The 71596-nt window shown below is 38.8% G+C and overlaps 1 protein-coding gene across 1 annotated transcript; it reads left to right on the plus strand.

The window, feature by feature from the left end:
* Window positions 1–23234: 23234 nt before the first annotated feature.
* On the plus strand, window positions 23235–51921 carry ric3a (RIC3 acetylcholine receptor chaperone a; the record flags this gene model as incomplete). The annotated part of the gene is made up of 5 exons (XM_060838641.1): window positions 23235–23357; window positions 41710–41794; window positions 42213–42306; window positions 50565–50737; window positions 51440–51921. Coding segments are annotated over 5 exons (957 nt in total), but the record flags the coding sequence as incomplete, so codon positions are not given.
* Between the last annotated feature and the right edge of the window lie 19675 nt (window positions 51922–71596).

Consider the following 71596-nt stretch of genomic DNA (forward strand, 5'->3'; position numbering starts at 1 on the left):
CAGAAATGTCTGCATTCAATGCCTGAACATTCCAAGCCGAATTAGGAAAGTTGTTTTTGAAAAAGTGTGTCTCTTAAAAAATTAAATAATTTAGCAAGTTTCACCCAAAAGATAGAAAACTCTAAATTTTAAAAGAATTGGTCAACAGTTCCCTGGTGAAAACCGAGGATGAAGAGACAGATAGAGTAGTGATAGATTAGAATTTGAGCAGCAGAAATTATCAAGTGAAGAAGAAGGAACGAGAGAGAGAGAGAAAAAAAAGAATTTCAGAAAAAATTGCAGGATAAAGAACTTCACTATGTCCCATAAAGAAATTACTGGCTCAGACCTGAGTGTACAGACCACTTAGCTTGCTCATTTCATCCAAAGTTTGAGGACGCACAGGTAGAAGCTTTCTTGAGCCCTTTCCCTCGTGTGATCCAGAAGTTAAAATGTCTAGTCCCACACAGATCCTTATTACTGCAGGATAAACTTTTATTTTACTCCCTTTCACCTGAAGAAAGTGTGACTAATTACGCAGCACTATAAAAACCTCTGTTAAGTATATACCCATTAGTGCCAGAGACATATTGTCAAAAATTCCATGCTCTCAGGAAATTACCTGACTAGATGTACTTGGAATTTGAAAGGCTTAAGCAGCTTGCATTAAACCAGGGGGTACAGGCACTAAAAATAGAAAAGCTTTATGAAACAATTCATTTTCCTGTTCACAAATTTCACTGATGTAGTCCTTCCGGCTTGTCAGGATATTGTTGCTCCTCAACTGTTCTTCCCTTTAGGAGGTATAGGTTCACTAAATCATAGAATCCCTACAGTGTGGGAACACACCATTTGGTCCATCAAGTCCACACCTACCCTTGGAAGAGCAGCACATCCAGACTTTCCCCCCCTAGCCTATTACCTTACGCTTCCCATGGCCAATCCACCTAAACTTTGCATCTCTGGGAGGAAACCCACACAGACAAGGGGAGAACATGCAAACTCCACACAGTCACCTGAGGGCGGAATTGAACTTAGGTCCCTGGCACTGTGAGTTAGCAATTCTAATCATTAAGCCACCGTGCCACTCTGGATCACACTTAGAAAGTTCCCAGCTTACTGCTTAAGAGCCACAGTTTACATCAACTGCTGAGGGAAAAATTACACTGGCTTTCTTCAGGATTAAATTAATTTTTACTGCAGTGCAGAAACACAGCTCCTTCTGGAGCTCCAATTGGTTTTACTTCAATGTTCACACTCCCAAGCTATTCAAGCAACTTCGCTATAGACAAATAGCCATCAGTCCACTCAATCAACCACTTGTTGCCGACTAAAGCTCCATTTGTACACAGCTTCCATCCACCCTATAACCAGACTTCTATTATTACTTGAAAATGTGGCTGTGTGTAAACAACACAGTGTCAGCTTTTAAAGAAATACAGCAATGCTTCAACAATCCTTGGTTTTAAAGTGGGCCTTTTCCTATTTCAGTCCAACAACCACAAATACAGAAACATAAAAAACATCTTTATACTATCATGTTATGATTACTGTTTTCTCATGGACATATTACTCTAAGATAATTTATTAATCTTACAGTAACACATTACCAGATCCAAAATAACCTGATACCTGGTCGAATCAATCATATATCATTCTCAGAGACTGTTCCAAATATACTCTATGAATTATTCCTCATGACTACCTCAATCTACATAAAGATTAAAGTGACCCATAATTAATGTACTGTCTTTTTTACATGCCCACATTATCTCTGGATTTATTCATTGTCCTACTATATAGCTACTGTTGGGGGCTTGTAGACTACTTCCCCTTGCAATTTTCTACCCTGCATCATTATCTTTCACCGCCGTTGCATGGCACTTTCTACACAGGCACAGAACACTGAACATTGGAAGGGAGCATGCATATTTTTGAGGTTGGTCTCTTCGTGCTCTCTTACATTGTGCCTACTTCAGCGATCTGTATTGCCTTGTTTGTTTGCACTGTGCTGCCTCAGCCAGAGCCTCCAGTGCTTGCCATCCACCTTGCTCTTGAGTGCAGACTTAAAGCCAGGAGGTTGTCATGGCTGTCAGCAGTGATCAGTCAAAGGGGCTTTGCCTATTGCTCCACTGTCAGGCTCACACCTATGATGTGTGCCAGCAGCATACGTGGCAAACTGACTGCTTGGGCTTCAACCAAGTGGCCCTCTTTCAAAGTTGAAAGGGAGTTCTCTTCGGCCATTTCAAAGGGGTGCCATCAGTCCCTAAGACCAAAAGAATCAGAGCAGCAATAGGCCATTTAGCCCAGCAAATCTTCTCTACTATTCAATGAGATCATGGCTGATCTGATCATTGTCATCTCTACTTTCCTACCTTCTCCTTAATCCTTTATTCCCTTATCAAATCTATAGCTGGGGGCATTGCTGGTTCTCAGTCCAGGTCTTTGGATAGGGGCATTTTCCCTTTGGGGCAGTGGCTGGAAATGGAAAATGGCTGTGACCACATCCAGAGTGAACAGCTTAGGTACATTTTTCTAGTTCTACCTATGAGTGTTATGAGACTCTTCCAGGGACAACCGCATAAATCAAGTGCTTTCACTGTACTGGATGAAGTTATTGTTATCATAGCAACATGTCTGTGAGACATGTAGTGTGCAGATGCTGGTCACAAGCAATCTTGACCATGTCATTGGCTATTGCAGATTGAAGATAGTCATCTCTGTGAAGCTGAACTAATCCCAGGTGACGTTTAAAGGTGGCACCTGAGGACCATAAAGCACAATCACACTGCAAGTTCTCTGTCAAGTAGAAATAATCCCTGCTGACCTTTAAAATAGCTCCTGCAGGCCACAATTTACAAAGCCAATCCAAAATCTCAGAGACCATTCAGGGGCAGACAACTGTTCCCCTCTCATCTTGAACTGGAAGTATTCACCAACATACTTTTAAAGACAATGATGTGTTATATGGATGATGTAGGGTTGGGAGGATATGGACAGCACTTAATTTCCTACTGTGTTTTTGCAGCGTGACTACTGACGCATTCATCAGAATCAGGCCTTATGTCAAAGGATGCAACTGAAAGAGTAGGTGGCCTTTCTTTCCTGGTGGCTGTCAAGGTGACAGCTGTGCTAAACTTTAAGTAACTGGCTCTTTCCTGGAAGCAACTAGGGACATATGTAAGAGTTTTAAATTCCCAACCCACAAATATATTAAATCTGCTACTAACGCAGTTTGCAATATAACACACAGCTTCATCTGGTCCCCATGATGAAGTCAGTGCTGCAATCCAGACAGTAAGCTTTTCCAGCATAGCTGGCTTCCCTGTAAGACTGTAAAATATAGGAGCAGAAGTAGATGATTCGTCCCAATGAGTCTGCGCTGCCGTTCAGTTAGATCGTGGCCACTCTGATATTTCTCAGTTCTACTTTCCTGCCTTATCCACATAACTCTTGATTCTCTTACTGCTTAACATTCTGTTCTATCTCAGGTTTGAATATACTTAACAACCCAACTGCTACAGTCCACCGTGGTAACAAATTCTACAGATTCACTACATCTGAGAGAACAAAAATCCTCCTCATCTATGCCTTAAGTGAGTCACCTCTGTTTCTAGACTCTCCTACATGGACAAATAATCTTTCAGCATCCAGCCTGTCAATTCCCCTAAGAACCTCATTCTTATAATGTCACTTCATTCTTCTAAGCTCCAATGAGTACAGGCCCAACCTATGTAAACTCTTCTCAGAGTAAAATCCCTCCATACTTGGATCAACCTAGTAAACCATCTCCAATGCCAATATAACTTGCCTGAGATAAGGGGACCAAATTTTGCACAATATTCTCAGTCTGATTAACCACTTACATAATTTTAGCAAGACCTTCCTATTTTTATACTCCATTCCCTTTGAAATAAAAGCCAAGAGTCCATTTACTGTATTTATTACCTGTTGAACTTGTATGTTAGCTTTTGACATTTAAGGTCCCTAAATCCCTTTGTGCTGCAGCTTTCTGTAGTCTTTCTCCATTTAAATAATATTCAGTTTTTCTTACCCTGCTAAAATGCTTAATCCGAGGTTTCCCCGCATTCGATTCTATATGTCAAGTCTCTGACCACTCACCTAGCCTGTTTATATCCGTCTGTGGGAATATATCCCTTTTGTGTCATCCTCATCATTTCTCTTCCCACCTATTTTTGTGTCATCCACAATCATAGTGACAATGAGTTCACTTCCCTCATCCAAGTTGCTTATACATATTGTGAATAATTGTGACCCCAGCATTGATCCATATAGCAATCTACTTCTTTCAAGCTGACATTCAGAAAATGCCTTCCTTATCCCAATTCTGTCTTCTATTGTTGAGTCAATCCTTTACTCATGCCAATACACTACCCCCAATGAAATAACTCCTCAGAGTCCGGTAGTCTGTCACCAGGTCACCCTTTATTTACACATGAAGAGCCCTTGACACTGATCAGCTTCCTCAGAGCCAGCTCAGGGTGAACAGAGCCTCTGATATTTATATTTGTTAGCCAAGGCTCTCTGATTGGACTTGATTAACAGCCCCAATCAGGGAAGTCATAGTCTATGAGATACTCCTGGCTGTCTTTGTTACAATCACTATATCCGATACCATGGGATCTTATCTTATTCTGTGTATTACTTTTTGGAAATTTAAATATGCTACATCTATTAGTTCCCCCTTATCCATATTTCTTATTACATCCTCATTGTATGCTAATAAATTTTGTCAGGCATGATTTGGCCTCCTTGAACTCATGCTGGCTCTGATTATGTTATGTATTTCTAAATTCTCTGCTATACCATCCTTTATAATAGACAAACATACTCCCAATTATAGAAGTTAACTGGCATATATTTACCTGTTTTTGTTTCTTTCCCATTTTGAATAAGGGTATAACATTATCAGATTTTCAATCATCCAGGATTTCTCCAGAATCTAAAAATTCTTGAAGATTATAATCGGTGATAGACTGTACGCATGTTGCATGGGAGCACCATATCAAACATAGCTAAGTTTATTGATTAAAAAAAATTCCATTCCATCGATATTCAAATGATCTGTGATCATTGGAACCGTATTTTAGAATGTTAGAACAGGAAGAACGTCACCTTCAACATAACAGAATGTTGCAGGATTAGGAACAACAAACCAGACAGGATTTAATTGACATCCGATTCCAGGGTAAAAGCTGGGTACATTTGACTGAAATGTTGTTATTGCTCAAAAGGCAAGGAGTCTGATTCTGTTCTGAAAGGCAAATGCAGCTTCCATTTGTCAATTGTTTGCTTCTGTTGCTGAATACGAGTGATTGATTCTCAACTGTTTAAAGGCTTCCTTGTATGTGATTATCCCAATTTGAACAATAATAAGATGTTGTCCTACACTAGCTTTTGGGAAAAAAGGAACACTGACTTTGGATTAGAAGATGGTATATGGCTAAGGATGGATAAGCTATGTGGTTTGTATCTGAGACACTGATAGATGTGAGGCTGTGCACTGTATGTGGAATGGAGTGTTACCTGTGTAACCTAAGTGTCCTGAGAAGCATTGTTTTGTGGTTGCTCTCTCACTATGTACGTAATGAAGGGCATCTCCAGACTTTCAGCACTAGACTGGGTGCATGGAACCTCAAAAAACAACTGTCAACATCAATGTTATTGATGCAACACAAGATTTTTTTTCTTACTTTAATTTTTTGGACTCCCACTTATTACTGTGTGTATATTTGTTGTGTTAGTCACAGAGTCATAGAGATGTACAGCATGGAAACAGATCCTTCAGTCCAAACTGTCCATGCTGACCAGATATCCCAACCCAACCTAGACTCACCTGCCAGCAACCAGCCCATATCCCTCCAAACCCCTCCTATTCATACACCCATCCAAATGCCTTTTAAATGTTGCAATTTTACCAGCCTCCACTACTTCCTCTGGCAGCTCATTCCATACATGTACCACTCTCTTTATATCTTTCCCCTCTCACCCTAAACCTATGCCCTCAAGTTTTGGACTCCCTGACCCCAGGGAAAAGACTTTGTCTATTTATCCTATCCATGCCCCTCATGATTTTGCAAACCTCTATAAGGTCACGTCTCAGCCTCCGACACTCCAGGGAAAACAGCCCCAGTCTGTTCAGCCTCTCCCTATAGCTCAAATCCTCCAACCCTGGCAACATCCTTGTCAATCTTTTCTAAACCTTTTCAAGTTTCACAACATCTTTTTGATAGAAACGAGACTAGAAAATCACGCAATATTCCAACAGTGGCCTAACCAATGTCCTGTACAGCCGCACTCCCTAGGACCTTACCATTAAGTGTATAAGTCCTGCTAAGATTTGCTTTGCCAAAATGCAGCACCTCTCATTTATCTGAATTAAACTCCATCTCAGCCCATTGGCCCATCTGATCAAGATCCTGTTGTAATCTGAGGTAACCTTCTTCTCTGTCCACTACACCTCCAATTTTGGTGTCATCTGCAAAATTACCAGTTTTGCATCTTATGCTCGCATCCAAATTGCTTATGTAAATGACAAAGAGTAGAGGACCCAACACCGATCCTTGTGGCACTCCACTGGTCACAGGCCTCCAGTCTGAAAAACAACCCTCCACCACCACCTCTGTCTTCTACCTTTGAGCCAGTTCTGTATCCAAGTGGCTAGTTCTCCCCTGCATTCCTTGAGATCTAACCTTGCTAACCAGTCTCCCATGGGGAACTTTGTCGAACACCTTACTGAAGTCCGTATAGATCACAACTACCACTCTGCCCTCTTCAATTCTCTTTGTAACCTCTTCAAAAAATTCAGTCAAGCTTGTGAGACATGATTTCCCGTGCACAAAGCCGTGTTGACTATTCCTAATCAGTCCTTGCCTTTCCAAATACATGTACATCCTGTCCCTCAGGATTCCCTCCAACAACTTGCCCACCACCGACGCCAGGCTCACTAGTCTATCCATCTTTCCGATAGGAAAGAGACCAGAATTGCACGCAATATTCCAACAGTGGCCTAACCAATGTCCTGTACAGCCGCAACGTGACCTCCCAACTCCTGTACTCAGTACTCTGACCAATAAAAGAAAGCATACCAAATGTCTTCGTCACTATCCTATCTACTTGCGATTCCATTTTCAAGGCGCTATGAACCTGCACTCCAAGGTTTCTTTGTTCATCAACCTCCCTAGGACCTTACCTAAGTGTATAAGTCCTGATAAGATTTGCTTTCCCAAAATGCAGCACCTCGCATTGATCTGAATTAAACTCCATCTGCCACTTCTCAGCCCATTGACCCATCTGATCAAGATCCTTTTGTAATCTAAGGTAACTTTCTTCGCTGTCCACTACACCTCCAATTTTGGTGTCATCTGCAAACTTACTAACAGTACCTCTTATACTCTCATCCAAATCATTTATATAAATGATGAAAAGTAGTGGACCCAGCACCGATCGTTGTGGCTCCACTAGTCACAGGCCTCCAGTCTGAAAAACCACCCTCCACCACCAACCTATGTCTTCTACCTTTGAGCCAGTTCTGCATCCAAATGGCCAATTCTCCCTGTATTCCGTGAGAGCTCACCTTGCTAACCGGTCTCCCATGGGGAACCTTGTCATATGCCTTGCTGAAGTCCATATAGATCACATCTACCATTCTGCCCTCATCAATCCTCTTTGTTACTTCTTCAAAAAACTTGATCAAGTTTGTGAGACATGACTTCCCGTGCACAAAACCATGTTGTCTATCCCTAATCAGTCCTTGTCTTTCCCAATACATATACATCTTGTCTAGTATTTGCACTTACACATAGTAATTAATAAATTGCCACATTTTATCATTTAGAAAAGCTTTTCTAAAGAACAAGTCCATTGGCATCTCGGAAAAGATTTCTAAAAGCGAAGGAATTCTTTCTAAATTAACCTTATTGTAACAAACTGAGCAGATGGATGAATAAAGAAGGAGAGCAAGCTCACCCCTTCTCACCTAGAGCTTAACGGTTTGGGATATCCAATCTGGAACCATAACAAATCTGGAAACCTCTCCTGGAGTCTGGTCATAACATATGACGAGAAAAATAACAAGGAGCTGATGACTCCCCTGTTCAAAATCAGGCTTCACACTTTAGGTTATGCCATAAACTACAGACACATCTTGACGTTTTTCCCCTTGAAGAATATACAAATACAGAAGGACAGCTGTTTACAAACAGTTCAACTCTACTGGAGTGTGCTAGTGGGACTGAGGGGAGCAAATGTTCTCATGTGTATTAGCCTGAATTCAGGCATTAATGTGCTATGAAAGTCATAGTTGAATAACTGTTTTGTAGTTACCCCTGTAGTGCAGGTAAAGCACTCATCTCATTAGCAAGTTAGACAACAACACATACTTTCAATGCTGGGAATCATCTGCATAGATAGGAATCAGAATAACAGAATAACCAACCTGCCAATCTTAACCAAATTAATAAACACGCTATTTGTTAACTCAAAGAAAGTTAAATTGGCTCCTTTAAAACATACATTTACATGGGTCTGGATGAAAGGTATCCTCAAGGGAAGGGATTTAATGTTACAATCAACTGAAGGGATGGGCAAATAAAGAAGGGAATAAGTGTTTCTCTCCTCACTCGAATACTCAATCATTCTGGGCACCCATCTAGAACCAGAACAAGTGGGGGAACCTTGGTTAGATCTAGGCATAACATTAGCAATACCAGCAATTATTCCCCATCTCTAATTTTCCTTGGACTGCCTGGCTTGCTAGGCAGAGCGTTGCTGTTGGTCTGGATCCACCAGTCAGTCAGATCAGGTGAGGATGGCAGATTTCTTTCACTAAAGGATATTACGTGAACCAAATGAATTAATTTCTATTAAACTCAAATTTCACCATCTGTCTTGATGGGATTTGAACCTAGAACATTAGCTTGGAGATCTGGATTGTTAGTCCAGTGACATTATCACTATGCTATATAATGAATGGGGAAATAATTTGTCTTATAAATGATGAAGGATTATACAATTCTGGTACTTAAAGGGATTTTGGAATTCTTTCCTGAATCACAGCTAGTTAACACCAAAGAATAATTAGGAAGGCAAATGATTCACTAAAATTTCTTATGAGAGCGTTGAAGCCAATAGCTTTGATGTGTATTTGGTAGAACAGGCTTAAGGGGCCATAATTCCTAATTGTTATGGTCTTATACTCTTAAACAAACAAACATGCCAAAACAGAGAATGATTGATTTGTAGATGCTGGTGTTGGACTAGGGTGTACAAAGTTAAAAATCACACAATACTAAGTTATAGACCACACTGTAAACTTTTGCTATAAATTCTGTGTCTTATGATCTTATACTCCACAACCATCTGATAAAGAAGCAGCGCACCGAAAGCTAGTGCTTCCAGATAAACCTGTTGGACTATAACCTGGTGTTGTGTGATTTTTAAAGAGAGAATTATTGTCTCTCGGAGGTATTTTCAGGTCAACCATTGACCTAAAGTACCTACAGTGAGACTTCTCCTTGTTGTTAGGTACGGAAGTTTTATAGCTGGAAAAAGTTACTCATTAACAAAAGTACGGATTCTAAGTAGTAGTGGGAATAAAAGACAGATCAGGATAGTTCAGAATTAATAAAGAGCAAGTCAATTAGAAAAGGCAGGCAAGAGCAAGTCAAAGAACAATGTAACTCTGAAGAATTAAACTGCATTTATTTTAATGCAAGAGTCCTACAAGTAAAGCAGATGCATTCAGGGAATGTATGGGAACATGGGACGAGGACATCATAGAGATTACAGAAATGTGAGTAAGGGAGGGACAGGACAGGACAGGACTGGCAGCTCAATATACCAGAATTTAGATGCTATAGGAATGATAGGAAGGAAGGAAAGAGTGGAGATGGAGTTGTGTTTTTGATGAAGAAAAACATTACTGCTATACTTGGAAAGGATACTTCTGTGGGATCGATCAGTGAAGCTGTATGGGTGGAACTCAGATTACCTTGATGGGATTGTAGCAGAAACACCCCAATGGTCAGACGGAAATTGAGGAGCAAATATGCAAAGCGATCTCAGATATATGTAAGAATAAGATTGTAGAGGATTTTACCTCTCCAGGGATAGATAGGGATTGCCATAGTGTTAAGGGCTTGGATGGTGAAGAATTTGTTAAATGTGCTCAAGAAACTTTTTGTCAGTATATAGATTTACGTACTAGAGAAGGAATGAAATGTGAACTTATCTTGGGAAATAAGGCAGGGTAAGTGGCTGAGGTATCAATGGGGGAGTGCTTTGAGACTAGTGATCATAATTCAATTAGTTTTATAAAAGTGATGGAAAGGATAGGCCTCGTATAAAAGTTTAATTTCTTATTGGAGTAAGGCAAATTTTGAGGCAGTAACTTACAAGAGTTGATTGGAGTGAACTATTCATAGGTAAATGGATGATTGGCAAGTGGGAGGCCTTCAAAAGTGATATAACAAAAGTTCAGAGGCATTTTGTTCCTGTTAGAGTGAAGAGTAAGTCTGGGAACATCGATAAAAAACATTTTGAGGCTCTGGTCAAGAATAAGAAGGACTCACATATTAGGTATAGACAACTGGGATCAAGTGAAACTCTGAAAGAGTATAAGGGGTGTAGGGGCACTCTTTAGAGAGAAATCAGGAGGGCAAAAAGAGGATATGAGATAATCATGGCAGATAAGATTAAGGATAATCCAGAGAGCTTCTATAAGTACATGAAGAGCAAAAGAGCAACTAGGGATAGAATAGGGTCCCTTAAAAATCAGCAAGGCCATCTATGTGTGGAGTCACAGGAGATGGGAGAGATCGTAAACAAATATTTTGTGTCAGTTTTGACTGTGGTGAAAAAAAATGGAGGCTAGGGAACTCAGGGTAATAATTATTGGTGTCTTGAAAACAGTCCACATTACAGAAGAGGTAACATTGGCAAGGTCTTCAAAAACACGAAGGTTGATAAATTTCCAGGATCTGATCAAGTTTATCACAGGACATTGTGGGAAGTAAGGGAAGAAATTACAGGGCCCCCGGTAGAGATATTTGTGTAACGTACAGCCATGGGTGAGATGGCAGAGAACTGGAGCGTACCAAAATTTGTGTCTTTACTGAAGAAAGGCTGGAAGGAGAAGCCTGGGAAATATAGACCTGCAAGTCTGACATCAGTAGTGGGTAAGTTGTTGGAAGGGATTCTGAGAGATAGGATTTACATGCTTTTGGAGAGGCAAAAACTGATTAGGGATAGTCAGCATGGCTTTGTACGTGAGAAATCATGTCTCACAAACTTGACCAAGTTTTTTTGAGGACACTACCAAAAAGATAGAAGAGGGCAGTGTGGTAGACATTGTCTACGTGGGCTTTAGTAAAACTTTTGACAAGGTTTCACATGGTAGACTAATCAGTAAAGTTTGTTCACATGTGATTCAGGGAGAGCCTCCCAATTGGATACAAAATTGGCTTTGCAGTAGGAGACAGAGGGTAGTGGTGCAGGGTTGTTTTTCAGACTGGAGGACCATGACCAGCGGTGTTCCGCAGGGATCGCTACTAAGTCCACTTCTGTTTGTCATTTACATAAATGATTTGGATGATAATTTTTAGGAGGCAGGGTTAGTAAATTTTGTGGATGACAGCAAAATTGGTGGTGTAGTGGTCAGTGAAGAAGGTTATCTAAGATTGTAAAGGGATCTTGATCAATTCGGCCAATGTTCTGAGAAGTGGCGGATTGAATTTAATTTGGCTAAATGTGAAGTATACAGTTAATGATAGAGCCTTAGGTAGTTTTGTCGAACAGAGAGATCCAAAGATTCAGGTACATAGTTCTTTGAAAGTTGCATTATAGGTAGACAGGGTGATTAAGAAGGCGTTCAGTACATTTGCTTTCATTGCTCAGACCATTGAGTTTAGGATTTGAGACGTCATATTGAGGTTGTACAGCACATTGGTGAGACCACTTTTGGAGTATTGTGTACAGTTCTGGTCACCCTGTTATATAGATCCTGGTCCAATCTGGATAACACGGGCAAGAAGGATTAACAGTTTGGTGCTTCTAATAGTCACATACATATCTTAGAATAGTACAAGTTGATAAGGCATGGATACATTGATGGGGCAACAATTTGTTTTCTTTGACTCTTTAACAAATGTTCCTGCATAGGACCAGATAAAACACAACATAATAGTGTCAACCTGATAGACTATTTGTTAGTGTTGTGTTTATATGGGAATGCTTTGTTCCAGTTAGAGTTCTGGTTTCAAATCTTAGATTTAGTATAACTACTGGCTTCAATTTGTTGGACTACTTCAATCTGAAACTCCATTTTGAGAGCAGATTAGGAAATTTACAGGACACTTTCCCAACAATAAGGAAAGCTACTTTCTGCTATTGAGTTAGTGACATGTCAACCACTAAAATTGTCAGTAAGAGAAAGCTTAAAAGAAATCTCTTCAAACAGAGTTGTTGCGGAAAAAAATATGTTTTGCTATAGTGAATACATGAGGCATATGATACTGAATTTTTGGAGGGAAGAATTTATCATAAAACTGCAGGAAACTAACTTACAAACTATGGACATGAAGCACGAAGCCCCAGTGCAGATACAGTGGACCTCCTCTGTGCTGTAGAAGTATTTCTATCAAATGGAAATTGAGCTGGAAATCTTGTTTCAGAACACTGGACCAAACAGTCCAGTTTGGTCTTTCATATGAAAGCTGACTTTCATATTCATCAAAATATCTTTCAAAAAAGACACATTGAACTAAAATATCTTATTAGAGAAAACATGGATTAATAGTGCTGTGGATTAATAACACAAGTATGTGACTTCTTCAATTTCATGTCAGATTTTTAAAAAATCTTAATGTCAGTTTGAAGAATATATTCACTTCTATAACAGTTCTACAAAATGTAGTCTTACAGAACACAATGAGGGTAAAGTTATAAGAGAGTAGATATTGTACAGAGACCCAAATAAAAAATAAAATATAAGGTGCAGAAATGTTAGTATTATAAGCCTCAAAGGGTGAAGTAAGTTTCAAGTTGAGATAATTTGCTTAGAAAAGTCTCTTGAAACAATTAACCCAAGTGCGAGAGGTCTCTGGTTCAGTTTAAATTTATGCAATTGACTGCAAATTGTAAATGGAATCAGTCTAACTGGAATGTTGCCTTTTAGAATGCATTAGCTTTTTTAAAACAATTATTATTTCTGTTGACTTTCAATTTTATAAACACTGTCAAGTCCTCACTTGATTTACAGCTAACCAATAATTTCCAATTACGTGTTTACTCATAATGGAATAAATTTAATTGTGGAATTATTGCCTATTTTAACAGCCATAAGAGGGGTAATACCCCAGTGATGGCAAGAGTTGGCAGCCATGTAGTCAATTGTACAGATTGATTAACCTATTCACAGCTGATGAGCAAAAAGGCAGAAAACTTATCAGATACAATTTATGTTATTTAAAATTCCACTCTCCAGGGTGCTTATGCAGATTAATACCATGAATACTGAGTGACATTTGATAATACCTTCACATCTGGCAATAAAAGTGTAGACACAGTAGATTAACATTTGCAATAGTTATTTATACAAATGGTAACCCAGCAACCAAACACAGAATAGCAGGGGTTGAGATAAGTACTTCTTATCTCCCCCTAAGGACCAGAAATTAGGAAATAAAAGTTAAGTTGAGAAGTTTTAATTTTTGACATAATTTGTTTAAATATTTCTATGTAGCACACAAAATAAGGGAAAAGAGCTTTCTTTCAAAGCTGCCCAATATCAAAATGTAATTTGAGGTCCTGTGTTTTAGGGGTTTATTGATAGGTTGATTTTCAGCACTAATTACTCACTGTAGTGTAAGAAAACAGTGACAGTCTGTCAGTGATCCCTATATGGCCACCATCAGCATCACTATAAGATGAATTAACAGGTGGCTAAATGAGTTTCTGTTTATCTTCATTATTTGTTACCACAGATAACAAACCAAAGCTAGAGTACCCACTTGGGATTTCTTTTTCACTATCTCTCACTTGAAGCTATGTTATATTCATTCTATGTATTTGTCTTCTGTGACACCCCTTTTGATGTTTCTCTCTTATTCATATTGTTGAATACTTCAATGTTTTCGTGGATGTGGGAGTGCATGTCAGTCTGCAACACCAGAGGAAATTTTTAAACATCCAAGCAACTATGTAGTCTTTAGTGGTTGGTCTTATTTCTGTTTATGATTCTTTATTAATATCACAATTGCTGACTGGGATGAATGAGTGAGTTGCTGAGCCAGGGAAGTCTAACTTCAATGACCTTCTCCATGCTGAATTACCTGGATTAAATGGATATTCAGTAATTCAGGATGGGAAGGTTTAGTTGTGTTGTCTTCCAGGGCTAAATAGTCCATTGACAGTAAACTAGAGCTGAAAAATGGGTATTAGGATGAAAGAAACCAATGCATGTGAAAGTATTTTAGCATAAAGTCAAAGTCTTGAAGAAAAGGGAGGAGAATCGGTATGGAAATCTCTTTTGGGGTATTTTATGCCTTCCTGAATCACACTTAACTGGGACAATCTACAAAAGAACTATAACTTTTGGATATGTTATAATTAAACTTCCAAGCCAAATGGAATGAAATCAAAGTCAAAGTACAAATAAGTCAAAGAGATAGGTGCTCTAACATCTTTCAACAATATGATGACAAAAATGTGATAGAAGAACAGTACTAAGATAGGCAACAAATGCATGCAGATTGTGATGGAAGCTTCATAATATTATTAGCAAATTCATTGTAGTCTTGCTTATGTTGAGTCAAATGTTATGCTGTTGCAATGAGGCAAGGCATCAATGGAAAAGGTCTAAAGGGTGTGGCAGAGATCATGGTTTTGTTGTTTTAAATGGTTAATTGTGATGTTAAACCTACAGTTTGAAGACACAAAGACAGTAGGAAATGTGAGAGTGTAGAACGGCATAGTGTAGTGTAATGAGTGTAGAATCAGTGTTGTTCCAAGTGTGATAGAACAAATGCGCTGGGTATCATGACCCTCTACACCACATGTTGCACAAACAATAGAACAACAATAGAATAAATGTTTCAGATTTCTAATATTCACAGTATTTGCTTTTAGAATAAATGTTTTGATCCGATCTCCAAAATGGCCAATTGTTTCGCTTTTGTAATGCTATCCAAAATAAAAGAGACTTTTACCAAGTTTCTTTGATGAAGTAAAAATTGTTCCATTTTAAAATACAATAAAACTCATTTTTAAAACAAGTGACAGAACTAATTCAAATCCAAGCTATAATGTGGAATTAGAAATATATTCGATTTTAAACCAACACAGACAGATTCACACACCACATACAATAACCCTACAGGGATGATATTTTTGAAAGGAGAAAAGAAAATTTTTGTTGTTGGGAAATCTTCCAAAAAATGAACCTAGTATTTGATGAATTCTCATAGTGCACTTTATTTCTTATTGATGAAATCGAATTGATAATAGTTACAGAGCAATGGGAATTCTTCCAAACAAAATTTAATTTAGATAGAAATCTGGCTGCTTCAAAGTCTTTGGAAAATGATCATAGTTTAGCTTTTTAGTGTTTACAAGACAATCAAATACTAAAATGGAGAAAATGTATCAGGCCGAAAATGTGTTGCTGGAAAAACGCAGCAGGTCAGGCAGCATCCAAGGAACGGGAAATTCGACGTTTCGGGCATAAGCCCTTCATCAGGAATGAGGAAAGTGTGTCCAGCAGGCTAAGATAAAATCATATCAATCCAAAAGACTTTGCTAGGCTACAAATAGCATAGAGCACCCTAATTCCTTCTAAAGAAACACTGATATATTTCCAGGTCAGGATCATGAGTGGCTTCAAGGGGAACTTGCAGGAGGTGGTGTTCACATTTATCTCCTGCCCTTGTAGGTAGTGGTCATTGGTTCAGAAGGTCTTGTCTAAGGAAACTTGGTGAATCTCTGCGATTTATCTTGCAGCTGCTACTCAAGCTGCTACTGTGCATCAGTGGTAGAGGGAGTGAATGTTTGTGGATATGTTGCCAAACAAACAGGCTTTTCCTTGATGATGTCAAGGTTAGTGAATGTGTTTGTACTACATTCATCCAGGAAAGTGGTGAGTATTCTATCACACTCCTGACTTGTGCCTTCAGGATACATTAAAAAAAAACAGAGACCTGGAGTAAATGTGAACAGGTTATTGAATGGTGATAGGGCAGACTCAAAATGTTAAAAATGCAAACGGTTTATATGCAAAATATAAATATGCAAAACTAAAGAAGTTATGAAGAAACACTGGGTTGACCTCAAAGACATAACTGTGCCCAATTCTCAGCATCACACTTTAGGATGAATGTTAAGGGTTTCGAGAGAGAACAGAAAACCAAAAGTATGTGAATGATTTCAGTGATGAAGAACTTCAGTTATGAGGAGAGATTGGAGAAGTTAGGGATGTTGACCTTGGAAGGCTGAGAGGAGATTGATAAAACTGCTCAAGGTCTTGAAGAGTCATGAGAATCAATGATGTGAGATACAACTTTTTTTTAAATGCAGTGAATGATTTGGACCTGGAACATACTGCATAAGAGTGTGATAGAGGCAGGTTCAATGCTGATTTTCATAAGGAAATTGGGAATGCACATGAAGAGGGAGAATTTACAGGGCTACAGGGAAAAGGCAAGGGAGTAAGACTAGCTGAGTTGCTCTTGCAGTCAGCTGACAGGAACACAACATTCTGAAAGACCCCCTTCTTTGCTGAATGATTTGATCATTCTATTACACTAAGCATGTTCTTAATACTAATTGAAGTATTATCTGAGGGGGTGCAGCCAGAGCCAGACCATGGCACCACAGCTGGCTCAGTTGGACAGATGAGGCACGTGACGATTGGAAGAGTTGCAGTAATAGGGAGCTAGGATCAAGGATACCACTGACATTTGCAAAGTGCCCTGAGGCAGAAAGGTGAACAGCCAAGGATTGTGGCCCACATCATTCCTCTTTCTACATAAGTATTAGTACAATGTCATAAGTTCAAGCTTCAGGGAACAAGGTAGGAAACAAACAAAGACCACCCCTAACCATTTTCTTTGCTGTTGTCATTGCATTTTTAGTTTTGATTTGTAGCTGTTTTACTTAGGGCAATGAACAAAATGTGATGAAGAAGCTGTAAAGCTATAGAAAATAAATACGACAAATAAGTTGAGTGCATTAGCACAATGCACATATTTCCACTAGTAACTTGCATGTGTATGCATCCATATGAAAATGAACTGAATAATGATTACTCTGAGAAGATATAGTAACCAGATAGTATGTTATTGTTATTGACAGAATTTTGGAAGTTGACTGTAAAAAAACCCTATAACTTCCAGGACTTTTGACTTCTTTATTCTGTTTTTCCTGCACCTGATTATTTTAAGATGGCTTTTCTCTTGTGCCAGTTCTTAATTAAAAGCCAAAACCCTTTCTGTCATTTGAAAAAGTCTGCAGAAGCTGCTTATTATGTTATTAGCTGACCAAGTTATGTCAACAAGCAAGGTAAGTCATTTGAAATAAATTTAGAACAATTCTTTTTAGAAAGATATCAAATTAAGAACTGCAAAAGGGGTGAAATAAAATGGGAAGTGAAAGGTCAAGGAAAGATTTCAGAGTTGTTACAATGGAACTAGGAGTAATGATGTTACCTGTCAAATACTCATCTATGCATGGAATTATAGCATTTACATTGGTTAGGTATGGCAACATTTATCTATGCCAACCTCATTGATATTAATTATAATATAAAACATAAATTAATTGCAATAAATAGACTTAGAGAATATTGTCATTTAATTATTTAAGAGATGGGATTGGATAATAAGCATTTTTTATTCATTCATGAGATGTGGGTTTCACTGGTAAAGAGAGCATTTTATTGCCTATACCTAATTGTACGGGAGAGTCTCACAATGCTTGCTTGTTTAGGGCTGTGTTAAATACTACAGTGTATAGCTATAAAACAAATATGGGTCAATTGCTAATCATTGCAATTAATATTGCAGTTTCAACAGTGCTAAATCCACGATTACTTGATTGTCTTTTTGCATCTGTTGTTATTGATTTGATGAAGTGACAGTTTTGTCATAGCACCACTATTGAGTTCTTTAAGGAGTTCTGGCTGAAAAACTGAACTCCTCAATTTTTCTTTTTTAAATAAAACTTAAATTTTATTTTAAAAGCTTCCACAATTGCCATAAATTGTTTTGTCAAAGGTTCATACAAGAGAACAAATGACTTGCGCTTTAAGCAAATGTCAAGATCTGTGATCTCGACATGTCATCAATACCAGAGTTGCTTAATTATCTCTCAGCTAAGAAGCAGATTGCATGTATCTTTCTCAGCTGTTAAATGAGTACAATGGAGTGAGAATGAGGATACTTTGATGACATGGTTCCACGACAAAACCCAGTTGAAATCTGGAAAATTATGAAAAGTGATTGGCAAAATAATTCTAGGAAAGGATCACTGTTAATAATTCACCGTAGCCATTGCTCACAATATCTTACAGCATCAATGTTTTATAAAGGACAAGAATGATTTATTGTATAAAGCGTAATGAATTATTCAGTTGCTAAGAAGGATCTATGTTGACCTACCCTAAGGCTTTAAGACAAATATAGTCTAATTGTTGTAATAAGCACACTGTGAATTCTAACTAATTGTTTTGTTCTTTTTCAATCTATCTTTTTTGACATGCCATTTATTTATTGGTAGTTTCTATATAGGCTTGTTTTCAACCTGCCATTGTTTTATCAGGGACAAGCACAACAAAGGATTAAGTTGTGGTGGTTTGTCACATGACAAAACTCAGCTACAAACAGTAAAGTCAGACAGAAGAGATTTTGTGGACTTTGAAGGCACACATTGCAGCTCACAGTACTGTTATTTATGAATGGTATTTGGTCAATGTCAGAGCTCCAGGGGAGAGAGAGATTATTGACCAGTAGGTGGCTGCACTGAGACAGCGAGGTGAATCCTGTTACTTTGGACAACTAAAAGGTGATCTCATCAGAGATAGAATTGTTTTAGGTATAAATAATCCTGTCATGAGAATGCATCTGCTGAGAGAGGAGGAACCTTCTTTCAAGAAATGTATTGAAATGTGCAGAAGCTTTCAGGTTGTCAATCAGCATCTTGCATGTAGTTTTATCTCGAGCAAGCCTGTAAAGATGACTAAAGATATTCTCCAATGATTACAATGAATTAGTTTACATATGATAAGTTGGCATCTTTAGTTCAAAGATGATAAATATCTTGTGACTGTTGTAGTGATGATTGTAGAAAGAGTGCATCAAGTGACAGGACTGAGGAAGGATCATTGGACCCAAAGCATTAACTCTCTCCACAGATGCTGCCAGACTTGCTGAGCTTTTCCAGCAATTTTTATTTTTGTTCCAATTTTCTAACTACATTCTGGGCATCATTTGGGAGGTACAGAGGATTGCATATATCATTTGGCATTTCCACTGTCCTAGAAAAGTATCCATACAAACAGCATGAAATAGATAGCATCTGTCAAAAATGAAAGACCTTGAGGATGACCTGCGAGTCTATGAAGGTATGAAACAAGAAGGAAGAAGGCATCAGAAACCACAATCAGAAACCAGAGTGACTCCTTTGGAGAGCTCTTCAGATGAACCTGAAGCTAAATGAGAAAAAGTTACAATTAAAGATGCCCAAAGACAAATACAACAGTCAGAAACTGACAGCAAAATAACTTTATCTGGATCCCAGTGAGATAAGCGTTGTTGCCATGGTGCAACAACCAATAGATCTGAAAGTAGGACAACACCTTGTTGGATTTGTGAGTTATTTAGCAACGTTACTAGTAATTTGTCATGAAAGTGCGACCTCTGGGCAAGGTCACTGCTAAGGATGTGCAGTTGCTTTGGGCAGAGAAAAATAAGGATGTGTTGCTAGAATCAAACAACTAGTGAAGACAATGCCATACTGAGGTACAATATCAATGATGATGTCACCTTGTAGTGTAAAGCCATTGAAACAGGAGTTGGGATCTACTATTACACAGCAAAGATAGCCAGTTGTCTTTATAGCCAGCTTGTTAACACAAATTGAAAGAATGCTTGGCTCTTGCTTTGTGTTTGAGCATTTTAACCAATATCTGTTTGGGAGAGACAAAGTGACAGTGGAGTTTGATTATAAAGTCACTTCAAAGAATCTTCCTCAAATGACTTCTACTTGTTCCAACATGTTTGCAACAAAAGTTATTTCATATCAAGAGATACCTCCTTCTCAAGCCAAGCAATGTAAATGAAAAAGTCACCTTCCAATGTAATCCCAAAAGGACAGGACTTGGAGCAACTATTATTCTGCAAGGACAGCTGGTTGTATTTGCATTGGGATTGGTGAATAGAGGTGGACAATTAACTCACTGGAGAAGGAGCCTCCATAAACATCCCCATACTCATTTATGGGGCAGCCCAACACATCAAATGAGAAGCCTGAAGCATTTGCAATAATGTCAGCCAGAAATGCTGAGTAGATGATCCATACGGCCTCTTTCAAATGGCTGAAGCAATACAGTCTTTAGCCAATTTAATTACTTTTATGATATCAAGAAATGGTTACAAGTACTAGATACTAACCCAGTGAAATCTAAGTCAGCCAATACTGCCCTTCAGTTCCCTTTGGATCATCAATAAAGAGATGGGATAATTCCCACTTGCTTGGATGAATGCAGCTCCATCAACAGTCAAGAGGTTTGACACCAAGTCAAAACAGTCTGCTTGATTAGCACAACATCCACTCTCTTCAACAGTAGTACTATTAAGCATCACTTTTTTCACTATAACCTGCATATTGGTTCAGTTTGTGTTCAGCCAGAGTCCCTCAGCTCCTGGTCTCTTTAGTTGGCAATGGAGCTGAATTCCAGAGTTGATGTGGGAGTGACTGCCTTTGACCACAAAGCTGCATTTGATCAAGTGTGGCAGCAAAGAGACACAGGATTGTCGTTGGGTTAAATTCCTGGAACTCTCTCCCTAAAGACATTGTGGATGTACCTATAGCAAATGGACTGCAGCAGTTCAAGAAGGCAGCTCACCAAAACCTTCTCAGGGCCAACTTGTGTTGGGCAATAAAGTCTAGCCCAGGCAACAATGCCCACATCCCATGAATGAATGATTTTTTTTAAAAATCCCCACCAACCCTCTGTAATCTCATGAAAAAACTGACAGACATGTTTTATTTTAATCATTACACATTTTTAAGCAAGATTGTAATATTTCCACTGATCATGAGGTACTACTTTTGTACCTAATGAGGATTGGACGATTATGACAGGTCCCCCACTATTTTCACCTTTGCGTATCTCAACCAGCTGAGACAGATCACATCTAGTCCTGGTAGTTTATCAACTTTATTTACAGTTTTAAAAAAAATAATTTCTCTTTTACTAATATTTCACTCAACCAGTATTTCAACTTTCTCATTATTCACTATAACTTGGCAGAATTTTCTTCCTTGGTATGTCTGCATCCGTACTTTATTTCCATTTTGTCTCTTTAGCTCCATAACCCGCCCCCTTTCTACACATATACGGTGCTACTTAAATATCTATAGAAAACCTAGGATTCCATTTTACGTTAGCTGGTAGTGTCTTCTCATACGTTACCTGTGCACTCTTATGATTTCATTCTGATCTTCCACACATTTAACCTGGTTCTAATGTGTGTTATCGACCTGGTATCGGTCACGGACAACCTTTTTTTCTGTTTCACCTTACTCCTTATTGTTTTTGTTATTCAGGAGGCTCCAGCTTTGGTTAGCCTGCTTTTCCCCTCCAGGAAAACATACCTTGACTGAAACTAAGTGCAGTCTATTTACGTCAAATAATAAAACACTTTTATTTTCTGTTTAGTATTGTAGAAACATTATTTAAGGCAATTATTTTCAGTAAAATACAGTAAAATTTTGAACAATTTTTGCGTAATTATAGCAAGCTAATTAGATCACATGTTTAGTTTTATCTTCAAGAAGTTGAATACATCACATTAGAATATCGGGGCAAAGGTACGGCAGTTCGCTCATTAAGCCTGTTCTGTGGAGCACAAAACCACAGATGGTCTACAATCTAACTCCACATACTCACCATTACCACATATCCATTCATGGCATGGTGGCTCTGTGGTTAGCAATGTTGCTTCACAGTACCAGGGACCTGCGTTCGATTCCCATCTCAGGTGACTGTGTGGAGCTTGCACATTCTCCCCGTGTCTGTGTGGGTTTGCTCTGGTTTCCTCCCACAGTCCAAATGTGTGTAGGTTAGGTGAAGTGGCCATGCTAAATTGCCCATAGTGTTAGCTGCACTAGTCAGGAATAATAGGGTAGGGGAATGGGTCTGGGTGGGTTACTCTTTGGAGGGTCAGTATGGACCTGTTGGGCCAAATGGCCTGTTTCTGTATTGTAGGGAATCTAACCCAAACTTTGAGCTAACAAAACTTTCTTGATCTCAGATTTAAAATGAACCAATGATCTGACATCAATAGTCCTGGAAGTAAGATCCTGTCCTTTGATTATAGAAATGTTTCCCAATTTCATGCCGGAAAAGTCTATGCCACCCAGTCTTTGGCTCTCCAACTTCAAACTTTCTCTCGATCTGTTGTATCTGATCCTCTTAATATTTTGAAAAGACAATCATATTTTAACATTCTAAGTGCCAAAGAGTACACTCCTAATTTACCTAGACCAGGTATCATTCTGATAAACCTATGCTACACTCCCTCCAAGACCTAGACCAATATATCCTTTCAAAGGAATACCCTCTCACCTCTTTAATAATGCTGCACATTGCTAGTGAATCACTTACTCTTGCAACTAATTTCTAACTCTATCCACACCAACCTAGATTCAGATCCCAACATGACTTGATGTTACATCATGTACTCATTATCAAATGAGACTAATAACAATCAGAGATTGAACCAGTAAAAACAGTTTTGAGGATTGGATATTCTTATAACAGGTTTGCAAACATCAGAATGCATTCTTTGAACAAAATGAAATGCACCATTGCTAATTGACAATAGAGATGTCACATTAACTGTTTTTGGTTTTATTTCGCAGCAAACCTTAATCGATTTTCTCCCATGATGCAACGCCCAAAGGTCTCACAACAGAAGCAACAATGGTCAGTGCATCCTCATTTTCCTGGGTCCCACCAGGCAGAAACCGCAATCAAGGCAAAAGGAGGCAACAATGGAGGTGGCAACAAAAGCTTCATTGCCCAGATCATACCTGTGTATGGATTTGGATTGTTCATGTATGTTCTATACATTCTCTTCAAGGTACCGTGGGCATTAATACTAGATAGGCTTATGATGCAAGCTGATCTTAAACTGAAAAATGCTTTAGGCTTCCATTTGTTCTTTTTTGTTACATTGCACTAGTCCTCTGTAAAATTAGTACCAAAATCAAGTGTTTAAAATAGGATACAATGGGACAAGGTTTAAGAAAAGGAGATGCAACATGATTAAAGGAAAATGGTGAGAGGTGGGTTAACTGTTTCAGTTTCCTATTTGGTGTGGATGGGGGTTGTCTGGGCTTCATTATTGTGTAATCTTATTCATGGCTTTTGTCATCGGTATCTGACCTCCAGCTGCAAAAGATCAGATATTCCCTCCAATAAGAAAGATAACCAGATATGTTTAGCAACATGAGGAAATGATGTCTTAGTGCAGACAATTTAGAGTCATGTGAGAAAAAAAATGAAACTTTTGTAAATACTACATCACAAGAACACAAATATAAGGACTCATGTTAACCTCGCCATGCAGTCTCCTGCAGTGAAAATGCATTGTTGGGAGCAGTTTGATGGCCATCCCAATAGGTTCTGGCCCTACCTCATCTTTACTGGCCTGAATTCAGACACCGAAAGTGTTTCTACCCAGGTGAGCCATGGCTTAATTTAAATAGCAGAGCTATATCTCAGTTTGTAGTAATTGCTTGTGCTACCACCTGTAACACAAATGAGGAATGTGAATTCTATTTATTTGAAGATCTCTGGTGGGTCTATTTACACCAAAACTAGTCTAGACACTAATGGTAATTTCTAGAAACATCTTTTGCCAAGTGCTGTGAAGCAGACTGAATGGGGTTCCTGGACATATGATGACATCCAGGTATTTGGCTCATCGTCAACAAGCAATAACTAAAAATCCTTTTGATTTGATAAAAATAGCTCTTGAATGCTACAGTGAAAATACAAACATTGTATAACTAATGTTACTTTTATCCAGAGAGTGGGACTATAACGTTTACAAGCACAGAGGAGTGTAAGAGTCTATATATCATTTCAGCAACTTTTCCAGACCTTATTCTGGTGCAACCTTCTAGAGATGCAGAGTTTTTCTTTGGCTGTTTATTGTTAATATGTTGATAGTTGTCCTGTGTATCACCACCCAGTCATTGTCTGATTGTTTTCTTTCATGCTCTCCCTCAACGTTGCTCCATTGGATGTTCTAAAACTGTAAGACCTGGACAAAATGGGACTTTGAATACCAGTGTGTGTAACAATGTTCCCTTTGTGTGATGTGTGACTGATCTCTTTGCTGAGGTTGTGCTACACCTTTATGCTAATTATGCAATAGCTTCATCCCCTCTTGCCTGTTGAGATGCAAGTCTTGGAGCTTGGGGAATTTGGGTAGGTGGTACCTTGGCAAGATTGCTCTCACTTTAGATACATGACACAAAGAATAAAGCAGAAAGAATAGGCCACTTGGCCCAAAGTGTCTGCTTTACCATTCAATATGATCATGATTGATCCTCTCTCAATGCCAATTTCCTGCTTTCTCACCATACTCAAAGAATCATGGAGTTGTACATCATGGAAACAGACCTTTTGGCTCTTGAAGGCCACACAGACCATGTTCCCACTCGAGTCCCACCTGTCTGCATTTCGTCCATATTCTTCCAAACATTTCTTATTCATGTCCTTATCCAATGGCTTTTAAATATTATAACAGTACCTGCATCCATCACTTCCTCTGGCATTTCGTTCTGTGCTGTGTAAAAAAACAGTTAACCCTCATGTCCTTTTTAAATCTTTCTCCTCTCACATGAAAAATATGCCCCCCAGTTTTGAACTCCCTCATCCTTAGGAAAAGACCCTTGCTATTCACCTGATCTATACCCTTCATCATTTTATAAACCTTTATAATATCAACCCTCAATCTCCTACGCTCCAGTGAAAAAAGTCCCAGCCTATCTTTGTAACATAAATTTTCCATTCCTGGCAACATCTTGGTAAATGTTTTCTAACCCTCTCCAATTTAAAAATATCCTTCCTATAGAAGGGTGACCAGAACTGTACACAGTACTCCAGAAGAGGCCTCAACAACATTCTGTATTACCTTACATGACATCCCAACTCCTGTACTTAAACACCTGAGCAATGAAGGCAAACATGCTAATCACCTTCATAATCACCCTGAATACATATGATGCAAATTACACAGAATTATGTATCTGAACCTTTAGGTCTTGCAGTTCAACTACACAACCAGGGCCTTACCATTAATTGTATAAGTCCTGCACTTGTTCATTTTACCAAAATGCGATGCCTCGCATTTTTGATATTTTTAATATTCTAGAAATCTACCTATTACTTTCTGCAATTTACTCAGTGACTTGGCCTCCACAGCTTAATTTGGTAAAGAATTCGTAGGTTTGTCACATTCTGGGTGAAGAAATTTCTCCTTATCTCCAACTAAATGACCTACAATGTCATCCTGAGACTGTGCCCCTTTGATCTAGAATCCTAGACTGGGGAAATATTATTATTCCAACATCCAGTCTCTCCAGCCCTGTCTTAATTTTGGTTATTGAAATGAGATCTCTTCTCATTCTTCTAAACTCAAATTAATATCGACTTAGTTGACTCAATCATTCGTCATAGAATATTAATGGAATGTGGCAGTCCGTTAGTTCAGTTGACTGGATCGCTGGTTTATGATGCAGAGTTATGCCACTGTACTGGCTGAAAATACCATAACAATTTTCCTTCTCAACCTCACCCCTCATCCAAAACGTGGGGATCCTCAGGTTAAACTACTACTACCATCTTTCCCACTATTGAGAGAACAACCCTGTGGTCTGGTAGGACTATGGCAACTTTACTTTCCCATTCTAGAAATCAATCAGGTGAGTGTTGACTGCACTCTGTCAATAACAGGACGATCCTTCCTTAAGTAAAGTGCTAAAAGCTGCACACAATACTACAATGTACACTCACCAAGATTCTAGTCAAGAGCATGGTGCTGGAAAAGCAGAGCAGGTCAGGCAGCATCTGAGGGACAGGAGAATCGATGTTTAGAGCCTTCATCTGGAATTCAGCTCATGCCCGAAACATCGATTCTCCTGCTCCTCGGATGCTGCCTGACCTGCTGTGCTTTTCCAGCACCACACTCTCAACTCTGATCTCCAGCATCTACAGTCCTCACTTCTTCACCAAGATTCTATACAACTGTCATGACACATTCTTTTGCAGTAAAGGCCATTTGTCTTCCTAATTGCTTGCTTTCAACAAATGAAGTACAAGAACATCTAGGTCCCTTCAGACGTCAACATTTCCCAAATCTATTGCTAGTTTAATAATACTCTGCCATTCTGTTTTTCCTATTGAAGTGGATAGCTTCATGTTTATTCACATTATACTGCATGAAATAACCCCACAGAGGCCAGTATCCTGTCACCAGGTCACTCCTTATATATGCCCTTGAATGTCCTTGACACTGGTCCAGTTTGCTCAGAGCCAGCTCTCAGAATATCAGAATTCCTAGAAGTATTTATTGGACTAATAAAACTCAGCTAATGCTCTGGATACCTGTGTTTATATATCATTGTTGAACTTGAATTCAATAAAAAAATTAAGGGTCTAATGATGACCATGATACCATTGTCACGAAAAGCCCTTCTGGTTTACTATGGGCTTTAGGGAAGAAAATTGCCACCCTTACCTAGTCTGGCCTACCATGGACTTCAGATGGACAACAATATGGTTGACTCTCAACTGTCCCCTGGGCAATTAGAGATGAGTAATAAATACTAGCCCAGCTAGTGACACACTGATCCTACGAATGAATTTTTGAAAAAAGTCTGACAAACCTCTTTTTCAGGGTTCCTTGACTGGACCAGGTTAACAGCCCAAATCAGGGAACTCATATTCTATGAGATCCACCTGGCTGACCTTGTTAAAAATCACTAAACTGCATCTGTTATATATTTGCCTATTCACTTAACTACCATATACACTCGAGTAATAGTCAATCTCAAGTAAACGTCCCCTATTTTTGGCAAACTAACCTGGAATTTTCTGTTTATCTTGTGTAAAAGTTGACGCTACTTCTTCACAGATAACAGATCAATGTTTATGAGTCAGTGTGCAGGCCGTCACTTCCTGGTCCAGCTTTCCAGTCTGTCAGTTGTTCTGCTCCACTCCCGGTCTTCCAGTCTGCTGGCTATTGAGTTCTGCTCCAACGTGGTGAGGGGGAGGTGGAACGGGTTTTCAGAATAACCATAATTTGTTCTTTTTTCTTTATTCGTTCAGAGATCAATTGGGCTTCAGCTAATGATGCAGTATGAATTTTGACAGTCGTGAATTTCAGCCCCTCAAAAGTAGTATCCATGTAATACTTGACCGCATAAATGTAACTTGAAAAAGTAGTCAAAAAACTTGACTATTACTTGAGCATGTACGGTAATCTTTTTGTAATGGGATATGGGTATTGTTGGGAAAATCAGCATTAGTTACCTTTAAACTGATTGGCTTGCTCAACCATTTCAGAGGACATTTCAGAGTCAACCATATTGGTGTGGGTCTGGAATCACATGTAGGCTAGACCTAGCGAGGATGAAAGATCTCCTTTTCTAAGGGATAATAGTGAGTCAGATAGGTTTTTATGACAATAGTTACAGGATTGCCATTAGGGCAGCTTTTCATTTCAGATTTTTTAATTGTATTCAAATTTTACAAGTTGTCATTAGTGGGATTCAAACTGATTTCCCCAGATCTTTACCCTGGTTTGCACTGGGGTCTGGATTACTAGTCCAGTGACATTACACTATGCCACCCCTTCAGCACCTTGACACTTCTTTATTTCTTCTTACCATTTAAATTCCACCTAGTTTTGTGCTATCAGGAAACTTGGGAAATATTAAATCTGATTCCCTCATCAGTTCATTAATATATATACAGAACAACCTCGATTACCTGAATGAGATGGGTGGGAAGTATTTTGTTCGGATGACTGATTGTTCAAATAGCCCGATCTCAAACGTTTTAATTTTGTACACTAACACCTACATAGGACTTCATCAAAAGCTTTCTGAAAACACAAATGCACTAAAGATCCACAGGCCATCCCTTACCTTTATTATTTGAGCTCTCAAGAAAACACCAGAAGGTTTGTCAAACACATGCCCTGTCATAAAGCCATGGTGACTTTATCGAATCCCAATGATGTTTTTGAAATGCTCTGTTATCACAACATTTGAAATAGAATGATAACTTCCCTATTACTGATGTTATGCCCCCTAGTCTGTGATTCCCCATTTTCTCTCTTTTCTGTTGCATGTTAACCATTGTCTATCGACTCTCATGCCTTTTAATGAAATTATCCGACGTGTGTTGCCAACTCATCCCTCGTTCCTCCACAGATTCCTTTGTTTAGATTTGGGACCGTACTCTTTGATTGGACTACTTCATTTTCTAATCTATGGAAGAATGCTCTACCATAAAAGGACCCCACATGACAAGATTATTAACTAATGCCTTCTCACTTCACAATACCAAATCCACGATAGCTTATTCTCTAGTTGGCTCTGCAATGCACTGGTTTAAAAACCCATGTTATTCAAACACTAGGCATCATTTTATCACCATATTATTGTTAACTGGTTCAGTGTTCTGGAGAAGAAAGTGGGTGCTATAGCTTATAACTTTTGCTGCAGGTAGGGAGGTGTCATGAGCGAGTGATTAGGCAGTGCAGGGGCCATCCAGCGCGAGTGGTATCAGGGGTTGAGGAAGGTCAGTTCGAGTGAGGAAAGATGTTACAGGTAACAATGAGTGCAGTAGTGTCTGATGTTATGACACAATAGTGAACCCCTCTGCTAATTAAACCAAGCACCCAGAAAAGCTTACCTTGCTTCATAATCTGTTAAAGTATGAATGACAGAGAACTCCCAAATTCTACTATTTAAAGAAAATATATCAATTAATTCTCTAACTCTAAAAGTGAGCATTAAACAGCATCTATTTACAACTCTAAGCCTCCTTTCTCCTGACTGCTTGTTATCTGCTTCCAATTCAATAACAATCCACTGTTCCAAAAGCCACCTGTATTAAAATTACATCAACTTAGTTTTCAAAACCAGACGGCAGCTGTCATCTCCTGTGTCCTCATTCCTCTGTCTGTAGATCTCCCTGGGTCATCTTTGGTCTTTTGCTGCAAATATGTTTCACATGAAAGAGTGTTTTGCTCGCAGTTACCCTGGCGATGGCAGTTGGTCACACTCTCTCTGGCTAATGCTCAAAATGTCTGCTTCTTTATACCCAAACATCAGATTGTCTCATTGGTTCAATGTTGGCAAAACAGTAAAATTCAAATGTGATTGGATTTTAGTATCTTGGGGTATAATTTAAACTGATTGGATAAATTTGAACTCTTGTGAAAACGTAGCAACCAAAACTCAGGTATTTGTTTCACAGCCAATTATTACAAATTTTCAATTTTCCAGTACACTGAGAATACTAGTCAGTCACATGACAGGTGTCTACAAGCTTTCAGTGTAAAACTGCTTTCACTCTCTTAAAGGTACAATACATGCCTTCAACTTCATAACAATGAGCTTTGGTGGGTGGCAGGTACAGGAGCAGAGATAGAGGAGGCAGCCTGGTCCTGTCAATCTAAAGACCCTCACATGTCAGGTCACCCCGAGGTCTGATTCTGTTCAGCTTTTGCTTTCCTGGACTGCAGCTAAGTCTCTCCCTAGTTGCAGGTAAGTGACCACAATCGCAACTGGTGATGGCAACACTAATTCCAGAGATGTAGCACTAAATGTAACATGATGACATGAAAATTCTCTTTTGTTTTCCAACACTTCAGGATCAGTGATTTAACAATGTGAAGCAGTCACTCACTGAGACCATTTGATACAGGATAGTGTGATGAAGATGTCTGATAGTTCCGGTGGGATTGTATGCAGCTTAACTGGTAAAACTATGCAGAATAATTTCTTGACCCATCCTTGGCCTTAGACACTACAATGCAGAATGAATGTGGCTTCTGGTCACGTGATGATATCAATGTGACTGACTTATCTACATGTTGAGTTTCTCAAAGGATTAATAGCCTTAATGTGAGAACAAGATTAGAGTGGTGCTGGAAAAGCACAGCAGGTCAGGCAGCATCCAAGGAGCAGGAAAATCGACATTTCAGGCAGGAGCCCAGTTGGTTTTCCTGCTCCTCGAATGCTGCCTGAGCTGCTGTGCTTTTGCAGCACCACTCTAACCTAGACTCTAATCTCCAGCATCTGTAGTCTTCACTTTCATCCTTAATGTTACTGGATGCAATTGCCAATTTAACCAGAAGCAAAAATTGGTGGCAATAAAGTTCAAGGCCTAGCTGATCTTAAAATCAATTTTTTTTTAGGATTTCTTGTCAGTTGGGAGGAAGGGAGGAGTTGTTCAGGCCTGGAAAGTATTATGGAGCTCCCCAAGCCCTAGGAATTGTTGCCTTGATGACCGTCTGTCAACCCATACTTAACTTCCTGAGCCAGGTTTCAAAGGTCCTGGTAGGAGTCTAACTCATTGCAGTTTTGGCTCCAACCCTTCTTCAGGAGAGATGGGATCCCACCAGATTCGGAACTGAAGTGTATAAATGAGACCTCAGGGTTAATATCTTCTGGCCTTTACGCGTAGTTGAGATACTCTTCAGTACCTGCAGTAGCCTTCACACTCCTCAGTCACCATCTTGAGTTAAAACTTAACTCTAGTTATAAATTAATTAAATCAAGGTGTATAAATTGTGTGCAGAAAGAAGTCAGAAGTCTTCAGTTGAAAAAAATATAAATGAATGGGGAAGGTGAATTGTGATTAAATACAGTAGGACCATTGCCACAGACTGATACTGTATATTTGTGATTCTCCAAAGAAAAACAAGCAAACTCAAGCTACAACTTCAGCAGCATGCATTGTGTCTGGAAGAAATCGTGCCACTGATTGAATTTAATAGCTCGGAGATGCTCCATTTTGTGTAAGAGTAGAAATAAGATAGAGCTGAGACCAGCAAATATGATTGGTGCAAATGAAGTATGTTAGGTGTAATAACACATCCAATCTATTTGATGATCCTTTGATTTAATACTTGGGCAAGTGAACAGGATGACACTCATTTATTTCAGTCTTGCTTTGTGGCTGTTATCTACTGCAGTTTAAGGAGATTATGCAACATTAATGAAATAACACAATTTTGGTGTATAGCTTTCTATTCCAGAGTCTGAATACTTCTACTTACTTCTGTCTATCTGTCAATCAGATTTCAGTTTCTATATTAGCATTGAAGAAAACCTGCTGATTGAATTAGAGAACAATGCAGCACAGAAACTAGCCTTCTGTTGAACAAATCTACACCAGTGTTTTTCTTTTATACATGGCTCCATACTTTTTGGTATTCCTTCATGCAAAGACAAACTTTTAAATTCCATTGAAAGAATCTATTAACATCAATAATTGCTTCATACTTTGACAAGGTCCTTGGCTCATTGTCTGCTATATTACACCTAAGCCATTTCCATGGCATTTTTTGTCATTGGTGAATTGTCATTCCCCTCTACTCTAAAGTCTCAAGTCTACCTCAGCTGGGGTGTACAAAGTTAAAAATCACACAACACCAGGTTATAGACCAACAGGTTTAATTGGAAGCACACTAGCTTTCGGAGCGACGCTCCTTCATCACACAATCACCTGATGAAGGAGCGTCGCTCCAAAAGCTAGTGTGCTTCCAATTAAACCTATTGGACTGTAAACTGGTGTTGTGTGATTTTTAACTTTGTACACCCCAGTTCAACACCAGCATCTCCGAATCATGACAGCTGGGATGGGAATTGTCATTAATGTTATTCTGAATCACGCATTAGCCAGATAAAGAATCTAAAGTATACTGGTATTTAGATGAACATTTGAAATGCTACAGTATATAAGGCTGTGAGCCAAGTGCTTAAATATGGAGTCCTGTAGGTAAATGTTTGATGACTGGCTTTAACATAATGGGCCAACTGGCCTTCTTCCATGCTATTAATACCATGACTCTATGACAATATTTGCTTTTTGTCCATCAACATCTCTCTCTTCCTTTAATTCCATCTAATTACCTGATTATACTGTGATCATTACACCAAATCATTCCTTTTTAGATCTCCTATTGCTTCACTGTATTACCTTCACCTCTTGCCCAGAAAGTTGAAATTTAAAGCCAACCTTGCCATGGACATGTGCCTTAACATAGCTAAAAAGGTTGACTAAAAATAAAGTAAACTAGGTGAAATAGTATTTTTCATTTCTTACTGTAATACTAATATATTGGCTGCGAAAAGCCACACAAACACACACAACAAAAACTATCCTGTCTGAATGCAAAACTTTAATGTAAAGTAAACAAGACTTCTGGTCGAGTACTGTACTTGGTTCATCTGCAAGTTGAATTTTTTTAAAATCCCAGCTTATTTGTAGAGAGTTAAGGTCTACAATTACAGCTCAATTTGGTTGACAGAAACAGAAAGTGCTGAGAAAACTTAGGTCTGGCAGCATCTGTGGAAAGAAAGCAGAGTTAACATTTCGGACCCTCCTTCAAAACTGAACAGATGCTGCTATACCTACTGAGTTTTCCTGGCAATTTCTGTTTTTGTTTCTGACTTCCATCATCCACAGTTTTTTTGGTTTTTTTCATTTTGTTTATACCAGCTTTCTAATTGGTCAATAAATTTCACTCGTAATTTCCATGGACAGATTATAATATTGTGACCAGCAATTTCTGTTCCTGTCAATCAATTTTCTTTTGACAGACTATAACATTGTGACCAATCTGTTCAAATTCTTGGTGCAGTCTTATAACCATCTATTGGTTCTTCTAGGGTTTTAGAAGTCTATAGGAATTCACAATGTTGAAAAAAGAACCTGTTTCTCAATTTATTCCGTTAAGAAAATGCAGTCATAACAGTTGGTTTTCCACAGTTCTTTGCACCAATGGCGACCTTCATCTGCTTGTAGTATCTTCTAAAATCAAATTTGAAGGATTAACATGTAAATGTCTACCACTTTAAGATGATTAAAAAAACATATATTGGACCAAAACAAAATTTTGTCCATCACGCTATAGAATGTGGTCCTGTGAAATGTGAAATAATAGGTTTTTAGCTAGATATCTTTAATATGGGAATGACAACATTAACATAGATTGTATAATACAAATTGCTAGGTTAGCATAAAAAGCACAGCAGTTTTCTGTATGAAGTGATAAGAGGTGCTTATGAAGTAAGGATCTGTAATAATAAATGACTTCAATAAGCCAAATATTAATTAGAATTACAAGGCAGTGTGGAATGATTGGTAAGTGTAATTCATTATTGCTTCAAAGCCACAAGAGGTAGTGCACATCTTAATAGGTGGTCAGCAGCACATATAGGGAAGGGTAGTCGTAGCATATCTTTGCTAATAACAGTGGCAGAATGCTTCAGTTTAATAAGATTGCATTTACAGAGGACTGGGAGTCATTTGTATAATTTTGAAAGAACTAACATCAATAAAATGAGAGATCTGCTAAAGCAAATTAACTGGAGAGAGGTGTTCAACAATACTTCAGCAGAAGATAATTTTAAAAATTCTAAAGTAATAATGCACAGTATGCAGGGTGAATACAAAGGTGGACTAATGTAGTGTGAACTTCAACGGATTTGAAATGAAAAGGAAATTCAACTTCTGAAGTCTGCAGAGATGAAGGGGATTATTATAACTTCTTCATAGGATTAGGGTGTCACTGTTAAGGCCAGCACTGTGGTCCATCTCCAACTTCCCTTGGACTGAGAGACTTATTATATCATTTCAAAACAAATCACATTACTGTAGGCCAGATGTGGTGAGGATGGCATGTTTTCTTTCTTAAAGGACATTAGTAAACCAGATGGGCTTTGAGACAAATGATAGTTTCATGGTCAAGCCTAGTTTTAATTCTTTTAATGATCATGGTGTAAACCACATTGCCAGAGCATTAGAGAAGGCTTCGGATTACTAGTCTGGTCACATTACCATTATGCTATCATCTCATCTTTATGCAGGAGTATATGGAAAATGTCATGAGAGCGGTTAAGCAAGAAAGGAAGAGTCAGATAAAACATAGGGCTAAATCATATTTTGGCTTTGTGTGAGTTGGGTTGAGATTTTAAAAGGATTTTTGCTGCAAATGCCGGCAAGATTTCCTGTTGTTTCTTACCAACTGCACCTCATTAACTATCTGACCACCTCTATGTCATCCCTTACATCCAATTCTATCTCCATCTTACCACATGCCAATCGCGGAACAATTCACCATTCGCCAGGTTTCTGCTGCAAAACTGGTACATCACCACCGCACCACCAGCCCCCACCACCCCCAACACCCCCTACACACACACACACACTCCCATACTAGCAACTGGACAAGCATTGTCAGTCCGGAGCTACCCTGCACAGTTCCTGATATTTGCCAAGGACATGGTAGATAGGGGGAGCTTGGTACTCCACTTTTCAGGCAGTGACTTGCGTCCTCCTGGATGGGATGGTGCACTTTATTTTCCCCAGCCCCATCAGTGGATGCCAAGACACCAGATAATGCCACTCTGCTCTAAAGTTGCCACCCAAATTAGAGTGATCTCAGCCAACAGGAAGAATGCACTGCTCTGAAGGAAGAAGGCTAATGAGAGACTTCTGACTCTTATCGCTCCAAGTACTGCCTGACTGTATCAAAACCCCTGGATTGGCATCAGATTCTACTGTTGACTTATTCTGCCAGGGCCTCCTGAGTGAAAGTTATCTCCCTTGACTTTGATGAGGTCTTCTGCTCACCATGACCAGCTTCTTGTTTTGTGTCTGTGCTAAATACCAAGACAAGGCAGAAATATATGACCCTCATATTTCTAGCTAAGTAGGCAAAAAGCACAAAGACATGGAAAAACAAGGTGAGGATGCTGTGAGCATCCAGCTAGGCTCAGAGTGAGTGAGTGCAATGAGACTGAGTGAAAAGCCCAGAGATACAGGCTGATCCAGTCCAGGCTGGATGTGTGCCTCTGAGCACACACTGTCCTTGCTGATTTACAGTGATGGTTGCTGGTGTAGCCTGAGGTGCAGCACTGAACTGCTGAGTGTCCTGTAAATGAATTAGAGATGTGCTATATGTGTTCTTAGAGGCTGGTGCATATTAGGATGCCAATGTCCATGATGTGGGGTGTGTGCAACCAGTGCCCATGGACTGTAACATGGAATATTGGTGCCTGGCATCCAGCATGGAGGTTATTCAGAGTAAGTGGCAAGCTTAAGTTCACTGGTACTTGCTGTGACTTCCATGTCAAGACTTCTTGATGTCAAGCTTGTTTGGTGCACTTGGTAAGATGGGAAACTAGATATCCATGAGTTGTGACATTACAGAGTCATTGAGTTGTTCAGCACATTAACAGACTCTTCAGTTCAATATGTCCATACCAACCTGATACCCTAAATTAAACTAGCCCCGTTTGCCAGCATTTGGCCCATATCCCACTAAACCCTTCCTATTCATATACCCATGCAGATGCCTTTCAAATGTTGTAATTGTATCAGCCTCCACCTCTGCATGAAAAGGTTGTCCCTCAACACCTTTTCAAATCTTTCCCTTCTTACCTTAAACTTATAACCTCTAGTTTTGGCAAAAAGATCTTAACAAGGTGCTCAACAAGGTATAGTCTCTACAAATTATCATCTTGCCATTGCCTGGCAAGAAACTCACCATAGCACACAGCAAAAGCGTATAAGATGAAGTGAGATGCTCTCAATATTGAGATAAGCCTTACTAGGAAAAAATGGTGGGATAGTAGACAGTGAAGAAGGTTGTTTAAGATTACAAAGAGATGTTGATCAATTGGGTCAATGGGCTGAAGAGAGGCAAACAGAGTTTAATTTGGTTAAATGCAAGATATTGCATTTTGGGAACACAGGACTTATACAGTTCATGGTCGAGTCCTGGGTAGTGTTGTCGAACAAAGAGACCTAGGAATTCGGGTCCATAATTCTCTGAAATTTGCATCACAGGTTAAGAAGGTGTATAGCACACTTACATTCATTGCTCAAACCATTGAGTTTAAGAGGTGGAACATGTTGAGCTTGTACAGGATATTGGTGAGGCCTCTTCTGGAGTACAGCATGTAGCCTGCTATAGGAAGGATATTATTAAAATGGCAAGGGTCCAGAAAGAATTTACCTGAGTGTTGCTGGGAATGGAGGGTTTGAGTTATAAAAATAGGCTGAGACCTTTTTTCACTGGAGCATAGGAAATTGAGGGGTGACCACATAGAGGTTTATAAAATGAGGGGCAGAGATAAGATCAATAGCAAGGGCCTTTTCCCTAGGGTGGCAGAGTTCAAAACTAGAGGGAATATTTTTAAGGTGAGAGGAGAAAGTTTTAAACACGACATGAGGCACAATTTTTTTATACATACTATAGTTTCTGTGTGGAATGAACTGCCAGACAATCTTGTGGGTGCGTGTACAGTTACAATATTTAAAAGACATTTGGATAAGTATATGCATAGGAAAAGTTTGGAGGGATTCGGGTCTAATGCCAGCAGGTGGGACCAGTTTAGTTTGGGAACATGATCAGTGTGGACTAGTTGGACTGAAGGGCCTGTTTCCAGACTGTATGATTCTATGACTCTATGGACGTCTCATTCAATTTTACCACAAATCGTGCCATAGTCCACATTGTTCAGACCATTATAAGATTCTACTCATAGTAGGAAATGAACAATGTTACAATAAGACTTTTTTTGGTTTTTGCAGGATAGAGGACAGGCTGGGAAAAGGTGAGAAACAAAAATGATGCGAACATAGCTGACCTGGAGAATAACCATGAAATCATGAGATAATCAATGCTCTGAAAGATTCTATTATCCAGAGTCAAAAGTGAAAACATGAGCATCTTGTTGTTCCTAAGTAGTAATAATTCGAAGAGAAATGATAACTCCATTACATGTAAAATTAAAAATCATAAGTTGGCATAAGTAATTCAAAATAAATAGACCCTTTGGGTTTCAAGCCCTATAGATACCAATAACTTAAGAAAAAAAGAGAAAAATTTTCTGAATGATGAACAGAAAGAATCACAGGGCAAAAATTTATAATTTTATTGCAACAAATGCATTGAAATTAACTTTAATCAAATGTGAATTTGCATTAGCACAGACAACTAATACATCAAACTGGAGAGAGAATATTTTACTGAAATATGTCTTACAAAATCCTTTCACTGTGTGTCACACCAGGCAAATATGTCATATTACAGGAATAGTTCCATACCCATTCCTGCCTATCCATCAGATTCTAACTTCTACCCATCATTCTTGGTGAAAACTTTATAATGTTCTTTGACAATTGTGCCATTTAGTTTGAGTTTTCCCAATAAGTCACTCCCCAGTGACTCCCCATTCCTTAACCCTTCAAGAGTTCTCTCTGTTCAGTTCTTTTATCTTGAATGGAAACTAAATTCTCAAAAACAATTCCTTCTGTGTTCTTCTTTTGTTATTCTTTCATTCTGCATCTCAAACAACTAATTTTTTTCTGTGCAATACTGTGAAACACTCTTAAAATTGCCAGCCAACATCAATGACTTTCTGTTCAAATTTACAACTAGATCACATGGGCATGTCTCAGAGCTGAGAAAAGGTACATTTCCAAATATAGCCATCTTGTAAAATTCAGCATTCTCGTAACTAGGAATAGAAAATAACTTGTATCAGTATACAATGAAATAAGGTTTGAAATGTGCTGAAGAAGTGTCATACCGGACTTGAAAGGTTAAATCTATTGCTCATTGCACTGATGCTGCCAGACCTGCTGAGTTTCTTCAACATTTTCTGTGTTTGCTTCACATTGGCAGCACCCACAGTATTTTGCTCTTATTTGACGGTTATTATAAATTAGACACTGAACTCTGATAAATCATAAGAGCTGACTCTTCAAAGCAGAGCTAACCATATCTTTTCCGACCAGGCACTCTGGAGGACCCTAGAGTTGGAAGTGCTATCCCACTCTCACGCTTAATGGAGTCACCAAGAAGGCCAAATTGAGGTGTACAAAATAATATGGGGGAAAGATCGACCAAGAAGATTTTCTTTCTTACCTACACAAAGGGTCCAAAACCAGATGGCATATGTTTAAGATAGGGGGCAGGAAATTTAGAGAGGATTTAAGGAAGAATGTTTTCACCCAGAGGGTGATGGGTATCTGGAACTCAGTGTGTGAAATGGTAGTAGAGGCCAGAACCATCACATGATTTTAAAAAATATATAGATGAACATTTGTAATGCTTAATGTACAAGTGTCATAAGGTGGGATTACATTAAGGAGGTGTTTGATTGTCAACACATACACAATGGGCCAAAGGTCCACTCTCTATGTTATAAAGCTCTACAATTCTGAGGCTGTGACAGCTGCCAGAAAGCCAGCCAAGATTGCAAGCGCCAAAACATCAAGTATGTGCTTTTGTTTGGCAGGCGGGAAGGTTGCTGGGGTTGGGGGTGACAAGGAGATGGGGGACAGGAATTTGAAAACATGAGCAGAGGGGTGGCTTTCATTGACCACCTATCTGCTGCACATCCAATACATTGATGGTAGACAAATTAGTACAGATCAAAAAAAGTGCCAGTCTCCCAAATGATAGGCTGGCCAGATGGATTTACCAGTCATGTGGTCCTACTGTTCCTTTATTCTATATGGAATTGAGATAATGGTAGCCCAAGCAGGAATTGACCCTTTAGTTGCCTCAATAAGCAGTAGGTCAAGATGGTGGAACTTGGGCATCCCCACCTAGAAATTAAACCTGTAGAGGCAGGAAGGAGCTTGAGTTTTGGGGCACCATCCTAGCTAATTCTGTTACTTTCTTGTCTCCAGGAAGGGATGATTGCACACTTGCATGGCTGTGGATTTTGAGTCCGCAGCTCAGGCAAAACAACATTAATTGAACAAAATAGATGGAAATTTCACCTCTGCATTCACCAGCTTAATTCTTTTCTGCTGATTGCAAAGAATTCACGGCAAATAACAGGTTGATGAATATTAAAGCAGATGACCCTAACCAATAAGCAATTGGACAGAATCCTAGCAGATGGAAGTGAAACACTAAGGAAACAAAATGAACAAGGCAAACACTCCATGTATAGTGCTGTAATAACTGAAGGTGAAATTTAGTCAGACCTAGGAGATATACCTATTGTACTGCAAAGGATAACAGTATTTAAATAGAATTTAATTCTACAGTTTTGTATGAGAGTTTTATTTCAGTTAGCCACGCTCCATAAAACTCACACCCCACTGATTACTAACTCCCCCTATTTATACAACTAATTCAAACCCAATTAACTCTTAATTAATCTATCCATCACTTGTTCTCTCATTCTATTAAGTCTCAGGCCATATTAGATGATAACAATACGGACTCAAGTGGCACTATGTCCAGTCACTGCAGAAAATCAATCAGTAAAGCAAATTGAATTTTGAACTATCTAACCAAAGTAGTAGCTTACATGTGTGGAATTCATGTCAAGTTGCATAGTCCCCAACTCAGCTCACATCTTGAGTATTATGCTCCCTGTGGAACATGTACAAGGAGGGTATTAACTACAAGCACTGAAGGCTCAGGCCACACCTCAATATTGTATCCATTTCCAATACAAAATAGGGAGGCTCTCATTTAAAATTGAGACATGAAAGAATTTCATCTTCCAAAATGCAGTGACTGTCTGAAATTCTCTATCCCAAAGAGTAATGGAGGCTCTATCACTAGAAGTATTGAAAGTGGAGGGAAATACATTTTTGAAATATTATAGAGTTCGGGACTATGAGGAGCTAACATAAAAGAGGAGTTGAGACCTGAGGCAGATTAGGTGGGGCAGGCTTGAATGGCCAAATGGCCTACTGCTTCTTCAATTTCTCATGTTCTTATGTTCAGTGACATTCAAGGCATTAAAATAAAAGCTGAAGACTTTTAATGGCAGGGCCACAGAACTGATCTTCATTGTCTCAGAAATGAAGAAAGACTGCATTTTTTTTGGACTTTTCAGCTTTAAGAAGGTGATTCTCTAAAGAAAATAAAGAAGGACTTGCATTTATATAACCTCACTCTCAACCACAGTTTAGTCTATGGCCAATGCAGGGGTTTTGAAGTGTATTCGTCATTGTAGTGTAGGTAAATGTGGCAGTTAACTTTCACAAAGATCTGAAAAACCTGAAATTGAAATAATCAGTTTTAGTAGTATTATTTGAGGGGTACATACTGATCAGGCACTGCTTCTTATCAACATAAATTAATCAAAACTTCTATATTGATCCGAGAGGGCTTCTGTTTAATATTTTATCTTGTCCTGAAAGGTATGCAATGCATTAAAAATATGGGAAAGTAAACCAAAAATAACCAGTAAATCAAAATAAGCTAACGTGTGAAAGTAGGATCAGGAAACTCAAGTTTAAACAGTATTTAAACATACAAATAAAATGCAAAAAAAAGTTTAAAAAATTCAAGAGATTCTTTTTCTCTTAGTAATAACATTTTGAAATGCAAAATAACCTTGGAATCATTTAAGAAACAAATGGTGGGGGTGTGGGATGTGTGTGTGGGGATGGTGACTGTAGTATCTATCTGGGTGGAAGAAATAAAATGAACTCACTTAAATAATTATAATCATCATTTGCAATCTAATGTGCAAATTAATTAATCATTCACTAATTTGTTGAAAACATTTGGTCAAGAAAATTAATCAAATCACTTTTCCAAGTACGTTTGTCTACCATCGCATGATGAAGATGATTGAGGGCAGCACAGTGGCTCAGTGGTTAGCACTGTTGCCTCACAGCACCAGGGACCCAGGTTTGATTCGTGTCTCAGGTGACTGTCTGTGCGGAGTTTGCAATCCTCCCTGTGTCTGCATAGGTTTCCTCCAGGTGCTTCGGTTTCCTCCCACAATCCAAGGATGTACAGGTCAGGTGAATTGGCCATGCTAAATTGCCCATAGTGTTAGGTGCATTAGTCAGGGGTAAACATAGGGTAGGGGAATGGGTCTAGGTGGGTTACTCTTCGAAGGGTCGGTGTAGACTTGTTGGGCCAAAGGGCCTGTTTCCATACTGTAGGTAGCCTAATTGTATCCAAGAGGCAGAAACTAAATAAGATGCCTTTCCAGACTGCACGTTTTTAGAGAGTCCCACAGTGTTACTGATAGTGTGATATAGCTAATTGTTAAAAAGCAAAATGTCAGATAATTCTGAATCTGCATGGCTACAGATGTCTGCATTCTTGTTGATATAAATGTTGTCATGTTGCAAAGTTTCTCATTTCCATGATCTAATGTTTATATACTTGTGTCTTTCAGATCTCATCCAAAAGTAGCACCTCTAGTCCTAAAGGAAGGAAGAGATGTAGAAGCACCAGAACTGGAAACGTGAAGCGGAAAATTAGTATGTATATATTGCTTAACATTCTCAGCATCAATCAAATTGAGACACAGTTCTCTACCAGGAACTGGACAGAACCAATTACTGATCACATTTTCTGTTTGATTTGTAATGTACATTAAGATACATCTTTATTTAAAGTTCATCTATAAATTCAGTGTTACCAGCTATCATTAGATCACCAGAAGCAGAGGTGCTGTACGCTGTCTTACTGTATTTATTAATTTTAACTTTAGACTTGGATTTGTCGAGTAGCAAAAATAAGGATGCCTAATGTAATCTGATGTGGGCTATAGCCAATACCTTTGTGCACAAGATTTATTTAGGAGCTGAGTCTTTTAAACAGCTGGTGGCAAAATTGAAAGTATGTGGTTTAGCCAGGTCTGCTAGAAATGAAATACTCTCATAAAATGTTTTGCAGCTGATTACGAGCTGGCTCAGCTTCAAGAAAAACTGAAAGAGACTGAAGTGGCCATGGAGAAATTAGTTTTGAAAATGGGAACTGCATCAGACAAGTAAGAAATAACCCATTAATATTTTTAAAGTAGTGCTTTCATAACATTTCAATAGCAGAATTACTTAGTCGTTTTAAAGTAGTGAAGTTTACTTTCAAACTCAGTAGTTGCTAATGCTAATCTCTGATAAATTAATTTTAAGTCAATGGATACCTGAAATAAGACCATCAGACAGAGCACCAGAAACAGGCCATTCAGCTCACTGAGTCTGCTCTACCATTCCTTGAGATAATGCTGACCTGATCATCCTCAATTCCACTTTCCTGTCTTTTCCCAGGATGTTTGATTCTCTTGCTGATTAAAAATCTGTGTGTATCAACCTTGAATATTCTAAATGATCCAGGCTTAAAGGCCCTCTGCAATAAAGAACTCCACAGATTCACGACTCCCCCTTCTTCTGAGATTATGCGCACTGGTCCTAGAATCTCCCCTAAGGGGAAACAGTCTTTCCGTATCTAGTCTGTCAAGGCTCCTAAGGGTCTTGAATGTTCAGTAATGTGTTCTCTCATTCTTCTAAACTTCTGAGATAGACATCTTATCAGCCGTTGGCATCTTTTGCTCATCTTGTCCAGTGGGAGCTCATCTGACATGGAGATGCGGATAGAAATCAATGAGCTGCTATGCAAGTCTGAGGCTTCTGGGATGCTGATGCTTGGGCATGTCACAGGTTGATCCTCAGCTTGTTGGCTCTATGTTAGGATCTTTCCACCTTCCTGCTGAATGTTAGTTGCCTTTTCCTTGTGGAGGTACTTGTTACTGCTGAGCTGGTGTTGTTCCTGATGCAAGTTAGCCAGTTGGTAGTGGCCCCTTGCCCTAAGCAGAGTGGACAGGATGAGTTGCAGAAGATGCATCTGTGCCACTCTAAAAGATGGCAGCATAGAAGAACAGCTAAATCTGGCCCTTTCAACACATGGCAGCCACTGGTCAAGCAGTGATAGCACCCTTTGGCAGAAGGAGTGCTTTGGACAATACCTCATCTGGTCATGGCTGCAGCTCTTAAATATGAACGATGCTGATCAATTTCACAGAGGAATTTCTTTTCTCTGTGAACTCATCTCCTTTAATTACACCACGTAATCTTTTCATTATAGACATTTGTCCATGTTTAGTATTGGTAACAGCCAATGAAATGATACAAACATATTTTCATTGCAATAGAATAAAACATTGTGTCTTTTTCAATTGTTTCCTTAGGCAAAAAATAAAGTCTGTGATCAAGATAAATTTACTGCACTGACTTTACATTTTCATTTTTGATGCACTTTAGTTAATAGTGAAGAATGTGTACACTATCTTACAACACTTTTAAAAGTGTAACAACACAAGGTATTTCAAAAAAGTATAAAGAAAATATGCACTGATCTGAAGAAGAAATTTGCAAAGAAATACCAATCACAAGGGACGAGAGTAAATGATTGAAGGGAGAGAAGTTTATGAAGAACATTTCAGAACATGGGATATAGTTCATAGAATCCTACAGACGCGTCGGCCCAACAAGTCCACATTGACTCTCTAAAGAGAATACCACCCAGACCCAAAGCCCCCCCCCCCCCAACCTATATTTACCCCAACTAATACACCTAACCTACACATCCCTGAACACTATGGGCAATTTAGCACAGCCAATTCACCTAACCTGTACATATTTTGACTGTGCGAGGAAACTGGAGCTCCCGGAGGAAACCCACGCAGACACTGGGAGAATGTGCAATCTCCACACAGACAGTTGACAGAGGCTGGAATTGAACCCGGGTCTCTGGCACTGTGAGGCAGCAGTGCTAACCACTGAGCCATCGTGCCACCCCTGAGTCACCATGCAGACCCAAGTTGCAGCAGAAATAGCTGACAAGAATACGTGAATGGATAATATTCCAGAGTTCCAAATACTAAGGATTTTCAGGATGAGAGGGCCTTGGAGAACTTGCGTAGACTGTGATGAAGACAGATATCAAGGAAGGATAACAACATCAACTCTCAAGTATGAGAACTTCTATTTTAGATCAGTAAGAACAGTAGGCAGTAAATAGGTCTTAATGCAGAATGAGATATCAGCAAAGGAGCTTTGGACTTGTTTTGTGCCAGTTTTGGATACTAGCAAGGAAAAAAAATTGGACCAGGATTCTGGTTCAGGATTTCAAGATCAATGAAATATAGAATCATGAAGTGATTACAACTTGGGCCTATCAGCTAGAACAACTTCTCCCCTATTTGCCCTGCAAATTTCTTCTATTCATGTATTTATTCAAATCTTTTCTGAAAGCTATGTTTGAATCTGACTCCACCATACAATAATGCAGTACATTCCAGATCCTAACCACTCATGCAAGTCATGAACATGAATTCGGAACATTAGGTTAGAGACCAATAGGACACAGTTATGGGACAGTCTTGTTCAACCTACCACAATGGGTTTGGGTCGTCATCAGTTCCACTTGCATTTTCTCATAAATCATAATAGGCTTTTTCTGGAAGTTCTGAACAGTCATCTGTCAAAGCATAGCATCTTCTACAGACTAACTAGAATGGGACAAGCAATTAGACCTTGTATTAATCAGTCAGATTGAAGAATCATTAATGAGCAGCATGAAACCTGAAACATAAAATGTCAACTGTAGTAACAACTCAATGTCAAATCAGGTACTGAAAGTAAATTAAAGATTGCATTAGTAGAGATTGGTTAAAAAAGTAATTTTCTTTTTTAATTCTCAGCCAATAATTGAAATCTCTAACAATATCTAAAAGAAATAACATTTCAAATCGGTTAAAGTTACTATACATTCCACAGAGTAATTTGTCAGTAATAAAGACTTATGGTGCCATTAGTGATTATTTACACTGGACTGGACAGTGACATTTCAGACTGTTACAGTTTGGACAGATGCCATTGAACCCATTGTTTCTGTGCTGTGCTGGCTTTCCAAATGAGCATCTTATCTTCTAACATTCTCCTGCTTTCTGCCCATAAATCGGCACATTGTTCCTTTTCAAATAACCATCTAATTCGTCTCTGAATGCTTCAACTGAACATTCCTTGAAGCTGCTCTCATGTAGTGCTTTCAACCCTAACCATTTTGTGTATGAAAAAGTTTACCTCATATCATTTTTATGCTTCTTTTACCAGGTAATTTAATTCAGTGCCCTCTCAGTCTCTATCCTTTCACAAGAAGGAACATTTTCATGGTGGGCTTAGTGTTTACAATCCATGCCACAGAGCAACTCAATCTACCATGTATTTCAATAGTAAGTCTCCATTAATATTGAGACAGGTACCGCCCAACTTTTGAAAAGAGGAGGCAATCTAGCAACTTCCTGAATCATGCTCTTAACTATTCAATAAAAGTTGCTGATAGATCTACACATCAATAACTGAGAACATTGACAATTGATATTTTAATCTTTCAGTGGTCCTGAAATGGAGGCTGCAAAAGGAAAGCCTCCTCCTGTTAAGCCCCCATTAAAATGGCAGCTGAAAATAAAACTTACTCATTAGAAATTTTGAGAATGAGAAGCAAAAGCAATTAGCAAGATGTTCAAAACAATGACTATGTATATTTAAATAGTACCTTTAATGAAGTAAAAGTTTGAAGACATGTATGCAGAAAAAAAACTTAAATAATCTATGTATTTTAATGGCAGAATGCTGGAAGATGCAGAAAAACAAACAGATAAAAGGTTTTATTTGGAGTGCCCTCTGCTGATGGACCCATATACTGTAGTTTGCAAATTATTTGCATGATCAAATGTTGTAGATAATGTCCTCTAGTGGTATGCAATGGTATAAAAAGTTATTCCTTGATGATTTGGAGATGCCAGTGTTGGACTGGGGTGTACAAAGTTAAAAATCACACAACACCAGGTTATAGTCTAACAGGTTTAATTGGAAGCACTAGCTTTCGGAGTGCTGCTCCTTCATCAGGTGGTTGTGAAGTACACAATTATAAGACACAATTGGAGTACAATTGTGTACTCCACAACCCCTTGTCGAAGGAGCAGCGCTCTGAAAGCTAGTGCTTCCAGTTAAACCTGTTAGACTATTACCTGATGTTGTGTGATTTTTAACTTTATTCCTTGATAGGTTTGACAGAAATAGAAAGTGGAAAGCTAGTCATGCATAGAAATCCTCTGCTGATCTTTTCCTGTTCTGCTCCTTCTGACAACTCAATTCTGTTCCCACTACATGCAGCCTCAAGTGTTGATTCTGGTCTAATTCGGTGGCACAGTGGTTAGCACTGCTGCCTCACAGCGCCAGAGACCCGGATTCAATTCCTGCCTTAGGCGACTGACTGTGTGGAGTTTGCACATTCTCCCCGTGTATGTGTGGGTTTCCTCCGGGAGCTCCGGTTTCCTCCCACAGTCCAAAAATGTGCAGGTTAGGTGAATTGGCCATGGGAAATTGCCTGTAGTATTAGGTGAAGAGGTAAATGTAGGGTAATGGGTCTGGGTGGGTTGCACGTCGGTGTGGACTTGTTGGGCCGAAGGGCCTGTTTCCACACTGTAAGTAATCTAATCAGGTAGGTGCCGATAGTGAACCAGATTTTTTTTAAAAGCAGCAGTCAATGATTTTTTACATGGTCACCATAACTGAGACTACCCTTATAATCCATCATGGGTTTTGAACTGGTCATCCTGAGTCAGAACTTCTGGTTTACTAAACTAGTGGCTAGTGACACAATGGGAAGTTGAGGGGTGACTAGATTAAATTAGTTTTCCTACAGTATGGAAACAGGCCCTTTGGCCCAACCAGTCCACACCGACCCTCCGAAGAGTAACCCACCTAGACCCATTTCCCTCAACTAATGCACCCAACACTATGGGCAATTTAGCATGGCCAAGTCACCTCTCCTGCACATCTTTGGATTGTGGGAGGAAACCGGAGCACCCACAGGAAACCTGAGCAGACACAAGGAGAATGTGCAAACTCCATACAGACAGTCTTCCGAGGCTGGAATCAAACCTGGGACCCTGGTGCTGTGAGGTAGCAGTGCTAACCACTGAGACACCGTGCTGACCTTAAAAAAGTTTACAAAGTCATGAGGGGAATGGATAAGGTGAATAACAAGGGCCTTGAATTGACGTTTCAGGCAAGAGCCCTTCATCAGGAAGCTGCATCTTCCAGTTTCCTGATGAAGGGCTCTTGCCGAAACATCGACTCTCCTACTCCTCAGATGCTGCCTAACCTGCTGTGCTTTTCCAGTACAACACTCAACAGCATATGCAGTCCTCACTTTCTCCTTGGAGAGATATGGGCCAAGCTCAGGCAGTAGGGACTGGTTTAGTTTACAACATGGTTGGCGTGGATTGCTTAGCCTGAAGAGTCATATAGCATGGAAACAAACCCTATGACTGTATAAGACACAAAATGCAGCATCAGATAGATTTTCATGAAGCCAGGAGGATAAACCTAGCCTATCTCAAAATCTAAGCATTGTGATAACCTTTGATTGGAAACAGTACAGTAAGAAAAAATTTACAATTTCTTTAAGAAGTTGATGGGATATATAATTTTAAAAGAACACTTTCAAGAACTTACATCAATTGTCAAGGGATCAATTGTAATTTTCTTGAATAATAAATAATATTGCTTTATGTGACCTGGTGGCCTGTCCTTGAAGTGGGACCAAAGGAGGGAGTTAAGAAAGGAACTGGGTCATTGGTTGAAACACAAAGGAAGGGTCAGATATAAAGGGATTGGAAAGTGAAAATACTAAGTACTCAGATGTAAACATAAAGACAAAAAGAAGAACACAATTCTTGTGAAGAGAAGCAGCAAATCATTCTCAGGTCAAGCTCAGGTTTTTCTGTCTGGCAAAAAAAAGAGACAAGAACTCTTGAAGGAAATATGCAAACTAGCTAAACACAAGCCAAGATCTGTAAAGCTGTGAATGGCTCAGTATTGTGAAAAGTTCCTTTTTGCTCAGAAGTGGACAAGTTGTGGTCTGGCACATTGATAGATTGTTTGAAAATGAACTTTAGAAAGCTCCACTATCAAAACAACACTGGGCCAAGGGACAGAGGGTTCACAGCAGTGTACCTTGCTGATGCATGTCATATCTTTGAAACTAGAAGGTGAAAAGCTGTTGTTAGGTCAGCTCCCAGACCTTTTATTCACTCGTGGGGCATGGGCATATTTGGCTGGGCCAGCATTTAATGTCCATCCTTAATTGCAAGCAGTGGTGAATTGCTGCAGTCCATGTGCTGTATGTAGACCCATCAAACCTACAGGAGAAAAGAATATAGAATGTAGAACCCTGTAACTCTGCATTTCCATATTTAAGAAGAGAGTGATTCAAATGTTTGTGGTTAAGACGGACATATCTTTTGTTGAATCAACTATTTAAGTAATATGTATACTTCTTATCTGAAGTATCATTTGCATGTAAATTCATGCTTTGGTTCTGATTTGTGTTAAAGTAAAACTTGGAATAAGTGGAAACATTGGTAAATTCTTCAGTTGTGGAACATTCAATGAATCTTGATTACTTTGTTTTAAGATTTCCTCATGCAAATTTTGACATTCTAGTTACATGGTCCACTTAAGTTCTTCAATTACTTCAATATAATAAACACAATCATCAGAGCTTTATCCTCAGAACCTTAAGACATGCATGAATAGCCTTCACATATTATTTCAGTCCTCACGCTTGTCTTAGGCTGCATTCAGCAAAGCTGTAAGCTGATTTAACAAATAGAGCACTGATCCCACAAACAGCCCAAGGCATTCATGGTACAGTGACGAGATGTTTTAAATAATGGGGGTGGGGGCGGTAGTGGTGGAGATACATTTTTTGAGCATGAAAGAGATTTCTCTTAAAGAAGCATTTCCCTTTTAAAAGGTATTGGGAAGCTTCAGTTGTGAGGAAATATTAATGAAGTACCGTGGCGGATTCTTTGGTTTACTTTTTGGATTTAGACATTACCCAGCTGGAGGGCAGACAGGAAAGTCTGGTGAAGGTGACCACATGCCAGTGACACAATCTATCCAAAATTAATGGAAATTAATAAAAAAGACAGCTGGGTTTTGTAACTAACCTGCAACCCTCCTTTTTGGATGTTTTTCTTTGTACTTCGCCCAGGTGATGCTGGGTATCTGGGCAAGAAAGTTGAAAATCTATTCCATTGATCCGTTTCATTTGACCAGAGAAAGTTAAGAGCAGATTTAATACATAAGAAATAGGAATACAAAGCTGTGAAGGATTTTAATCAAATGAAGAGAAGGCCATTACAACTGATCAATGAGTTAGTAATCTGAAGATATAAATTTAAACTGAATAACAAATGCAAGCAGTTTTTTTCCACAACATAAAAACAGATTGACTACTCATTATATTATTATTGTTTATGAAAGTTTGGTATGCAAATTGCTTGGCTTGTTTCCATTCCTGAAGAAGGGCTTATGCCCGAAACGTCAATTCCCCTGCTCCTTTGATGCTGCCTGACCTGCTGCGCTTTTCCAGCAACACATTTTTAAGCTTGTTTTCATCATAAAAAAGTCACTGTACTTAAGAACTATTTCACTGGCTCCATAGGATCTTGTGCTCTGTTCATGAAAGGCATTTTATAAATGCAAATTTTTTCTCTTCCTTGTTAGAACTTCAACTTCTCTATCAGAGGCAACAATAAAAGTAATTGTATGACTTTGAAATGTAATGTTAACAAAGAGTAGAAAATGATATTTTAAAATATTAGAAAGTTTCCAAGCCATGGGACTATTTGTAACACCATTCTAGAATCTAAGGCAAGCTTACTGGCTGAATGAATTGCTTCTGTGTTATAACGTCCTACAGGTCTATGATTCAGTGTGATTGGACATCAGAGGTTATCGAGTTTTGTTCCTCACAGTCAAACCTTCTTTGGCTCCAGGATTATCTTAAAGGGCAACAACAATCTATAACTCCTTAGTGATTAAAAGAAAATCATCAACATTGTTCCCTTGTCCCTTCAATCCATACTTTAATCTCCAATCTCAAGGAGTCCATGGGTTCCAAAGACTGAGATTATCCAAGCAGCTATCATCTCTTTTCCTTCCTGCTGCAACCACCTCTCAGCTCACTCTCATTCAAACTGAGAGTTATCACCATTTTGCCATTTTCCTTACGTCTCTAATCACATGATCTCTCCAACTTTGTAGTTTTCCTTCAATGTTGCAACTCTGACAGAATAAAAATATTTATGGTTGGTGAAATAACATGTTCTACCTCTATGTTACTGAGTCATATCTACAGTCAGTGTTTGACAGGATGCCATTTTTTTATGTGAAGGATTACCAGTGTTACGACTGAACAGGAAGAGAAGTTACTGAGACATCTGAAGGAAATCACCCGAGTCATTAAGAAAGGGCAGCTCTTTGAAGGAATCAGCCCTGAGAAAGAAGCAGAGGAATCTCTATACATGGAAGACTGGGAAGGTGGAGAAAAATCATTTAACACTTACAGTAGGTACAGCAAATAGTGCATGTTCAATAATTAATTCAGAGTAGTTAACAAAAGCAGTCTAGTAGAAGATGTACTTCATTAGAAACCAATATTTTTATTTTGTATGAAACTATGTTGCAGATTCTATATTATTTTAAGTGAGAATGCCATATAATGCACATTGATGTCCCTCAAAGAGCCACCTACGACAATTAAAATGTAGTGTAAATATTTCATTGTGATCAGGGACAAGGATGTAGTTTGGATTATGGATATGGGGGATCATGGGATTGCAAACAGCAGCAATTGTGACGAGGACTTGCATTTATTCTTCATCCAATGCTTGGAGTTGACAAATCAACATTGAAACATTGGCCAGTAACAGGCGGTAGATCCATATGCAAATGCAATTTTCTAATATCTACTTCAGACAGGGGTAAAGACATCTTTTTTCCTTACATAATATTGGAGGCTTTAGTTAGCAATGTAGCACCAGAACTACAAAGCCCCATTTAAATTCCATAGAGTCAGAATTTATTTTAGCGAACAACTTCAGTTTAAACTTCACTGAACTTTACTAACTTTATTAAACTTGTATTTCAGATAAGAATTTAAAGAAAATGGCTTGCACTTTAACTGCTTTTTTTGGTTATCTGAAACAGAAGTAAAATTTGACTTTGATACAATTTTGATGCCAGTAACAACAAATTTTGTTTACAAAGGTGATCCTGAGGAAACATGCCAGAATTGCAGTGGATCTGAATATAGTTTCCCACATGACACCAACCCCAACATTCCTGAGTCGAGTGAGCTTTCTGCGGAGGAATTAGCAGAAGAATTAGGCACAAGAGAAGATGATTGTTCCTCAAGTGAAACGATGGAAGATCAAATGAGGCAAAGCAAAATATATCAAACACTGGACCATCAGCCAAGCACACAGGTTGGCATGGGTGGCCAGAATGACGGTGTTGAAGTTGAAGAAGTCCAGTGTGAAGACTGCGAGTATTTTAACCAAGAAAGTGATGACCTAGCTATTAAAGCAGAGAATTTTCTTGTCAGCTCTGAGGTTGATGACGTCAGTGCTGTTGATAATCAAATCAGAGATGAATCTATTAAGGACATTTTGATTGGTGAACAGCAGCAAGTAATCATATGCAAAGGTAAAAGCAAACTCCGAAAACGCAGCAAGGTGATGATAAAATAACTGGGAAAAACCATAATCGTTATGACAGTATCCCTTTGGTAGATGTAACCAGGCTATATCAGGTCTTCCAGTGAGAATTAAATTATATAGCACATAGGTATTTTTTAATATAGACACTGCACTTCTCTAGTGCATTCCATTCTTGTCAGAAAAATCTGTTTTACTATTTAGCTACTGGTCTAGTTATAATCCCTTTACTCCGGAACCCTGCCATCAGTATTTAAACTCTCCTACTTTTCTCTGTGTACTGTTTTCTTTCCTTTGTGACAGTAATTCTTAATTGTTGATGAAAGAAGAAATGTACAGTGATTTATAACACAAAGAATAATGTTAACTGTTGAGGATCAGTCTGCGATAAAGGGGCAGAGGCTGAATGTACAACTTGATCAGTGTAGAAAGTTAATTGTCCTACCACACCCCTGGCTTGAGTCTTATGAAGCTGGATAGACTTTGAGGAACCAAAATATGCCCCCTGTAAACTTCAGAACTCTTAACTATTTAAAGCCCTTAGGATTTCCTAAAATATCTTAGCAAGACATTCACTCCAAGTAAATTCCAACTTCCCTTGTTTTTTGTTTCACAACTAGGCTTCGTAGAAATTAATGAAAAGAAATTGCATTTAGAAAACTTATGGAGTTCTTCATTCAGGAACTCTTCTAAAATTTCTTTATCATTCAGGGTCTTTTTTTAAAATAAAATCAGACCATCAATACCATTGTCCCAGAATAAAACAGCTCACACTCTGCAAATGACTAATGTTATATGGTTTCTGCAGCATTTTGGCTTATTCTGTCAGTCATAATTCAGCAATGCACCAGACCAATAGCGTGCCGCACAATTAGAAGAGCACAGTCTAGATCCATGCTTTCAACATTGGAAAACAAATTGTACACCATCTATTTTCCAGGATAAACCAACCCGGGTTCCCTTTAGGATGTAAATTTGATCTGTGAGGATGAAGATAATAAAACTATTGCCATAGTCTTATTCTCATGTATACATTTGGACCTTGAATGAAGCAAGGTAAATAAATCACCAAAGATCAGGGTTTTTGAGTGAAATTGGACACATTAGAAGATTTGCCTTAATGAGAAAGGTTATTTCATGGCCTTTTGTAACAAGACTGACTAGTTTGGTTTCTTTTATATATTGATATCCAAAGCAGTAAAGGGTCACTCCAGCAAAAACACAAAACACATAATAATATTAGTCATAGTTCTGACACTAAATTTCAATTCATGTATGATTCTGTGGATAAGATATATAGGAGGCTACTAAAAAGCTGAAGACAAAAAAGTTAAGCAACAATTTCAAACAACTTAACAGAAGTTCATAAAGCCAACATGTTTGCATCCACTCAATAATCCAGGAATAGACTCATGTTGTTTAGTTTCTCCCTTATAATGATTGAGGATCTATAGAAAGACAACAGAATTCGCTGTTCCTAATCTATGAAATCAGAATGGTGTTATAGAACTCAAACAATCTGTGAAAGAACATGTAAAAGAGATGCTTTACAAGTTCTGCTCATGAAGACGAGTGCAACAGCTTGTGCAAAACTGATAGCATGACCCATACAGCTCTTACTATTGAAGTGGATAAAGTAATATTACTGAAAAACAGACACAATTGAATCTTCTTTGCAGATGTGGACTGTCCTGATGAGCGCAAGGCTTTGACAAAAAAGGAGTTTATATGAATTTTCAGAAGGCACTCAAAACTTCCATGTATGAGAATACTAGCTGAAAATCAAATCTTGTGGAATTGAAGGCAAAGTATAATCCTGTTTAGTTAGGTAGTAAAAGTTAGTCAGGTATTAAAAGATAGGATTAACAGTATATATCTGAAATGGAAGAAAGTGGCAAATGGTGATCTTAGATAACTAACAGATAGCTGTAAGTCCAAGTTTGCTGAAGGCACAATTATAATGACATCATAAGTAGGTAGATAGCTCTGTAAAACTGCCAAGAGCTATTGATGGAGGAAGTGAGCGGACAAAACTATAGCAATTAGATTTCTTTACAGATAAATGTGAGGCCATACATTTTGAATGAAAAAAAGGAAAGAGCAGAAGTTGACAGTCAGATTGGAAATGCCTAAAAAGTGCAAACTAAAAGCAAGAGTAGAGATTTAACAAAAATATGAGCAGAGAGTTGAAATGGAATGGTTTGCAGCTGCCCAAAAGTGCAATGACATTACAGGACTAAATATTATGAGGTCTGAGTTTTCTGGTGAAATTTTAATTTAAATTAATCACCTATTAAGTAATGCTAGCTTGATTGATTAATCAATACCTATGTTAATATTTTACTTGAAGGCCTCAATTTTTCCAAAAACGTGAATTTGATTTTGATAGTTTTGTGTACAGCTGTGACATTAATTCCAATTTATTTGAGGAGACATGTGCTGAGGCAGAAATATATGAAAGCCTTATTAGTTTGCATTTAAATACTACCATTCTGGAGGTCGAACCAGATCGTTTGAACCTTTTTAACTCTGAGATGAGTTGCCAACCATAGGTATGATCCATCACTTAAAATTGATTTCTTTCACCTCTGCAATGCAATTTTTCTTTGACAGTGTAGAATAGTCTCCTGTACAGACTCTTTGTTCATGTCTTTGTCACTTTGATGCTTGACTATTCCAGTGCTGAAAAATGTGTTGCTGGAAAAGCGCAGCAGGTCAGGCAGCATCCAAGGAGCAGGAGAATCGACATTTCAGGCATAAGCCCTTCTTCAGGAATTATGAACCAGTGATGCTTGACTATTCCAGTGCTCACCTGGCCAGTCTTTCATTTTCCACATTATATCAATTTGAATTCACGCATAGTCTAATTTGCAACAAGTTTATTCACCTGCCACCCACTGTACTCACTGGTTCATAATACAGCAACACATTAAAACTTCTCGTTCTACATTATATATTTCTCCATAGATTTGTCCTTGTATATCTCCAGCTGTACAACTCCTTGAGATCTCAGTCGGTCTCTAACTCTGGTCTCGTGTGTATCTTTGACTTTAAGCATTTCACCATTGCCAGCCTGGCTTCAGCCTCTGAGGCCCTTTGCTCTAAATAAACGAATCTCAAACTACTTCCAGTATGATTCCATTTTAACATTTCAAAATTACTGCAAATCTCAGACATCAACAAAAACAAAGATGGCAATAAAGCTGGACAGTAACATTTTGTATATTAGAGTTTGCATATTATAGATAAGCATTTAATATACAACATATAAATATGAAAATCTGTTGCTAAAGCACGTTGTAAAAATATTCCTTATGATTTACCAGTTCACTGTTTCATTTGAGCTACGACAGGCCATAGACTCAAGGAGAGAGAGCAGAAATGCAGCTTAAGGGTCAAGAGGTGGCTGATGTTGGGGCTGTGGCATTCTGTAATGGCAGGTAACAAAATTGGGTTTAGACAGGCAGCAGTTCAGTATTTCTATTAAATTCCTGATTGGAACAGGACCAGACTCTGTGGAATTTAAAACCTCTTTAACAAGGATAGAATGCAACATACAACAATTACTAAATAAATCCAAAAGAACTGCGGGTGCTGGAAATCAGATGCAGAAGCTCAGCATGTCTGGCAGCAGATATGGAGAAAATCAAAGTTATACATTTCGGGTCTGGTGACCCTTCTTCAGAACTGATGGCAGCTAGGGAAAAGTTGCTTTTTGTGCAGCAGTTGGGGGGTGGGGGTCAAGGGGTTTAAGGAGTAAATTGATAGGTGGAGATTGAGCCCAAATAGAGAGAAGAACAGTTGGACAGGCAAAGAAGTGGATAGCAATTAGCCCAGAGGAATGAAGAGCTGCTAATGGGAACTATTAGTGGCTAACAAAGGGTTGTGTGTAATGGCAGACCATGTGATAACAGGGCCTGATGTGTGGGGTAAGGACATAGGAGAAGGTGACTCAAGCCCTAAAATTGTTGAACTCAATATGGAGTCCAGAAGGCTGTAGAATTCCCAAGTAGAAAATGAGGTGTTGTTCTTCAAACTCACTGAACTTCACTGGAGCACTACAGCAAACCTGAGACCGAGATGTTGGCCAGGGAACAAGGTGGTGTGTTTGAAGTGGCAGGTAACTGGAAGCTCTGGATCAAAACATTAACTTTGATTTTCTCCACAGATGCTGCCAGACTTTGCTGAGCTTTTCCAGCAATTTCTGCTTTTGTTTGCAACAATTATTAGTTACTTATTTCCAGCATCCACAATTCTTTCAGTTTTTATTTAGTATTTAATTCACTGCCATATGTTACCTGGTGGCAAGTGGATTGGTCACAGGCAGGAGACCATGGTACAAAGAAAGAAACAGAGTCTGAGAGTGAAGTAAGGCAGCGGCGGGTCAATATTTCACCTGGGCATTGGTGCTAGTGTAGACAGCTAGGGTGTAGGTGGAAGAGCTTACTACCCCATTAGCCTTTGCTGGAATGTTTTTCTCCATTAATGGTACTACACAAGTGTAAGTTGTTGTTGATTTAACACACCAATTGCTGCTTTCCTTGATGATGGAAAGTAAAGAACACCAGAATACTCTGTGTGCTACAGAATAAGAATATCATAAGAATGTAATCCTGAAGCAATAATAAAAATCACAGAATGCATTGGACCTCAAAATATTTATTAGAAAACAACTGGCACAATGATCTAAACTATGATTGTCCATAATTTGTTGGCCAGGTAGTGCCCGATAAAATATTTATTTTGCTGGCCTAGTAATCCAGAGGAATGGACCAATGATACAACAAGTAAATAAATAATCAAGGTTAGATTAGATTCGATTACTTACAGTGTGGAAACAGGCCCTTCGGCCCAACAAGTTCACACCGACCTGCCGAAGCGCAACCCTCCCATACATTTACCCCTTTACCTAACACTACGGACAATTTAGCATGGCCAATTCACCTAACCCACACATCTTTGGACTGTGGGAGTAACTCGTGTTAAAATCTATTGTGGTAGTTCGATAATTTAAAGTCAGGTATTTGAACATCTGAAAATAAAAATTGGTATCAGTAATAGTGACCATAAAGCTATTTGATTTTTGTAAAAGAAAACTCATATCTTTTATGGAAAATAATCCTGCTCATTATCACCCAGACTAAATACGATTTCAAAATGGGTGGCATTTTATTGAAATTCATTTACTGTAATATGGGTGTCACTGGCTAGGCCAGTGTTTACAGCCCATCTCTAATAGCCTAGAGTATAGTTAACTGTCAATCACATTTCTGTGGACCTGAAGTCTAAGTAGGCCAAATCAAGTGAGCAGGGCATTTTCTTCTCAGAAGGACATTGTGAATCAGATGGGTTTTCCTCCTACAGTCAACAGTGGTTTCATGGTTGTTGTGGGAATTTCCTGGAACTAGCTCCATTCTCCTCTGATTCTTTGGTCAGGAAGTGACCAGACTAAAATCTGTAGAGTGTTAAACTGGTCTTTATTACTTAGCTATATCTATGGACTCCAGTGAATTTAGAAATGATATGCTTGAGATCCAGAGCAAAGGCTTTAAGAGGCCATTTTGCACTTGGATTCGGTCACAAGAAATTAACATATACCAATTAAATGATGTACAGCTGTTATCTAAATTAAATCATTACTACTGATTTGGTTTGGATCATGCATTGGAACACAATTAACCCACCACTACATAGGTACGCATATCTAATTGTAAAGTACAGTTAATAATAAGGCATGTACATATTATCAGGTCTGATTGTATTATAAGCTACTATTTGTCTTACATATGTGTCATGTCTGACTTGTGTATTTCAATCATGCTCCTTCATATCTAATGTTTCATTGGCTTCTTTCAAGGCTAAGAGTTTCAATAAAAAAAAACTGACTGTGGGCATTATTATTCCTTTGCTATCTTCAGAAGAGTTAGTTTCTAGAACAAATAGTCCCATATATTAATTTGTGTCCTTGAGAGTTATTTGCAGCTAAATGTTCATAAGGGTTTATTCTACAAATTGTATTAAGTTACTTTTTTAAAAAAACTTTCAATGGTCATTATTCAACCCTTAATTCCAGATCTTGATTGACTTCAAAATTCTACAATCTGCCATAGTGGAATTCAAAGCTGGGTTCCAGAACATTACTTGAGTCTTTAGATTAATAGTCTAGCAATAGGTCATCACTTTCCCTGGCTTTTAAACCAAATCAGATTTGTACCTTGAAACTGTACCTTAGGTGAAAAATACAGTTCTTTATCTTGTGCATGTTATAATTATTCTGTATTCATTAATTGGGAGCTCTTCAAAATTAGGATTTAATTAAACTTAAGAGTGAATTAATAAGTGCACTTAGCAACACTACATAATTTAATTGAAAATCTTAAAAGAGAGCTTTGCTTCCCAAGGAACCTAAACAGATGGGATATTTCAATGTCATTCCCCAGATGCCAAGCTTATGCAGTGAACAGAAATAAGTTAATATATTAGATAAGGATCCTTAACATTGGTCCAGTAGAACTTACTAATTAAGCAACTGTGTCATAAAAATACGAAATATATGTTTCAAACATTGGGTATGGCTCAGTTGCATATAGGGCATGGGATCAGAATTCTTATGTTACTGAATGAGTAATCCAGTGTCCTGAACTAACGATCCCAAGACAAAAGTTCAAATATCTTAATCCACTCAGACTGCAATAACTGATGTAACAATCTTTAGGTTCAAGGAAGATGACTCAAATAGATCAATCTTGGGAAAGAAGGTTCCCAGGTTCCAGGTGTTGAGCTAGAATCCTAAGTGCACAAAGACAAAAGACAGGAGAGGGACAATACTCTTTGGGATGAGCAGATTCTCATGGCATACCCTCCAAAGGGAGCAATAGCAAGTGACCAGTGAAGTTAATTCTTGCAGTCTGGCCCTGAGTACAGAAAAGGTTAAATAATAAGGAGTCAAGTGGCATTGCCACCTACCACATCACCAGCTTCCTATGCTGCTCAATATATCACCCCTACCAGTTATCAGAAATCATACCTGAGATTCAGATTTTCAGCTCACCCTCAAATACTGGCGAATCATTATGTATACACGCGCACACACACACACATTCTTGCACTATCCACATGCTTTCAGCTATGGGATAATACATCACCCAAGCATGTTGCAGCACCCTCATCATTATTCCTCCCTTTCTCCTGCAGGACAAAATTGCAGAGCAATAGACAATCAGAAAAGCACAGACACAACTACATCTCATGAGACCTTTGGAGGAGATGGTGCTCTGCTTTGTAGTGCTGTTAGTGGCTGAGGCCATTGTGAGAATAATTAGGATATTTAGACCTAGATGTCTTCTGAAACCCCATTGCATTCTCTTCTTGATCTCTAGCATGAAATGCAAGTTGTGGATGGCACATACATGGGCTTCTTGCTTCTCAGTCCAATCCCATTGCTTGCTTGGTCTACCTTATTTCACCCTGGAAAGACAAAGGATCCGAACATCTTGGACAACAGTTTAAGAACAGTCTTTCATTTTTACTACAATGCAATGGTGAGCTACATGGTGTTTTTCCACTAATCACATTTTATCATCAGTTCAAAAGAAAAATTCTCTGCCTGTCACATTATTGAGCATGTTTATGCATGAATTACAGTGCTAATGTCTGGTTCACATATCCCGACAATTAGCTGATCAAACTAAACAACATGTTGTTTTGACCGAAACAGGCAAAGTACAGATTTTTCTCAATCAGGACATACTTGCAAAAATCCAAATCACACTATGCGCAGCTAGGTATGATTTCACAACTGGGTAATGCTTGTTGAACAATCTTGAATTCGCTAACAATTACATTCATATCCAATTTAAGAGAATCAGTTAAACACAAACATGGCACATTTGTGCTTTGTAAGCAACATATATCTGTATTTAAGGATCTATTATGTAAACCAAAAGAATATATTCAAAATATTGCACTGATTTTTATACTTGCTGGAAGCCAGAGAGCTGATAGTTCACCATTGTTTTTTCCATGGCCATGCCTTGGTCAATCATGGCCAACTTGCCAACCAATCAGTGCCCTTTTGCTTCTATAATATAAATGGTTGTGATCATTTGAATTTTGGCATTTTTACATTTCTCCTGATGACTGTGAGTACAACATTTTGGTAACATCTCTCTTTTCAGTGAGATTATTTTAAGCATTGGTCCTGGGGACTGGCAATGACTGTTATATTCTCTTTGGATGATTGCAAGTGCCAAAACTGCCAGTGTCTTGATTTTGTTGATCAACTCTAGGCTGGATTCTCAGACTCCTAGCTGCCATTCAACAACCTGTCTGGCCATTTATAATCATCCATATCAAAATCAACAGCTTTCCATCAGATCTGCTGGAACCACTGGGTGGAGTAAGCATTCTGCAAGAGCACTGGGCCAGGCAAAGGCACCTGCAATACAGGCATGGAGGGAATATACAAGAGTGAACAGCTCAGTTGTTTGTGCACTTTTGGGAAGTGCTGTTGAAGGAAGTGTTACACTTCACAAGGGTAACGTGCTGAAAAATCAAGTCCCACTATTTACAGAATCAAAGTTTTTAAAAAAAAGATATACAAAAATTTCCCAATTTGGAAGTCTTTTAGACACACTTGACAGGAAGCATGAGCGAAGTTTCTGTACTTAACAAGAATGACTATTTATTACTAACATATAGAATCCAAATACAAGCAAAATATAATGATAAGTAATAGTTAAAAAGCTAACTCTCATAAATTCCTCCTCTGCATAAACATACTGATACAGAAAGAAAATACGGTGTAATGGGCAAAGAGAAGGACTAGCAAGGCAATTCAGTGGTCCCCATTTACAGGATTTGTTCAGATGATACCTATGTCAATCAGAGCATTGCTTCTCAATCTTCCTTCTCCAGATATTTTTATTTGTTTGCAGAAGGCACAGACTGACCGATTCTCATTTGTAAAGATCTTTAACATTGATTAAAAGTCACAGCTTACAGCAACTGGAAATTGAATTAAACTGTTTATCTTCAGGCTTGAGATGCTTTTTACTACAGAGCCAAAACAATTCCTTCTCCTCCACAGGTCCTGTGGTTTCTGCCAAAACATTCACATCCTCAAGCTTTTCAGCTACCTGAGAACCAATCATATAGTTGTTGGCAGGCAGAAGGCTTTCATCAGTAATAATTGATCACCAGTACACAGACCTATCAGCTAGTTGTTGCCAACCAAAGCTCTATTCATACAGAACCCTTGGCTCTAGTTCAAGTGCAAACTAGGCCTCCACTATTGCTTGAACAAGCAGCTGTTTAAGCAGAACTTACAATGAGTACGAAGTTATTTGCTTTTAAAAAGTGTAGGAATCCCTCATTTATTAAAAAAAAACTGTGCTTTATCAATTTCAACACAATCAAAAATACTGCAAAATAAAAAGATACAGTCTTTACAAGAGTGGTATGGAATGGCTTTATCTGATTTATTTCATGTCAGTAATGCAGTCAAGAGGACCTGGTGAAGGTCTAAACCAGAGCAGAGAAGGTGATGAGTTGTGCGGCAGTGGTGGCAAAGAATGGGAAGATTCTCCTTTTGTGGTTTACAGACTTCTGTCATCACTCTGACACAATGATGCAACATTGGCAATCACATGTCTGCCACTCCGGTGTTAAAATTTTATGTTTTAATCAGATACCCTCTCATCCTTTCTAAACTTTGGTGATTGCTGGCCCAATTGGAACTAGTCCTCTTCATACAATAGTCCTGCCATCCCCAGTAATTTTTCTGAACTCCCTATGGCAAGTACATTCTCTCATATATGGAGACCAAAACTGCACCACTACTCCAGATGCAGTCACACCTAGGCCTTGTAGAAATGTAGTAAAACATCTCAACTTCTGAACTCAAATCCTCTTTCATGAAGACCAACATACCCTCACCTTTCTAAATTTTTGGCATATCTGCCTGTCTACTTTCAGTGACTGTTGTCCAAGAACACACTTTGTTCACCCACATTTTCTAAAATACAGCCTTTTATATAATACTCTGCCTTTCTGTTTCTCACATCAACACTATATATAACTTCACACTTATCCATGTTAGTATGAGACCGTGAGCTCATAAACCAGAACTACGGCATTCGGCCCATTGAGTCTGCTCTGTCATTCAACTATGGATGATATGTCTCTCAACTCTACTGTCCTTGCCTTCCCCCCATAACCTTAGATGCCCTTACCAATCAAGACCCTATCTCTGCCTTAAATACATTCAATGACTTGATCTTCACAGCTTTCTGCAGAAATGAATTACACAGATTAACCACCCTATGCCTGAAGAAATTATAGAATCATTGATTCATACAGCATGGACATAGACCCTTCCATCTAACTCTGACCTAGTCCCATTTGCCAGCATTACCCCTCTAAACCCTTCCTAATCATTACCCATCCAGATGCTTTTTCAATGTTATAACCATGTCTTCCTCTGACAGCTTGTTCCATGCACACACTACCCACCAAGTGAAAAAGTTATCGCTCACATCCTTTTTAAATTTTTCCCCTCTTACCTTAAACCTATGCCATCTAGTTTTGGACTCCCCCACTGTATGTTACCCCGAGTCCCACGTACTTTAATTTCACCCACGAGCCTCTTATCAAAAGCCTTCAAAAATGCCAAAAAAAACTACATCCACTGGTTCTCTCTTATCTATTCTACAAGTTAAATCTTCAAAAAAATCTCCTGGATATTAGTTAATCATGATTTCCCTTTCATAATCCCGCACTGATGTGTCTAATGCAATTAATATTTTCCAAGCCTTCTGTATCACATCTTTTATAATCGATTCTATATTTTTCCAACTAATGATGGTGACTAACTGCCTGTAATTCTGTCTTTTTTTTCATCAACTTCCTTCTTTAAATAGTGGAGTTACATTTTCCACCCTCCAATCTGTAGGAATCGCAGAATCTATAAAATGTTGGATGATGACGATGCACTTAATTGCAGGGCAACTTCCTTTGACACTCCAGGATGTAGACTATCAGGCTCTAGGGATTTGTCAGCATTTAACCACATTAATTTCTCCAGCACCTTGTATTTTTATTAATACAGATTTTCTTCAATTCATCCCTCACACTATATGTTTGATTCTCTAAAATTGAGGAAATTATTTGCTTCCTCTTTTGTGAAGTCAGACCAAAGTATGTGTTCAATTCTTCTGCCAGTCTAATTTCACCCATTTCTACTGGCATTTGACTTCAATAATCTTTTCTCTCTTTCCATAATTAGAGCAGGTTTTACATTGTTCTTATGTTTCATATTCTTATAGTTAATTTTCTATCTCTTGATCAATCTTTTTGTTCTCTTTTATGGAATTCTAACCTCCTGTCAGTCCTCCAGCTTACTGCATTTTCTGATCATTTTCTCTGTCCCCTCTTTGGATCTAGTACTTTCCTTTATATCGCTATAGTTGTTCTACTCTTCTTCCTTCTTTCTTGTGCAAGAGAGCCAAAGTTGCCACTGCCATCCCCAGAAAAGTTATTTCTCCCACCCTCAAACAACAACCAAAATGGTAGAGGGTGGAACAGCCACAGGGATTTCCTGCACTACCTGCCTTCCAACACTATGCTTGTTCAGTCTTGACCTGTGGTGTGACTAACTCTTGGAATATGCTGTCCACAATAATCTCAGTGCCCACAGTGAGTCCACCTGTAGTTCCAGCTCTGAATTGCTGTTCACCATTAGCTGTAGCTGGACACACATCCTGCTCATGAAATTGCCAGGGACAATGTCAATGACTCTCCACATACAGAAAGGAAGAGAACATATCATAGGTGTGAGATCTGTTGCCACAAGTTCCCTTTAAGCCTATTTTCTCAAACCTTTCCACTCTGACTGCAGTGGAAAGTCATTCCCTCATTTACTTTAAGCTCATGGACTGTAGATATTTAATTAATGGAAATTGTAGAAACATTCACCTGACTCAGATGCTCTCTAATTTAGAGCTAATTAAATGTTCCTAATGATAATATCTTACCCCCAACCAGTACTATCTCACTGAGTTCACCCACTCTCCTCACATGCTAATTTGTACCAAATTCACGGCTTTCCTCTCACATTGATTTACATCAAGGTCATCACTCTCATCCTGCACTTTTTATGTCAAGTTTACTGCTCTTCTCAGGCATTGCATAATACCCAGTTCCTCCTCACCTGCATCACACCTGTGCTGACTGCTGCATAGTCCTCCAAAGAAGCCAATCTTAGGACAATTTATTCCACTCCACATGACGTTAACACATGATTAAGCTCACCAAATACTGAAACGGCCATGAGTTTCAACAACATTCTGATTTTATTGCTGAAGACATACACTTCAGAACTGCCTACCACTCAAACAAATTGCTTCCAGTGAAGCTGCAGCACTGAATCTACCTGACAATGTGGAAAATTGCCTATTAATGCCCATCCACAAAAAAACAGGTTGACTCCACTCTATCTAATTGCCATCCTATAAGGTCTCTCTCAATTAGAGGCATGTAACAATTATTATCTAACCATGTGTTCATCAATGTTCAGTTTTGAGTTCTACAAGGAAAACTGATCTTATTGGCACCATGACCCAAATGTGGATGCAGGAGCTGAACAAGTGAAGTGAGGGTGACTGCCTTTGACACCAAGGAAGATTTGACTGAACATGGCATCAAGGATCTATTAACATCCTGAGGGGATCAGTATTGACCAGAAACATAACTGGATCAACTATTGAAATACAATGGTTACTGAGCAAATCAGAAAAACAAGCAGCAATGTTATTCTTTGAAACCAAATGTAGATTATAATTAAAACACTGATATCCAAAATGAGTTGGAACAGGTTTTTTGAATTGGAAGATATAGCCTTCCTCTACACTTCATTCACTCCTAACCATCATTTTGTGTTTGTTCCTTTGCTATTGCTATATTTCTTAGAAATTTTATTTTATTAAACTTTTTAAAAATGACAAATTAATAAATTAACAAGTATCTCTGTAATCCTCACTTGATAAGAATGATATATTTTACTGAATTATATACATGGGAAATTAGACTCCTATATCATTAATAATGGTGTTTATTCATTTTGGCTAGGTCTGATTTAGTTGCAACTTTTGTTATTTGCAGTATTTGAATGTTTGATGGGCAGAATAATATATTCCACAAAGAGACCCTCATTACATTACCATAAATGTAATAGATTGACTAATAGATATTTTATAATCAACATGTCCAGATACATTATTGTGTACCTTTGGAGTAGGTGGGAATTGAATGCAGGACACCTGGCTCAGAGATAGGAACAGATATAAAATGAAAAAAAGTCACTAAAATAAATGTTGGTCCTTTAGAGGATGAGAAGGGGCATTTAGTTATGGGATATGATGAAATGGCTGGGGCATTGAATAGGTACTTTGTATCAGTTACACAGTGGGTGATACTAATAACATGCCAGTAATTGACAGAGAGACGAAGGTAGGTGAGAACCTGGAAACAATCATTATTACAGATGAGCTAGTGTTGGGCAAACTAATGGAGCTAAGGATAGATAAGTCTCCTGGCCCTGTTGGAATGCATCCCAGGGTACAAAAAGAGATGGTGGGAGAAATAGCAAGTGAACTTGTGGTAATTTTCTAAAATTCGCTGGACTTTGGAACAGTTCCAGCAGATTGGAAAACAGCAAATGTGACTCTACTGTTTAAAAAGGGCAGTAGACAAAAAATGGGGAATTACAGATCAGTTAGCTTAACCTCTGTAGTAGGGAAGATGCTTGAGTCTATTATCAAGGAAAAAATAGCAAGGCATCTTGATAGAAATTGTCCCGTTGGACAGACACAGCATGGGTTCATGAAGGGCAAGTCATGCTTAACAGACCTTTTGGAATCTTATGAAGACGTTTTGAGCAAGGTGGACAGTGGGGACCCATTGGATGTGGCGTACCTAGATTTCCAAGGTGCTATAGAAGAGGCTTTGACAAGGTGCTGTAGAAGAGGCTGCTGCATAAGATAAGGATGCATGGCATTATGGGTAAAGTATTAGCATGGATAGAGGATTAGTTAACTAACAGGAACCAAAGAGTGGGGATAAATGAGTGCTATTCTGGTTGGCAGTCAGTACCCAGTCGTGTTCCTCAGGGATCAGTGTTGGGACTGCAATTATTCACAACTTATATAGATGACTTGGAGTTGGGGACCACGTGTAAGATAGCAAAGTTTGCAGATGATACTAAGATGAGTGGCAGAGCAAAGAGGACTGTGAAACCTTGCAGAGGAACATAGATATTTTAAGTGAGTGGGCAAAGGTCTGGCAGATGGAATCCAATTTAATAAATGTGAAGTCATCCATTTTGGTAGAAATAACAGTAAGAAGGACTCTTCCTTGTATGGTAAAAAGTTGTAGCATGCTGATTTGCAGAGGGACCCGGGTGTCCTTGTACATGAATCACAGGAGGCTGGTCTGCAGGTACAACAGGTAATTTGGAAGGCAAATGGAATTTTGATCTTCGTTGCTAAAGGGATTGAGTTTAAAAGCAGAGAGGTAATGTTACACCTGTATAGGATGCTGGTAAGGCCACACCTGGAGTACTGTGTGCAGAATTGGTTTCCTAACTTGAGAAAGGATGTACTGGCACTGGAGGGTATGCAGAGGAGGTTCATTAAGTTGATTCTCGAGTTGAGGGGATTGGCTTATGAGGAGAGACTGAGTAAACTAGGATTATATTCATTGGAATTCAGAAGAAGAATGAGGGGGATCTTATAGAAACATATAAAATTATGAAGGGAATAGATAAGATAGAAATAGTGAGGATGTTTCCATTGGCAGGTGAAACCCGGACAAGTGGGCATAGCCTCAAAATTAGGGGGAGCAGATTTAGGACTGAACTGAAAAGGAAATTCTTCACCCAAAGGGTTGTTAATCTATGGAATTCCCTGCCCAGTGAAGTAGTTGACGCTACTTCAGTTAATGTTTTTAAAACTAAATTAGATTTTTTTTTGAACAATAAAGGAATTTAGGGATACTGTGAGAGTGTAGGTAAATGTAGCTGAGTCCATGAAAAGATCAGCCACAATCATATTGTTTAGATTTCCTACAGCAGGGAAACAGGCCCCTCAGCCCAACAAATCCACACCGACTCTCTGGAGAGTAACCCACCCAGACTCATTTCCCTACACTTACCCCAATTAATGCACCTAACACTATGGGCAATTTAGCACAGCTATTTCACCTGATATCCACATCATTTTGGACTGTGGGAGGAAACTCACACAGACATGGGGAGAATGTGCAAACTCCACACAGATAGTCACCCAAGGCTGAAATCGAACCCAGTTCCCTGGCACTGTGAGGCAGCAGCACGAACCAATGCGGCAGAGGAGGCTCAAAGCACCTATTGACCTAGTTTTACTCCTAGTTCTTATGTTCTTATGTCACTGAGTCACAAGACCTCCCCTAATGCTGCTGATAAAACTCCATTTGAAAGTAAGCCCACATGATTTTAACAATGAATATTTGACAGCCTATTCCATACATTTATCAAAGCTGGAGTCTTCAGAGGCCAATTAGACATCATTTTTAAATCAGTCAATCTGTTATTAATTTAGTCAATCCAAAGCATGCAAATTACTTTCTTGATGTTATTAAGATATCTTAATCCATAATTGACTCTACCATCCTTCAAACTATGAGGTGGGTTTTAATTTTGTTGTTCATTTACAGACCTCAAAAATTGAGGCTTTTTCATATTTGAGGGAAATCATTTTGAAATAATCCAGAAAGGGATTAAGAATTATTTAATGGGGAATTTAAACAGCCCAGGGAGATTTCTTGTGCATATATTAGATAAGGATTTACAAACCCAGAATCTCTGCACTTTGAGGGAGGAGATTATGTAGTAAGCACATTTTCTGAATCTTACTATTATCTTACTTCTATCACAGTATGTTGATAAAAGTATCTTCCCAATGGGAACAGTACTGACATCAGGATTCCATTACATTTGCAAAGATTGCTACAAATCCTCAGGCTTAAAAATTATATCAAGGCTTAAAGTTTGAAAGCTGCTGAAATTCAATATTTTTTTAAAATGTGTTTCTGATTTATCTACTCCCTCATTATAAAAATGGAATCATCTCTGGGTAATATAAGTAAATAATGCATTTAATATAAGGCATAATACAATTTGTGAATCAGTTAAATGAGCAAATCTTAAGCATATGTTATGTTTTCCAATTTGGGTGGTGGTTGTAGCAGTTTCAATATGATGTTAAAAAATAACTATCAAAGATTAAGAAGTAAAATGACCTTGGGGATGGTTAAAATACAGATAAATTGAAAACTGGTCAGACTTTAGAAACATAATAGGGATAGAAAGCATGATTTGGTGGCTTAATGCTGGGCATAAAGAGAATAAAGAGACTGAATAAGGAAACCCAGGTAAAGGTGAACCCACTATGGTCCTCCAATATGATAGGGTTGCTCTCTGAGTAGAGAGAGTTGGCTGGTGGTGGTTTAACTTGAGGGTCATCACTCCTCAGGAGAGGGGCAAAGTCAAGAAGGTGGGAGCTTCATAGTGACTTCAGCATGGTACAGAAATTAAACCTGCATTGTTCGTATTACTGCCCATGCAAATCAGCCATCCAGTTAACTGAGCTAACTGTGTTGGAGCTTGAAATAACAGATCCAATACACTGTGTGACATAAGAGAAAACCTACTAAGAAACCAATTGGCTTCATATCCATTATAACTACAGGTCACTAACTGAAGGAGTCGTGCATCCTCATGTTATATTCAAACAAAACTCCATGTAAATTGTTGGCTTACTCTGCAATACAGGAACTGAACCATTGCGTTTGGTGCTGGAAACATTACTACCAAAATCAGCTCAGTGCCTTTCATTGATAATGTAACACGAGTGAAATTATGACAATTTTAACTTTATTCAAATTAGAATATGCATTAAAAGTGCAGCTGAAGTCAATTTATTAAAGATTACATCACACAGCAAGCTGTGAATTCTTAAAGGTTGGCACTGTTGCATGTTTGGTGATTTACATGTTTCTTTTGCTGAGTTCAGTGTCCTAGACCACACCTCTAGCTGAAATCACACATCCTGTCCTAAGTTGCACCTTTCTCAGCTCAGTCTGGGATACTTTCATAGGAAGCCTAGGGATCAAACAGGAAACTTCGTAATTCAGCTGCTCATTACATCACGTCATCAATTAGTCTCCACTGAATTCAGAAAATAGCAGAACATCTTATTTTATAATCAAGCCATAATAATAAAATTAACTGCAAAAGAAGCTTACTTACCAGTAAATTAATACTTTAATAGAAACAACTAATATTTCTGTAGATTTTCAGTAGTAATCACTTTACCTCTCCATGTGTAAAAGATCAGATAATAGTCATTATGTCTGCTGTACTAAAATGCAATATCCCACAGATCATACTCCAGTATGACAGTTTTTTTAACTGTCATACTGGAGTATATTTTTGAACACTCATAAGCTAATTTGTTCAACTCTTCCTGATAGTATCAGATGAACTGCTCAATTTTAACAAAACTTTTGCAAAAGATGGGATAGGAACAAAATTTTAAAAATAGTTTCTCAATGTGCTGCCAATTATACTTATATATACAAAAGACTTTAACAATGTATATTGTGATGTCCAGAGGACAAGGAGAGCAATCCTAAATCACAGGCAGCAATGGTCAAGTGGTATTGTTGCTGGATTGTTCATCCAAAAATGTAACTAATGTTCTGGGGACCCAGGTTCAAATTCCATCATGGCTGATGGTGAAATTTGAATTTATTAAAAAAGTCTGAAACAAAGAGATTAATGATGACCATGAATCGATTATTAGGAAAAATTTCTTCTGATTCACTAATGTCTTTTAGGGAAGCAAACTTACCTGGTCATCCTTACCTGGACTGACCTACATATGACTCCAGACAAACAGCAATGTGGTTGCCTCTTAACTGGCCTCTGGACAATTAGGCGTGGACAATGAGTGCTGATACAGCCAGTGACACCTTAAATAAATATATATTTAATACTTATAAATATTACTCTTTTAAAATGAACTTTTGCTGAATTTTAAAATGGCTGCTTTGGAACAAAAATAAGCAGAAAAACTGCATCCATAAATTCTCAGCAATTTCCAGCTCAAAATTGAACTTATAACCATTTGGAATGGGACAGTCCTTGCACTGCATGAATATTTCAGCTAAATCAACACAAAGGATGTCTATGTCAGCCAGTTCTGAACAAAGGAGATGGTAGAAATCCAATTGTGCTTAGCAGTTGTCTCTACAGTTATCTGTGACAAAAATACATTGGTCTCTGACATGGGTACATCAAATCTATCTTGTTAACTCAATGTCTCGACTTAAAGGTCCAGTGATAAGACTGAAACTGCTGATTGGTTTGAAAGACCTTTAGCTGTACAGCTTTGACTTTTGGTCCTCAGTCTGCTTATAACACCAGAAGTGTAAGGAGTTTTCAGGCTTAGCTAAATGCCTGCATTTGACCTTAATATCTCTCAAAACTCTTTATTTGGCAAATAAACTGTTTTGCCTATGAAGTGAACCAATGCCCAGTTTACATCTATTGTAACTTGATCTGCAATTCAACTGCACCTGCTCAGAAAAGAACTGCTGTATCCAACCAACAGAGTAACGATATACCCAGGCTGTTTTGGCTCTACAAAATTTACTGTCATTTTAAACTGGTCTTCACAAGCAGGATTTGAGGAAATTCAGAGCTGAAAAATGTGTTGCTGGAAAAGCGCAGCAGGCCAGGCAGCATCCAAGGAGCAGGAGAATCGACGTTTCAGGCATAAGACCTTCTTCAGGAATGAGGAAGGTGTGCCAAGCAGGCTAAGATAAAAGGTAGGGAGGAGGGACTTGGGGGAGGGGCATTGGGAATGCGATAGGTGGGAAGAGGTTAAGGTGAGGGTGATAGGCTGGAGAGGGGGGTGGGGGCGGAGAGGTCGGGAAGAAGATTGCAGGTCAAGAAGGCGGTGCTGAGTCCAAAGGTTGGGATTGAGAAAAGGTGGGGGGAGGGGAAATGAGGAAGCTGGAGAAATCTGCATTCATCCCTTGTGGTTGAAGGGTTCCTAGGCGGAAGATGAGGCGCTCTACCTCCAGGCGTCGTGTTGCCATGGTCTGGCGATGGAGGAGGCCAAGGACCTGCATGTCCTTGGCAGAGTGGGAGGGGGAGTTACAGTGTTCAGCCACAGGGCGGTTGGGTTGTTTGGTGCAGGTGTGCCAGAGGTGTTCTCTGAAACGTTCTGCAAGTAGGCGGCCTGTCTCCCCAATGTAGAGGAGGCCACATTGGGTGCAGCGAACGCAGTAAATGATTTGTGTGGAGGTGCAGGTGAATTTGTGGCGGATATGGAAGTGCCTTGGAGGGAAGTGAGGGGTGAGGTGTAGGCGCAAGTTTTTCATTTCTTGCGGTTGCAGGGGAAGGTGCCGGGAGTCGAGCTTGGGTTGGTGGGGGGTGTGGACCTGACGAGGGAGTCGCGGAGGGAGTTGTCTTTCTGGAACACTGATAGGGGAGGAGGGAAATACTTGGTGGTGGGGTCTGTTTGGAGGTGGCGGAAAGGACGAAGGATGATACGATATATCTGTAAGTTGGTGGGGTGGAAGGTGAGGACCAGTGAGGTTCTGTCCT

Source organism: Hemiscyllium ocellatum, chromosome 18 (assembly GCF_020745735.1).
Source record: "Hemiscyllium ocellatum isolate sHemOce1 chromosome 18, sHemOce1.pat.X.cur, whole genome shotgun sequence".
NCBI classification, from domain to species: Eukaryota; Metazoa; Chordata; class Chondrichthyes; order Orectolobiformes; family Hemiscylliidae; genus Hemiscyllium; species Hemiscyllium ocellatum.